This window comes from Pristiophorus japonicus, chromosome 6 (genome assembly GCF_044704955.1).
Source record: "Pristiophorus japonicus isolate sPriJap1 chromosome 6, sPriJap1.hap1, whole genome shotgun sequence".
Classification (NCBI taxonomy): Eukaryota; Metazoa; Chordata; class Chondrichthyes; family Pristiophoridae; genus Pristiophorus; species Pristiophorus japonicus.
This window is the reverse complement of record NC_091982.1, coordinates 95,537,010-95,609,098: the sequence shown is the minus strand read 5'-3', so window position 1 is coordinate 95,609,098 and position 72,089 is coordinate 95,537,010. Positions and strand designations below refer to the sequence as shown.

Below are 72,089 nucleotides of genomic sequence, written 5' to 3'. Positions count from 1 at the left end.
AGGTTGGCGACAGCTCGACTCCACCGCCTGGCCGCCACTTTCTGGCGCTAAGAGGCTTTCTTGGGAGTTTGAATTTCGGCCCCCATTTCTCCAGGATTTCCATGGCTCTTCCATCAACGTTATGGTGGATTTGTGAGAGAAATCCCATGGGATTTAAACCCAGGAATATTTGCTTGCTTTACATCACAAAACAGCACCCACATCACATATTGTGTATATTTGTAAAAATCTTGCATTCTTTCGAGCAAGAGCTGGACCTGTATGTCTGGGATGGAGAGCACCTTGTACAAAAGGTAAATATTGTATACCATTAATCAGGGCCAGAGTTTCGATCACCTAAGCGGCACAGAGTGGAATTTCCTTTATTTATAAAAATCTGATTTTTTTGCCTATCTCAGGAGATCACGTGGTTTTGGGTAGGGTAAGACATGTATATATTGTGATACACAGGTATCAGAAATTGTGTGTGACAGGCTGGAAGAACCAAAGGGTCTTTTCCAGTCCGTCATCATTCATATGTTTGAATTGTGGATCAAAGTGGCCTACTTAAAAGATTTAGCCACATATGCATCTAATTGGCTCAGTAAAGTAGTGACATTTTAGATTTAATGCTTGACATTACATAAGTACATAAGAACATAAGAATGAGGAACAGGAGTAGGCATCTAGCCCCTCGAGCCTGCTCCGCCATTCAACAAGATCATGGCTGATCTGGCCGTGGACTCAGTTCCACTTACCCGCCCGCTCCCCATAACCCTTAATTCCCTTATTGGTTAAAAATCTATCTATCTGTGATTTGAATACATTCAATGAGCTAGCCTCAACTGCTTCCTTGGGCAGAGAATTCCACAGATTCACAACCTTCTGTGAGAAGAAATTCCTTCTCATCTCGGTTTTAAATTGGCTCCCCCGTATTTTGAGTTCTAGTGTCCCGACCGGTGGAAACAACCTCTCTGCCTCTATCTTGTCTATCCCTTTCATTATTTTAAATGTTTCTATAAGATCACCCCTCATCCTTCTGAACTCCAACGAGTAAAGATCCAGTCTACTCAATCTATCATCATAAGGAAACCCCTCATCTCCGGAATCAACCTAGTGAATCGTCTCTGTATCCCCTCCAAAGCTAGTATATCCTTCCTTAAGTAAGGTGACCAAAACTGCATGCAGTACTCCAGATGCGGCCTCACCAATACCCTGTACAGTTGCAGCAGGACCTCCCTGCTTTTGTACTCCATCCCTCTCGCAATGAAGGCCAACATTCCATTCGCCTTCCTGATTACCTGCTGCACCTGCAAACTAACTTTTTGGGATTCATGCACAAGGATCCCAAGGTCCCTCTGCACCGCAGCATGTTCTAATTTCTCCCCATTCAAATAATATTCCATTTACTGTTTTTATTTCCAAGGTGGATGACCTCACATTTTCCGACATTGTATTCCATCTGCCAAACCTTAGCCCATTCGCTTAACCTATCTAAATCTCTTTGCAGCCTCTCTGTGTCCTCTACACAACCCACTTTCCCACTAAGCTTTGTGTCATCTGCAAATTCTGTTACACTACACTCTGTCCCCTCTTCCAGGTCATCTATGTATATTGTTAGTCCCAGCACCGATCCCTGTGGCACACCACTAACCACCGATTTCCAACCTGAAAAGGACCCATTTATCCCGACTCTGCTTTCTGTTAGCTAGCCAATTCTCGATCCATGCTAATACATTTCCTCTGACTCCGCATACTTTTATCTTCTGCAGTAACATTTTGTGTGGCACCTTATCGAATGCTTTTTGGAAATCTAAATACACCACATCCATCGGTATACCTCTATCCACCATGTTCGTTATATCCTCAAAGAATTCCAGTAAATTAGTTAAACATGATTTCCCCTTCATGAATCCATGTTGTGTCTGCTTGATTGCACTATTCCTATCTAGATGTCCCGCTATTTCTTCCTTAATGATAGCTTCAAGCATTATCCCCACTACAGATGTTAAACTAACCGGCCTATAGTTACCTGCCTTTTGTCCGCCCCCTTTTTTAAACAGAGGCGTTACATTAGCTGCTTTCCAATCGCTGGTACCTCCCCAGAGTCCAGAGAATTTTGGTAGATTATAACGAATGCACCTGCTATAATTTCCGCCATCTTTTTTAATACCCCGGGATGCATTTCATCAGGTCCAGGGGACTTGTCTACCTTGAGTCCCATTAGCCTGTCCAACACTACCCCCCTCGTGATCGTGATTATCTCAAGGTCCTCCCTTCCCACATTCCCGTGACCAGCAATTTTTGGCATAGTTTTTGTGTCTTCCACTGTGAAGACCGAAGCAAAATAATTGTTTAAGATATCAGCCATTTCCACATTTCCCATTATTAAATTCCCCTTCTCATCTTCTAAGGGAACAACATTTACTTTAGTCACTCTTTTCCATTTTATATATCTGTAAAAGCTTTTACCATCTGTTTTTATGTTTTGCGCAAGTTTACTCTCGTAATCTATCTTTCCTTTCTTTATTGCTTTCTTAGTCATTCTTTGCTGTCGTTTAAAATTTTCCTAATCTTCTAGTTTCCCACTAACCTTGGCCACCTTATACGCATTGGTTTTTAATTTGATACTCTCCTTTATTTCCTTGGTTATCCACGGCTGGTTATCCCTTCTCTTACTGTCCTTCTTTTTCACTGGAATATATTTTTGTTGAGCACTATGAAAGAGCTCCTTAAAAGTCCTCCGCTGTTTCTCAATTGTGCCACCATTTAGTCTGTGTTTCAAGTCTACTTTAGCCAACTCTGCCCTCATCCCACTGTAGTCCCCTTTGTTTAAGCATAGTTTGAGACACTACTTCCTCACCCTCAATCTATATTACAAATTCAACCATACTGTGACCACTCATTCCGAGAGGATCTTTTACTAGGAGATTGTTTATTATTCCTGTCTCATTACACAGGACCAGATCTAAGATAGCTTGCTCCCTTGTAGGTTCTGTAACATACTGTTCTAAGAAACAATCCCGTATGCATTCTATGAATTCCACCACAAGGCCTGCCCGTGCGATTTGATTTGACCAATCGATATGTAGGTTAAATTCCCCCATGATTACTGCCGTTCCTTTTTCACATGCCTCCAATATTCCCTTGATTAATGCCCGCCCCACCGTGAAGTTATTATTTGGGGGGCTATGAACTACGCCCACCAGTGACTTTTTCCCCTTACTATCTCTAATCTCCACCCACAATGATTCAACATTTTGTTCATTAGAGCCAATATCGTCTCTCACAACTGCCCTGATATCATCTTTATTAAGAGCTACCCCACCTCCTTTCCCTTCTTGTTTATCTTTCCGAATTGTCAGATACATCTGTATGTTTAATTCCCAGTCTTTGCCACCCTGCAACCACGTTTTTGTAATGGCCACCAAATCATATCCATTTGTAATGATTTGTGCCGTCAACTCATTTACTTTCTTTCGAATGCTGCGTGCGTTTAGGTAGAGTGTTTTAATACTAGTTTTTAAACCATAATTTTTAGTTTTGACCCCTCCTGCAGCCCCTTTATATTCATACATATTGTCCCTTCCTATCACCTTGTTGTTTACATTTACCCCAGTGCTACTCTGCTCTGTTGCCTCCTGCCTTTTGCATTCTTTCTTTGGGTCCTGTTCATCTGTGCTCTCACCCACTCTAACTAGCTCAGAGCCCTCTCCTGGGTTCCGAATACTCCCTTGCATTGAGGCATTCTACTTAGGTTCAGCACATCTTGCATTCCCTGTATTCTGGAATGTGACCCAAGTATCAAACAGCAAAGCCTTGCCTCTATTTGCTGGCTTGCTGGAATGCAGTAAAGTTGCCATATGATTCCTCCTCTCTTTAGTAGGCAGATTGAAAACATGCGATTATCAGACTGAGACTTGGGCTATAAACCAATAGAGAATTTATTCAACACGAAACAGGTGAATAGACAATATTCGGTGCAAACAATGTATTTACGGTAATTTACAAACTTTTCAAATCTTTACAATACATATCCAAAAACAATAAAAACATCTCCCACTGGGCTATCTCTCATCATACATTCAACCTTGAAAATGGATGTTCAGTTCTTACATGGTGCACCACTACCATGGAGTCAAACGAGTTCCGTTTCTCTGCTGGCTGTAGAATGGTTGGTTCGTAAGCCCATACATGAAAACCCTTGGCCACAGAGTTGTGTGTCAAAATGACTATAAATAACTATTGGTCCTGCCCTACTCACAGACCCAACCCATATCTTCACACAGCTGCCAATCAAGAATAGTTGCCCTTATTGCCCTTGTTCTTTGATCTGTGCCAATTGCCTTGAAACTACTGGTTCCAGAACCTGTGAAGTCATAGAAACATAGAAACATAGAAAATAGGTGCAGGAGTAGGCCATTCGGCCCTTCTAGCCTGCACCGCCATTCAATGAGTTCATGGCTGAACATGCAACTTCAGTACCCCAGTCCTGCTTTCTCACCATACCCCTTGATTCCCCTAGTAGTAAGGACTTCATCTAACTCCTTTTTGAATATATTTAGTGAATTAGCCTCAACAACTTTCTGTGGTAGAGAATTCCACAGGTTCACCACTCTCTGGGTGAAAAAATTCCTCCTCATCTCGGTCCTAAATGGCTTCCCCCTTATCCTTAGACTGTGACCCCTGGTTCTGGACTTCCCCAACATTGGGAACATTCTTCCTGCATCTAACCTGTCGAACTCCGTCAGAATTTTAAACGTTTCTATGAGGTCCCCTCTCATTCTTCTGAACTCCAAGTGAATACAAGCCCAGTTGATCCAGTCTTTCTTGATAGGTCAGTCCCGCCATCCCGGGAATCAGTCTGGTGAATCTTCGCTGCACTTCCTCAATAGCAAGAATGTCCTTCCTCAGGTTAGGAGACCAAAACTGTACACAATACTCCAGGTGTGGCCTCACCAAGGCCCTGTACAATTGTAGCAACACCTCCCTGCCCCTGTACTCAAATCCCCTCGCTATGAAGGCCAACATGCCATTTGCTTTCTTAACCGCCTGCTGTACCTGCATGCCAACCTTCAATGACTGATGTACCATGACACCCAGGTCTCTTTGCACCTCCCCTTTTCCTAATCTGTCACCATTCAGATAATAGTCTGTCTCTCTGTTTTTACCACCAAAGTGGATAACCTCACATTTATCCACATTATACTTCATCTGCCATGCATTTGCCCACTCACCTAACCTATCCAAGTCGCTCTGCAGCCTCATAGAATCCTCCTTGCAGCTCACACTGCCACCCAGCTTAGTGTCATCCGCAAATTTGGAGATACTACATTTAATCCCCTCATCTAAATCATTAATGTACAGTGTAAACAGCTGGGGCCCCAGCACAGAACCTTGCGGTACCCCACTAGTCACTGCCTGCCATTCTGAAAAATCCCCATTTACTCCTACTCTTTGCTTCCTGTCTGACAACCAGTTCTCAATCCATGTCAGCACACTACCGCCAATCCCATGTGCTTTAACTTTGCACATTAATCTCTTGTGTGGGACCTTGTCGAAAGCCTTCTGAAAGTCCAAATATACCACATCAACTGGTTCTCCCTTGTCCACTCTACTGGAAACATCCTCAAAAAATTCCAGAAGATTTGTCAAGCATGATTTCCCTTTCACAAATCCATGCTGACTTGGACCTATCATATTACCTCTTTCCAAATGCACTGCTATGACATCCTTAATAATTGATTCCATCATTTTACCCACTACCGATGTCAGGCTGACCGGTCTATAATTCCCTGTTTTCTCTCTCCCTCCTTTTTTAAAAAGTGGGGTTACATTGGCTACCCTCCACTCCATAGGAACTGATCCAGAGTCAATGGAATGTTGGAAAATGACTGTCAATGCATCCACTATTTCCAAGGCCACCTCCTTAAGTACTCTGGGATGCAGTCCATCAGGGCCTGGGGATTTATCGGCCTTCAATCCCATCAATTTCCCCAACATAATTTCCCGACTAATAAGGATTTCCCTCAGTTCCTCCTCGTTACTAGACCCTCCGACCCCTTTTATATCCGGAAAGTTGTTTGTGTCCTCCTCAGTGAATACCGAACCAAAGTACTTGTTCAATTGGTCCGCCATTTCTTTGTTCCCCGTTATGACTTCCCCTGATTCTGACTGCAGGGGACCTACGTTTGTCTTTACTAACCTTTTTCTCTTTACATATCTATAGAAACTTACAAAATAGAACAGTGCAAAATATATGATCAAACTAGCATGTTTAATTATAATTGCCATTCTTTATCAATACATAGTTTTAAATATCTGTGATAGCTGGTACTTAATGCTTCATCCATCAGCCATCAAAGATTCTATAAAGCAAGGAAAACACAATGCTTCGTCATTCAATCTATCTTAGCATCTTCAAATTACTTTTTGTCTCAGCATGAACTAGTCATAGGCTTACTCATACACAAATATTCCCCCACCGATACCGATTCTAGCATCCTGCCTGGGTTCCCTTCTATGTACTATGACAGTTGTCAGACTAAACATAACAAGGACTTCCAGAATTACTCACACCTCTGCTTTGCCCGAGATGTGACTCGACGCCAGACTGTAATGTAAATTCCCTCTGGCTTGTAGAAAACAGCAACCAAGAACTGACCTTAACCTTGTGTCTGTATTGTGGCCATCAGTTCACAATCCAAAATTCGTCTTAATAAAAACAAAAAAAGCGCTTCATTTTGCTGCAATGATTGTAACTCTAAGTTTTGCTCTAAAACTTGGCGCATATGTAAGAGCACTGTTAAAATACATGTTGTGATGCAAAAGTTTTTTTTTAGATGTGTAGGCACTCATGGGTTATAATGCTGTTCGAAGCAGGTTGTCAAGTCTCTACACATGTGGGGAGTGCGGATGGTAGTGTGATGAGACACTCTCATCAATGCATGCATGTGCACACCAGGACCAATGCATGCAATTAAAATGAAAATAAAAACTGAAGATACAAACATATGCTCAACATACTACAAACCATTTTTAAGTTGTGGTGTTTTTTGCATTAATGTCATAATGCAGGGAATTTATCTGTGTTGAATTCTTTCCTTCAGAGCAGAGTAGTGGCAGGCACGAAGTTCCACTTGTTCCTCTAAACCCTGACCCCAACCCATTTACCTACATTGGGAGTAATGGAATATGCACACCGGGCTCCCAGTAAGATTCCCATCATCAAGTCAGGCCACCAGTGCCCGACTGCAAAATCCTGGCAATGTTGCAGCAGAACTACAACTACAGCACTAGAAAAATCCTTATAGCAAGGGAGCTGTAGCCATTTATGTATCCATGGAGGTGTGCAGGGACCTATATGTAGGGAGAGGCTGACACAGGTGACTGTGTAGGGAACTATATGGTGGGAGATGAGGGCCCCGATATTTACCGAGTCACGCATTTGGAGTGGGGGGAAGGAGTTATGGACAGGGAACCCAGAAGTATGGATTTTCCGAATGTCATGCAGCATATGTTTGAAATTTTTTCTCCAGGTTACCCATCCGACCGATTCACAGGCAGGAAAGCCTGCAGCAGAAGGACGCAATGGAAGAGCAGATAGGGCTAGTGGTTGTGGTGTAACTGTAACCTTCATGTAACAACACTGCATACTGTATACATCTAAGAAATGCACATCTTGACCACAGGGGGTGAACTTGTGGGAGACACTCCTCACCTGGTCATCCAGGTATATAAAGGGAGGTCCCACGCAGGGTCATCACTTCTTGGTCCTGTGAATAAAGGTTAAGGTCACAGAGTGACCTTGTCTGCAGAATGTGCCTCGTGTGAGTTCATAGTAGTGTGTAAGGACACAACACTTGGTGACGAGAAACGGGAATCAACGACTCACGAGAATGGCCACCGGTAGCACAGAGGAACGGTACTGTGTTGGTGAGGACTGGGACGATTTCGTTGAGAGGCTCCAGCAGAGGTTTGTCATGAAGGACTGGCTGGGAGAGGCAGCGGCTGAAAAGCGAAGGGCGCATCTACTGATCAGCTGTGGACCTAAGACGTACGTGCTGATGAAAGACCTGCTCGCACCCGAGAAGCAGTCGGACAAAACCTTTGAGGAGCTCAGCAAACTGATTGGTGAGCACCTCAAACCGGTGAGCAGTATACACATGGCCTGACACCGATTCTATATGCACCGACGTCCGGAAGGACAGAGCATACCAGACTTTGTTGCGGACCTTTGGCGCTTGGCCAGCCTCTGTAAGTTCACAGACGCCTGCAGGGAGGAGATGTTACGGGATTTCTTCATTGAGGGCATTGTTCATGCCTGGATTTTCAGAAAGCTAATTGAGACCAAGGACTTGACCTTGGAAGCGGCGGCGTTGATGGCTCAAACCTTCATGGTGGAGGAAGAGGAAACCAAGATAATATACGCGCACAACTCTGCTTCCAATGTGGCGATGGAACAGGGAGTTAACATTGTAAACACAACTCAGAACCCTGCAGGCAGGTAAGGGCAATGCGACACCACCCAGGCAGCAACAGACTCTAGATTGGGTCCTCAACAGAGACAATGGCAGGTTGAATGGATATTTACACCATCACAAGGGACAATACATCCTGGGATGGGGCCATTGACACCCACTAACAGAGTGCTCAAGAGTAATCAAAGAGACAATCAGAGAGGAATGCCTGGGAACAGCTCTTTTGTTCACAACAATCTCAGCTCATGCTGGAGGTGCAGGGGCAGACATGCTGCAAAAACCTGCAGGTTTCAACAATTCATCTGTAGAAATTGTAACTTCAGTGGACATTTAGCCAGAATGTGCAGGAAGTCCGCAGCAAGGCTAATTTATGAGGCAGGTGAACCACAAGAGGGGCCTGCAAGGCAGGTTTATGCTTGGGACACAGCAATGGATGCTGAAGTTCAGCGGGTTCAGGTGGCAGACATCCACAGCTCATATACAAAACGCCACCTATGATGATGAAAGTACAATTAAACGGCATCTCGGTACACATGGAGCTGGACACAGGGGCCAGCTAGTCACTTATGAGTGTCCAACAATTCGAGAAACTATGGCCATTCAGAGCTAGCAGACCCAAATTAACATGTATTGAGACACAATTACGGACTTACACTAACAAAATCATCCCAGTGCTAGGCAGTGCAATGTTGGTGGTCACACATAATGGATCAGAGAACCGGCTGTCACTCTGGATTGTCCCAGGAAATGGTCCCACGCTTTTGGGGAGGAGCTGGCTAGCCGAGATGAACTGGAAATGGGGGGTGTGCACGCCATTTCATCTGTGGAGCGAAGTTCATGCTCACAGGTCCTACAGAAATTTGAGTCACTATTTCAACCTGGTGTCGGGACTTTCAAAGGTACCAAAGTAGTGATACGCATCATCCCGGACGCCAGACCAGTGCACCATAAAGCCAGAGCTGTGCCGTATGTGATGTGGGAGAAAATTGAGAGTGAGTTGGACCGGTTTCTAAGAGAGGGCATAATTTCGCCCGTTGAATTCAGCGACTGGGCAAGCCCCATCGGCCCTGTCCTAAAACGGATGGCTCGGTCAGGATTTGTGGCGACTACAAGGCCACTATCAACCGATTGTCACTCCAAGACCAATACCCACTTCCGAGAGCAGAGGATCTTTTTGCCACGCTGACAGGCGGCAAGCTGTTCACCAAGTTGGACCTCACCTCAGCCTACATGACCCAGGAACTGGCCGAAGAATCCAAGCTACTGACCACCATCAACACGCACAAGGGGCTGTTTGTCTACAACAGGTGTCAGTTTGGCATTCGTTCAGCAGCCGCTATAGAAACATAGGAACATAGAAAATAGGTGCAGGAGTAGGCCATTCAGCCCTTCTAGCCTGCACCACCATTCAACGAGTTCATGGCTGAACATGCAACTTCAGTACCCCATTCCTGCTTTCTCGCCATACCCCTTGATCCCCCAAGTAGTAAGGACTTCATCTAACTCCCTTTTGAATATATTTAGTGAATTGGCCTCAACTACTTTCTGTGGTAGAGAATTCCACAGGTTCACCACTCTCTGGGTGAAGAAGTTTCTCCTCATCTCGGTCCTAAATGGCTTACCTCTTATCCTTACACTGTGACCACTGGTTCTGGACTTCCCCAACATTGGGAACATTCTTCCTGCATCTAACCTGTCTAAACCCATCAGAATTTTAAACGTTTCTATGAGGACCCCTCTCATTCTTCTGAACTCCAGTGAATACAAGCCCAGTTGATCCAGTCTTTCCTGATAGGTCAGTCTCGCCATCCCGGGAATCAGTCTGGTGAACCTTCGCTGCACTCCCTCAATAGCAAGAATGTCCTTCCTCAGGTTAGGAGACCAAAACTGGACACAATACTCCAGGTGTGGCCTCACCAATGCCCTGTACAACTGTAGCAACACCTCTCTGCCCCTGTACTCAAATCCCCTCGCTATGAAGACCAACATCCCATTTGCTTTCTTAACTGCCTGCTGTACCTGCATGCCAACCTTCAATGACTGATGTACCATGACACCCAGGTCTCGTTGCACCTCCCCTTTTCCTAATCTGTCACCATTCAGATAATAGTCTGTCTCTCTGTTTTTACCACCAAAGTGGATAACCTCACATTTATCCACATTATACTTCATCTGCCATGCATTTGCCCACTCACCTAACCTATCCAAGTCACTCTGCAGCCTAATAGCATCCTCTTCGCAGCTCACACTGCCACCCAACTTAGTGTCATCCGCAAATTTGGAGATACTACATTTAATCCCCTCGTCTAAATCATTAATGTACAGTGTAAACAGCTGGGGCCCCAGCACAGAACCTTGCGGTACCCCACTAGTCACTGCCTGCCATTCTGAAAAGTACCCATATACTCCTACTCTTTGCTTCCTGTCTGACAACCAGTTCTCAATCCATGTCAGCACACTACACCCAATCCAATGTGCTTTGACTTTGCACATTAATCTCTTGTGTGGGACCTTGTCGAAAGCCTTCTGAAAGTCCAAATATACCACATCAACTGGTTCTCCCTTGTCCACTTTACTGGAGACATCCTCAAAAAATTCCAGAAGATTTGTCAGGCATGATTTCCCTTTCACAAATCCATGCTGACTTGGACCTGTCATGTCACCTTTTTCCAAATGCGCTGCTATGACATCCTTAACAATTGATTCCATCATTTTATCCACTACTGAGGTCTGGCTGACCGGTCTATAATTCCCTGTTTTCTCTCTCCCTCCTTTTTTTAAAAGTTGGGTTACATTGGCTACCCTCCACTCGATAGGAACTGATCCAGAGTCAATGGAATGTTGGAAAATGACTGTCAATGCATCCGCTATTTCGAAGGCCACCTCCTTAAGTACTCTGGGATGCAGTCCATCAGGCCCTGGGGATTTATCGGCCTTCAATCCCATCAATTTCCGCAACACAATTTCCTGACTAATAAGGATTTCCCTCAGTTCCTCCTCCTTACAAGACCCTCTGACCCCTTTTATATCCGGAAGGTTGTTTGTGTCCTCCTTAGTGAATACCGAACCAAAGTACTTGTTCAATTGGTCTGCCATTTCTTTGTTCCCCGTTATGACTTCCCCTGATTCTGACTGCAGGGGACCTACGTTTGTCTTTACTAACCTTTTTCTCTTTACATATCTATAGAAACTTTTGCAATCCGTCTTAATGTTCCCTGCAAGCTTCTTCTCGTACTCCATTTTCCCTGCCCTAATCAAACCCTTTGTCCTCCTCTGCTGAGTTCTAAATTTCTCCCAGTCCCCGGGTTCGCTGCTATTTCTGGCCAATTTGTATGCCACTTCCTTGGCTTTAATACTATCACTGATTTCCCTAGATAGCCACGGTTGAGCCACCTTCCCTTTTTTATTTTTACACCAGACAGGAATGTACAATTGTTGTTGTTCATCCATGCGGTCTCTAAATGTCTGCCATTGCCCATCCACAGTCAACCCCTTAAGTATCATTCACCAATCTATCCTAGCCAATTGACGCCTCATACCTTCAAAGTTACCCTTCTTTAAGTTCTGGACCATGGTCTCTGAATTAACTGTTTCATTCTCCATCCTAATGCAGAATTCCACCATATTATGGTCACTCTTCCCCAAGGGGCCTCGCACAATGAGATTGCTAATTAATCCTCTCTCATTACACAACACCCAGTCTAAGATGGCCTCCCCCGTAGTTGGTTCCTCGACATATTGGTCGAGAAAACCATCCCTTATGCATTCCAGGAAATCCTCCTCCACCGTATTGCTTCCAGTTTGGCTAGCCCAATCTATGTGCATATTAAAGTCACCCATTATAACTGCTGCACCTTTATTGCATGCACCCCTAATTTCCTGTTTGATGCCCTCCCCAACATCACTACTACTGTTTGGAGGTTTGTACACAACTCCCACTAACGTTTTTTGCCCTTTGGTGTTCTGCAGCTCTACCCATATCGATTCCACATCATCCAAGCTAATGTCCTTCCTAACTATTGCATTAATCTCCTCTTTAACCAGCAATGCTACCCCACCTCCTTTTCCTTTTATTCTATCCTTCCTGAATGTTGAATACCCCTGGATGTTGAGTTCCCAGCCCTGATCATCCTGGAGCCACGTCTCCGTAATCCCAATCACATCATATTTGTTAACATCTATTTGCACAGTTAATTCATCCACCTTATTGCGGATACTCCTTGCATTAAGACACAAAGCCTTCAGGCTTGTTTTTTTAACACCCTTTGTCCTTTTAGAATTTTGCTGTACAGTGGCCCTTTTTGTTCTTTGCCTTGGGTTTCTCTGCCCTCCACTTTTCCTCATCTCCTTTCTGTCTTTTGCTTTTGCCTCCTTTTTGTTTCCCTCTGTCTCCTTGCATTGGTTCCCATCCCCCTGCCATATTAGTTTAACTCCTCCCCAACAGCACCAGCAAACACTCCCCCTCGGACATTGGTTCCCGTCCTGCCCAGGCGCATCTTTCAAAGGAACATGGAACGCCTGCTCAAATCCATCCCTGGAACAATCGTATTTCTCGACGACATCCTTCTCACGGGTCGAGACACCGAGGAACACCTCCACAACCTGGAGGAGGTGCTACGCCGACTGGACTGGTAGGCCTGTGACTAAAGAAGTCCAAGTGTGTGTTTTTGGCCCCAGAGGTCGAGTTTTTGGGCAGGAGGGTTGCCGCAGAAGGGATCCGGAATCCAAAACGGAGGCGATTCGTCGTGCACCCAGGCCTGGCAACACATCGGAGTTGCGTTCATTTCATGGACTCTTGAACTATTTCGGGAACTTTCTGCCGAACTTAAACACATTGTTGGAACCGCTACACGTGCTCCTGTGTAAGGATTGCGATTGGTTTTAGGGGGACTGTCAGGAACGGGCTTTCAATCGGGCGCGGAACCTGCTTTGTTCTAATAAGCTGTTGACCCTATACAACCCCTGTAAGAAATTGGTTTTGACATGTGATGCATCATCCTATGGAGTTGGGTGTGTGTTGCAGCAGAGTAATGATGAGGGCCAACTCCAACCTGTGGCTTATGGCTCCAGGTCGCTCTCCCAAGCAGAAAGGGGATATGGGATGTTTGAAAAGGAAGCACTCGCATGTATCTACGGGGTGAAAAAGAAGCACCAGTACCTTTTTGGCAGAAGGTTCGAGTTAGAAACGGACCACAAGCCATTGACAAAGCTGTCAATGCCAATACGTCAGCTCGCATACAGCGACGGGGTCTCACGCTGGCTGTATCTGACTACACCATATGGCACCGGCCAGGCATCGAAAATTGCGCTGTCGCACTCAGCAGCCTTCCACTGGCCACACTAAGGAGGCAGCGGAGTAAAGCGCTGAGATGGTCATGGCTGTCGATGCTTTTGACAGCGCAGGCTCCCCCATCACAGCCTGCCAGATCAGAATCTGGAACAACAGAGATCCCCTCCTGTCCTTGATTAAGAAATGTGTCCTGACTGGGGATTGGTCGCCCGCACATGGAGCATGCCCCGAGGAGGTCAGACCGTTTCACAGACGGATGGATGAGCTCTCCATCCAAGCCGACTACCTACTATGGGGCAGCCGGGTAGTCATGGTGCAGAAGGGAAGGGAAGCATTCATCAGGGAACTCCACAGCGAGCACCCGGGCATCGTGCTAATGAAGGCCATTGCCTGGTCACATGTATAGTGGCCAGGAATTGACTCAGATCTGGAACACTGTGCACGACGTGTGCCCAGCTGGGCAATGCCCCCAGGGAGGCCCCATTCAGCCGTGGTCCTGGCCCACCAAGCCATTGTCACGTATTCACATAGACTACGCGGGCCAGTTCATGGGAAAAATGTTCCTCATTGTTGTTGATGCGTACTCGAAATGGATCGAGTGCATCATATTGAATTCATGCATGAATCGTGTCCTGTGAATAAAGGTTAAGGTCACAGAGTGACCTTGTCTGCAGAATGTGCCTCATGTGAGTTCATAAGGACACAACAGGGGGCGGAGATTGCGGGGGGCATAAAGATTGATTGAGGGTGAGATGGTGGTTGCAGGGACTGGAGCGTGTTTGGGATGGTCGAGATGATGACTGTGGGGGTGACGGTTTAGCATGGTTGAAGGGGGCGAGATCACTGGGTTTTCAGTGATCGTGGGGGGGGAGGGGTGGTACAGCATGGTCGTGGGGTGGGGGAGATGCAAGATCACATGGGAGGATTCTATGATTGCAGGGGGTGGGTAAGATCAGGGGGGGTTGGACTTTGTGGAGGCGAGAGGTCGAACAGATCGCAAGGAATGGGGGGGAGATCGGGAGGTGGGAGATTGTGGAGGTGGGGGTTTGGACAAATCGCATGGCAGGGTGGGGGCAGCATGGGGTAGCTTGTTGGGCTGGGAGGATACACACTGCACCTCCTGGCTCACAAGCAGTGCTGTAAAGGCACTTACTTCATGGATCCAGCCCTTCTTGCCTCCTTTTATCTGCCAGGTTCCCTGAATGCAAGGAACCTGGCCGACATGAGTTAAAATAGAAAGATGTTAAAATGGAAGCACACAGCCTCCTTAACAGCTCACATTGAGCGACCCACATCCTGAGCGAATTAATCAGCCTCCCACTGACTGGCCTACGTTAAAACCGGGTTCGAGGGGTGTTGGGTTTGGGTTTGAAATTTAAAATGTTTTAACTTCCCAACCACACAAGCTCACTAGTTTATAGGGTTTAAAATTGTCCCTGAGGTCTGGACGTACTTCTCTCCCTCCATTGCCTGAACTTGGGTCCACTATTGCCACTACCTCAGGGCTATCACCATCTACCGTGTGATGGTTCTGGGAAGTGGCGGTAATTACAGCAGACAGGAGGAAAATGAGCGAAGGACTCTGGCCCTGCACCTCCGCTGACACTTGCAGGCAGTGGGTTGAAAAGAGGCAGCCAGCAGCCGCCCCAGTGGGAGGTGAGGGAAATTGAGGGAAAGTGAGGCTGCGGCAGGCCTTGGGACCCAATTTTGCCTCATTCACCGTCACTGAATCGCCCCATTTTGGGCGGAAGTGCAGAGGAGAATCGAGCGATCCTAACTTTGGGAAACTAGAATTATACTGTCACCGCTGAATTTGAATTCAGATCTGAAACCCCAAACTGCTGAAAATTCAACTGCTCTTGCTGTAGAGAACTGCAGAGTTATCTCACCTGAAACCATTTTGTCGCAATCCAAAAAGGCAGTGTTTATGTAATCTAACATAATTTTTGGAAAAAGTAATTTAGTTTTGATATGCTGGTAAGATTTAAAGAAGAATAATGAATGCTGTGGGAAGCTTATCTCCCAAGGACTATTTTCAGTCCACAATCAAGCTAATTAGTTTCAGTATTTCAGCAAACCAGGTAGGTTCCTGTGCTTAATTCCACTGTGACATTTTATCGGTGAAATTTTACAGATAAATATTGTTTTATTTTAAGTTCTTCTGAACATCGGTTGCTCAGTGTTCATATTTTGTGCCAGATTTCTCAGTAGTATTTATGCAACATCTGTGACAAGTTTGTTAGCACATAATTTGTCGAGAAAATGTTATAAATATATATATATAAGAAAAATAAAAAATGTTCTTGAATTGCAGTTTATTTGTAAGTAATCTACATAGCCACTGGTTGTGTGCTTATTGCAGTATGTTCTGTGGTTTCTTCAACAATTTTATTAGCACTACAATTGTGCATCAGTCCAGTCTTTTGTACAGTAGTCTAGGTTTATCTTTAATGGTATCTGGGCATCTATATAAAGTTCTTTTCTTTTGCTTTTCTTTCTCATGCTTAAAAGCATACAAAGAGCAATGGTAAAGAAAATAGCCGAGACAATGATCATTGTGATTGCAATGGGAATGATTGGAGGCGAACAGGGAATGTCTAATGTCTGTAATAATGGGCATGGATTTGGCTCAGTTTGCTTCTCTTCTGTGAAAACAGTTTGCCTGTGTAACAAAGCTTCCAAGTAACTTTTATTACTCACAGTCTCGTTGACAAACAAATTGACCATTACCGTGGAATGAAGCGGCTGTGGTTGCCCAAGATCACTGACTTTTATCAGTAATTGATACAAACCATAGTCTTTGCGCAACAGTTTTTCCTGCAATGTAATATTTCCTGTCGCTTTATTAATTCCAAATACGTGAGGGGCAGGGCCATTTCTCCCAACAATATTATAAGTCATGACGGCATTAATACCAGCATCATAGTCAATAGCATAAATCTCAGCCACTGCGGCTCCTTGAGGTGTGTTAGGGGACACGAGAAGCCACGATGCATTTGACTGAGGAAGTAATACTGTTGGAGGATTATCATTTACATCTAGAACAAACACGGTTATTTTTGCTGTCGCAGAGAGGGATGGTTTTCCGCCATCTACAGCCTCAACCCAGAATACGTGCATGGTATTTTTCTCTCTGTCTACTGAAGAATTGCAGCGTAAAGTTCCTCTGGTGTTGTCCATTAAAAAATTAATACTACCATTTAGGATGGACACAGTAACATATCCATTAGGCCCTGCATCTAAATCTGTCACATTGATAACTCCAATTTCGCCATGTCTCGGGAAGTTTTCTGGTATAAAGAATGTATAGTCATTGGTGAGGAAGGAGGGTACATTATCATTCTGGTCCAAGACATGAATGATTACGAGGGTACTCCTCTTTCTAGGAGGAGCTCCATGGTCCACAGCGGAAACAGTAAACCTGTATACTTTTTCTTTTTCTCTGTCCAGAATGGTAGACACTGTTAAAATCCCTGTAAACCGTTCAATTGAAAATATAGGTGGAGCATCAGGTCCCAGGAGGTAGGCCACTTTCCCATTCTGACCACTGTCTGCATCTGTTGCAGAGATTTTCAGTAAAAAAGCTCCAGGTGCATTGTTTTCTTCAACAAAAGCTTCAAGGGAACTTTGGTTAAATTGTGGAGAGTTGTCATTTTCATCAGTAATCTTGACATGGATTATTAGTTCATGAATATTATGAGGATCTTCTGACTTAATGATGATCTCATATTGGTTTTCAAGTTCATGGTCTAAAAGCTGTGATGTTACAACCAAATGTTTACTTCTTGATCGTTCATAGGGTTTTAAATAGAAAGGCACGTTGCCACTGATGTAGAGTGTCCCCTTTAGATAATGGTCTGGGTCAGTCACCTCCAGGAGGGCAATTGGTGTGTTTTCAGGTGCAGTCTCCTTCAGGTAAATCACACCGTCTGCCTGGTTAGCTATATAGCTAATCTCCAACTTTGGGTGAAATTTGCTGCTGTGAATGATGGACACTGTAATTTGAACAATAGCTGGGACACAGCCTGGACCATTTGCTAAGACTGTGAGTTTATGTTCAGGATGTGTCTCTGGACTTTTATTTCCAGAAAATGTGATAAGTCCAGTGGCACTATCTAAGTTAAACAGCTTCTTGGATACACCCTGCACACGATTACCATAAGAATAGGTGATTTCAGCATTAGGTCCCAGATCTGCATCTACAGCATGAAGCTGTGCCACCACACCGTTGGAGGACATATTTTCAGGGATCCGAACCTCAAACTCTGATGCATTAAAAACAGGGCAGTTATCATTAATGTCTTGAATGTTGATCAGAAGTGTGGCTGTTCCAGATAAAGGTGGGGTGCCACCATCCACAGCCACAATCTTCATCTCATACAAATCCCTTTCCTCCCTATCTAGTGGTTGCTGAACAACAATGGAGGGTGTTTCACTATTTTTCAAACTGAAAACATTTTGGCTATTTTCAAGATAATAATTCTGAATGCTGTTCTCCCCAGTATCATTGTCGGTGGCAAAATAATCAATTCCGAATGATGTGCCCATAACTGCATCCTCTGGAATAGAAAGTTTCATCACTTGTTCTGCGAAATACGGTGCATTATCATTGACATCCAGGATGACTATCTTAACCTTCACCATTTGCAGATACTGATCCGTACATAGAATAACCACATTGACTTCCTGGATACAGGGACCACCATGGAATTCAACTGGGCATAACGTTTCCCTGTCGATTCTCTGCTTAGTTGTATACAGCTCCCCACTCTCGCTCTTGAGCATCACATATTCCATTTCTTTCATGAGTTTGTATGCCAGTGTATCACAGTTAGTACCTGATGATAAAGATATATCATTGGCTATATTCCCAATAAAAAATCCTTCATCTTCATTCTCTTGCACTTCATATTCAAGTTCTGTGGCCAGATGACCATGTATCGTGTGGCAGAACAACATCAGAAGTATGTAGATGAGTTTCTGTAAAACAAAGTATTTGTTACTTAATGTGATAATGGTATGGAGGCAAAATTGCCCCTTTTTCAGAGGTCCTGGTGGTCCAGTGGAGGCCACCAGAGGCCTTGCAGAGTTCGCAGCGATCCTCCTCCTTAAGCGAAGGGAAGGGGCATTGAAGCACGTCAGCACTACGCAGAGCATCTGTGTAGCCCTGCACTACTCACCCCAGCATCGCCCCGGGGCCTGCCCCTAAAGGAAGTGGAGCGCACGAGCGCAGGAAGTCCCGGCCCCAGCAGGTTTCCACCCCCAAATGAGGCACAGGGCAATTTCGCCCCCTAAACGTTTCACCTGAATCCACCATCATGGATTTCAAAAGCAAACAAAAACATTCTGCTTTTAAGTTTTTACAGGTTTTTTTTGGCTGTGAGTTTTGGACTCTTCAAGGGGGAAGGAAATGGAACACGATTATTCAGGCCACCAGTTTCAGTATCCAACACTCCTAGATGTGATATTGAAAGGTTAGATGGAGAATAAAGCTTACTCAGCAAGTTGTGCAAAGCCACAACATTAAAGGGGCATGCCCTCCTATATTAGTATTTAAAGCACTTGGTGCACTGAAAACAACAATGATACCCATTGATCAGGCGATGTTCGCACTGATGTGAAGAAGGTGTTCAACCCTTTGTTTCTCAAACAAAACATTTTCAGAATAGAAAATTGTTATCATGCTGAGAATGAACTACATGCATGGAAATAATAGCCAAGTAAATGATATTTGAAATTATTACCCTAAAATGCACTCAAAAATGGCAATTTGAATACTTTTCTGCTGCAGTATGTACTCCTTTCTATCTATTCTGCATAAAGTAAACACAGTGGCCATGGAGGTGAAACCAGTCACCATATGTTATTTAAATTACTATCTAATTGATTTTGGGGTTTTATGCCAGTTCATGTCAACTTGTCCACTCAGTGGCGGTCTCGGTCTTGGCTCTGTCTTAAAGATGTAGCATCGAGTAAAGGCCAAGTGCCTCCCAAAGGGATAAAAAAAAATTGGAGAAAAATCACCCTAGGCTGCTGTTGTTCCCTTTTAAGTGGTTTGATCAGTATCTGGACCGGCTCTGACCTTGGTTGCTGTTTGTCCTCTTTCTGTACGGTCAGGCCACTTTGTAGCTAAACGTTATGTGGCACACAGCAAGTGATAACGATCCTGGACACCCTAGCGGTGCTTTACTGTAAGCAGCTCCATACCTCTTGAAATTTCAGAAAAGATGTGTCAAGATCCGAGTGATAAGGTTCATGATGATCTATATGGGCTCAGCTTCTGTTTCTGGCAACCGTGAGGGGCTTATTAACAATGCACGATGAATGTCCTTCAGAAAGCAGGCTTGCAGTCTGCCTTCACATTAATCAAGTGTGGCAAAAATGATTAGCTTAAACTAAATTATGAAAGAATTATGATTACTGCTTGGGAAACATACATTGAACTCTGTGATCTGATGTTGAGCATTGCTGGCCAGCTGCAAAGTGAATGATTGGAGCCCTTTCCAGCTCATGTGGGTCGAGAGACCACAATGATCATCAATAACCCCTCTGTGTATTCACATCCTTGTGTTCAAATGGATTCATGACCTCGCCCTTCCCTATCTCTCTAACCTTCTCTAGTCCTACAACCCTCCAAGAACTCTGCATTCCTTCAACTCTACCCTCGTACATCCCCCAATCTCTGCACCCCACCACTGGTGGCTGTGCCTTCAGCCGATAAGCCTTGAGCTCTAGTAATCCTTCCCTAAACCAGTCTGCCTCTCCACCTCTCTCCTCCTTTAAGACCTTCCTTAAAACTAAAATATTTGACGAAGCTTTTAGTCACACCTCCCAATATCTCCTTTTTTGGCATGGTACGCATTTTCCTAATACCTTAGGAAAATACCTCTGTGAAGCACCTCATAGGACAATTTTGTTATGTTGAAGTTGCTGTGTAAATGCAACAAACTCTGGTATTCTTCCATTCTGAATTGGAGCATGCAAAGTAGTTCTACAACACTGCAAAGAAGCTGTTTCTTGGGCCAATAGTGATGAATGTTTGGATAATGGCAGATTTAGGGTGGATTCTGATCTCTCAGCATCTCTTCTTTGGTCTTCATTAACTTTCATTGTATCTAGTAAGAAGAAATCACTGAATCAAATACAGGTTGAATCTCCCTTATCTGGCACCCTCATGACCTGGCCTGTGCCAAATGAGGGATTTTGCCGGATGAGAGGAGGTCATCAGCCCGGGGGGCCAGAGGGGTGGGGGCTGGGGGGGGAGGTGGCCAGAGGTTGGGGGGGGCGAGAGGGGGGGTGAGAGGTGGCCCGAGGTCAGGGGGGTGGGGGAGGTCAGCGGCCTGAGTGGGCCCGGTGGGCCCCGAAGTGTCGGTGTTGTGTTCATACTCTGTTTGTTTGTTACAGCTCACTAGACAGGGCATTAGGACCCCGCGGGAGCTATTCACAGTTGCTGTACTCATGCTGGTTCTTACCGGTTTGAGACACCATTTTGGGTTGTATAAAAGCACAGTTAAGTTACATTTTTCCTAGCTCAGTTTGTCAGTTAATAATGTGTACACAACATAATTTGGCGATGAAGATGAATCAAATTAACCTTCCTTCCCCCCCACCTTTCCTCTCCACACCTGAGGATCCTCCAATTCCGTGGCCGAGAGGGATAAAAAGTTTTCTACATACATCACGGCGACTGGATCAGACGGTGACAATGTAACACCAGCTCGCTGCCGTGCAATACTTATCCACTGCCTCGGCCCCAAAGGCCAACGCATCTTTGGTCAAATCGAAGACATGGAGTCCTACGTCAAAGCGGTAAGCGCCCCAGAGAAATATTTTGGGCCAAAGAAAAGTATCATGATGGAGAGATACCAATTTCATAAAAGGGTGTAAGGGAACGGTGAACCAATCAAACAGTACATCATTTCATTAACTGAACTGGCCGCTATGAGTAACTTTGGAGCACTCACAGAGGAAATGTCCAGGGATGAAATTATTGAGAAAACAACGATCCCCTACATTCGGGAACACTTGCTAATGGAGGATGATAAATTGACGTTAGAAAAAGCAACACATTTGGCCATCCAAATCGAATCAGTGCTTTCTGATTCAAAAGCGATTAGATCCCCTGCTTCCCCTGTGCAGCAGACTGCAGCTACAGCCTATGTCCAAGGCGTTCGTTCAAAGCAGAAGTCACAGCAGAGACCCAGGGCTAGTAATAAGCCACCCACTACGGATCGCGGGCCGAACTTCCACTGCTTTAACTGTGGGGACAAATTACACTCAGCAAAGAGTACTAACTGCCCTGCACGTGGGAAGAAATGCTCTGCGTGTGGTAAAATGAACCATTTTGCAAGTGTCTGTCGCTCATTGCAGCATATTCGACATTTGGACAACCCCGGTAGTGATAAACCCAGTATGGTTTACACCGTTAGTGACATTTCACACATCAGTTCAGGCAAATTCAAGGACTGTGAGGTAAACATTGACGTCACGCCCATCTGCCTCCTCATTGACCTTGGAGCCAAAGTCTCCATATTGAACGAGGCTGTGTACAAAATTCACTTCACGCATTGTCAACTGCAGCCCGCAACTTCCACTCTACCTGCGTACTCCGACTTCAAATTTGAAGTACTTGGGGTCATATTTGTCCTGATATACTACAAAGACATAACATTGGAGAACTTTTCCTTTTATGTCGCGAAGGGACAAACATCATGGGTGTTGATCTTTTTGACAAGCTTGGGTTCAGAATTTATGACCCAACCGGCACACCCATGTACACGGTGGATTTTGACAAGCAGTATCCCTCAATCTTCACAGGGTTTGGAGTGACAACAACATTCTGCCATCGTCCCCGCGTTGACCCGTCAAACTGGTTACGCAGCGACTTCTCCGTCTCACATTCGTTGTTCGCAACCAAGTATCCGCAGAATTAACGCGACTCAAATCTCAGGGAATCATTGAGAGCATCGACTCCTCAGCCTGGATCTCGAACTTAGTCATTGCGTGGCGTAAAAATGGGGAGATCCACCTTTGCATCGACAAAGCTATCATCCCCGACAAATACCCTCTTCCTACCATTGACGGCCTGTCTTCAGAATTCCACAGCTCAACAGTTTTTATGAAACTCAACATGCGCCGCAGTTACCTGAAAACACCCCTCGCGGAGGACAGCAAACTGCTCACAGCATTCACGATGCATGATGGTCTGTATCAGTATCGACGCATGACCTACGGTCTATCTTCTGCACCAAGTGCATTTCAGAAGATTGTCACTACTATGCTAGCAGGCACACAGGGAGCCCTCAATCTGCTTGATGATGTTGTCGTCCATGGATGGACAATGGAAGAACATGACCAGCGACTTCACGCAGTTATGGCTAGACACGTAACATTACACTTAATGTTGATAAGTGTACATTTGCTGCTGGACAAATAAACTTTCTGGGCTGCAGAGTCACAGCATAAGGTGTCCGCTTGACACCACTGATGCAATCCAGTGAATGCAGAAGGCTACCAATATCAAAGAACTTTCATCATTCCTCGGCACTTGCAACTTCTATCTGAAGTTCGTCCCACAATACGCGCACGTGGTCAAACCACTTCGCAAGGACGTCCCTTGGGAATGGACAGATTCCCAGGTTCAGGCATTCACCATGGTTATGGAGAAAATCACATCCCCTCCTATCCTCGCGCACTTTGATCTGAATGCCACTACATACGTCACTACGGATGCATCAGGCACCGCTATGAGTGCTGTGCTCTCGCAATGGATTGACGGCCTGGAACGCCCAGTCCATTAGCCTATCGCACGTTCTCATCCGCAGAAGGTAAATGCTTTACAGGGGAATGCAAAGCACTCGCTTGCATCTATGCATGTCAACGCGAGCACATCTACCTCTATGGCAGGAAATTTACCCTCTATACAATCGGCAAGTGCTAACTACGCTACTCACTACAACTGGATCTGGGCACAGACCACTACGAATCAGTCGATGGTCAGATCGCCTTCATCAGTATAACTTTGATGTACAGTACATTGCTGGCAGTCACAACCACGTAGTTAACATGTGCTTCGGACTTTGCTGCTGACTTGTTCACGGATGACGACACATATGTCAAGTCGATCATCACTCAGTCCATCAGAAATCTTGTCTCCTGCGATGAACTCAAAACCGAATCACAGAGTGATGCTACGCTCCAGTATGGAGCCACTTCCTCCAGATGGAGTGGCCTAAGCAAATTTCATAAGAGCTGTAAACATTCCACAGACTTTGCAATGAATTTTCAGTTTGGAACGATGGCTGCCTAGCTTGTGATGATAGCGCAGTAATTCCCAAGTCGCTTCAACAGTGCGTTCTCTCATTGGCACATGATTGGATACCCTGGCATTGTCCACATGAAGCAGAGACGTTGCATTTCAGTATGGCGGCCTGGGATTGACACTCGCATTGAGGAGTTTGTCTCACACTGTGAAGCATGCAGTCTGAGCGAAAAGGCAACAAACATCCGACCAGCACCAATGAAGCCCATTCCATCGCCACAAAACCCATGGCAATAACTTCAGTTGGATATCTTCAGTCCAGTTGACACAACTCCACAGCACCAGTGTTTCCTTGTTGTAGTACATGACCTGCATTCCAAATGGCCAGAAATTGCTACAAGTTCAGTGACCTCATCAATGATCGTCACTATTCTGCAGCGAAGAGGGGCCTCCCTGAGGTCATAATCACTGACAATGGACCACAGTTTGTGTCCGACCAGTTTGCGGATTTCTTCACTCATCATGCTATCAAGCATTGCCTTACTATTCGGTACAATCCTCAAACCAACGGAGATGTTGAGCTTTTTAACCACATCATCAAAGAGGGTTTGAAAGCCAACCTCACAGCAGGCCAAACATTCAACAAAGCAGTTCAAACCATTTTCCTCACATACCGTTCGTCAACGCACTCGCTAACGGGGAAGACACCCGCTGAGCACATGATTGGGCAGAATCTTTGCTGGCTACTGGACATTCTCAAAGCCCCAGCCAAACCTAATGCGAAGATAACCACACTCCCATCCCAAATTTCGGCACGCTCGTAGACCGATCCCAACTCGCAGGCCAACAGACCAGCAAGATGGAACAGAGGCACCGTTCTATTTCCCAACTGAAAATCTCGATCAAACACTGCAAGCTCCACGCCGGTGTCGGCATATTAAAACATGACCTGGTTATCTCAAGGATTTTGTCTGTATATAGACTGTTTTCAGAAGTGGGGACATATGTTGTGTTCATACTCTGTTCATTTGTTACAGCTCACGAGACAGGCATAAGTACCCTACGGGAGCTATTCACAGTTGCTGTACTCATGCTGGTTAATGCCGGTTTGAGACACCATTTTGGGCTGTATAAAAACACAGTTAAGTTAAGTTACATTTCTCCTGGCTCAGTTTGTTAGTTAATAACGCGTACACAACAGTTGGCGCGGTCCGATGAGTCGGCACGGCCCGAGCAGGCCTGAGGATGCGGCCCACCGGCCCGACCCCCTGGAGGGAATGATGTGGGGAGGAACGGCCATTCCGATGACACGGCCCACCGGCCCTGACCCCCTGGAGGAAGCGCTGTGGGGAGGAGCGGCCAGCCCGAGGACTGTGGCTGCAGAAGTTCCAGCAGGGCGACGAGGAGGAAGCAGGCGATAACCTGACATTGCGGAGAAAGATTATATTGGTGAGTACCCTGTACATACTCCCGGAAGCCGGGAATGGTGCTGGACGAGGGGTGGTGCTGGATAAGGGAGTCCCGGATAAGAGAGGTTCAATTTGTACTGGAAATTTGAACTCAATTGCAATTTAACAGTTTGGAGCAGTGCAGCTTTAAAAAGTGCTTTGCTTCCAGGACAGGATATAACTAATCTTTAACATCTAATTTCAGTGTGTGTGTCATCGTAAAGCTGGTGCCCATAACATGCTGGGCCAATTTGCTCTTCAGTTGCATTATTAGAGAAGATCTAATGAGGCTCTTGGCTATTCTGTGTGAGGGCAAAGAATATCGGCTTACAACTACACCAACAATTTTCAACAGTGTGTTATTGGAGCAGGAACCCAAGTGATCTCACTTGCCCCCCAAATTCTGAATACTGCTTGCCCAGTTAACAGTAGTAGAAATGTTGGCACCTTCTGGAATTTTTACCCAAGATCTGCAAAAATAACTTGGATGTTGACTATTATACGGAAAATTGAGAAGAATATTGGGCCAGATTTTGCATTGATAATAACGATGCGGCTAACAGTGCTCACCGTTATTACGGAGTAAATGGGACAGCAATTTCTGGCCACTGCACATGCGCATTTAAACACAGAAATCCGAAAGTTGCTGTTGGAGATACCATGCTTCAACAGTATTGAAAGGATTAAATATATGGGGCTAGATTTTCCACTTTTGTGCTTATCGGCCAAAAATGGGCATTATTGGCGGTGTGGGCGGTAAAAAAGGGTTTTCAGATCGCCGGCTTCTCGCCCATTCTCAAAGCACCTAGTCTCCATTTTTTAAAATGGGCGTTACCGCGAGCAATATGAAATGGGTGGTAGAGTTAAATCTCGCTGACCTTCTGCCGTAAAGTGTCGCCGTCCTTAGCAACGGAATGGCAATGCTCGATTCCCGCGATTCAGGAGGTCAAGGGTCCTCATGACAGGCGCAGAAGAGGAAACAGAGAGAGAGGGAGCTGAAAGGGACTGAAGGCGTTTGTGGCTGTGGTGTGTGCTTGTTTGGCTGTTGTGGGAGGCACGAGGGAGATTCATCAACAGCAAAAAGCCTACTAAGCACCAAGAACATAGTTGGCACCGAGTTTTTGTCAAACAAATAAGATATAACATGGAAGGGATGGAGGAGGCCCTGGAGCTGGTAGCCAGGAACACTGGTGGCAGAGGGCTCCCAATGGTCCCGGAGCTCGGCACTGTATCCCAAGGTGCCGCACCCTCATTGCCAACCACACATGAGAGCCAGCAGCAACATCTTGCTTCTGGCTCGGAGCACTTTCCCACCTTGGGACCATCCTCTCCCGTATCTGTCCAAGCAGCGTTTCGGCTGTCATCCGCCGCCACCCCCCCCCCCCGCCCCCCCCCCCCCCCCCAATGAAATCACCCGAGGAGCTCCTCAGCCAGGCAGCTTGGAGTCAGGAAGGAAAGGGGAAAGGGAGAGGAGAAGCAGGGGAGTGGAGAGGGAAGGGTTGGTTTTGCAGAAATACTGATGATTTCAGACAAATGTTCAGTTTAAATGTTTTTCATTTAACAAAACCTTGTTGCGCATTGGCTCAGATAGCTGCACCGTTACACACTGGTGATTCCTTAACATCAAAGGGTATAATGGCACCGAACTTCAATCAACTTAAACTTTAACTGTCACCAAGGTGATGTATCACCTGCACACCCAGTAGTATGTCAGCCTTGTAAATAACACCAACGTTCTTTCAGGCAAAGCGCTCCTGACGTAAGGCTCTTGCAGCTATCATGCCACCATGGGCCCTTTCATGCGGTCTACAGGGGGGGTCGGGGCATGGCTTCAGCATCAGCCTGATTGTCTGGGCCGATGTTAGCGTCTGCCTCCTCATCCTCCTCTTCCTCTCTCTGGTGAGGTGGACTGTCAGACTCATCAGGCAATTTTTGTCCCCTCCTGATAGCCATGTTGTGCAGCATGGAGCACACCACCACAAATTGAGCTACCTGCTCAGGGTGGTATTGGAGCTCGCCTCCTGAGTGGTCCAGGCATCTAAAGTGCTGCTTCAGCACTCCAATGGTTTACTCCACGATATTGCGAGTGGCTCTGTGGCTCTCATTGTATCGCCTCTCGACTTCGGTGTGGGTGTCACGCAGGGGATCATCAGCCAGGAGGCGAGGTCATATCCTTTGTCACCAAACATCCAGCATTGACCTTGTGGTTGATTGTTAAACACGTCCGATACAGTGCTCTCAAGCAGGATGTGAGCATCATGGATGTTCCACAGAAATTGAGCATTCATTGCCATAATAATTTGCTGGTGGTCGACAACAAGTTGCACATTCAGGGAGTGGAATTCCGTGCGGTTCCTGAAAACCTCTGCATTCTGAAAAGGTGCCCAAATCCTAATGAGCGTACAGTCTATTGCTCCCTGCACCTTGGGGAAGTTTGCAATTCTGGAGAATCTTAGAGCCCTCTCACTCTGTGCCTCCCCGGTCATAGGGAAGCTGATCACGTCCCTCCTGTGTGCGTGCAGGGCTTCAGTGACTTGTCTAATGCAGCAATGTGTGGCATGCTGAGAAAGTCCGCAAATGTTGCCAGCTGTGGCCTGAAAAGAACCCGAGGTGTAGAATGACAGTGCCGTGGTGACGTTGACCTCGATAGGCAGTGCAGTACTGATGGTGCTGGCAGGCTGCAGATCTCCCCTTATCAGCTGGCATACCTCAGTGATAACCTCTTTGTGGAAGCACAGTCTCCGAAGGCAGGTGGTGTCCGACAAGTCAAGGTAAGACTGCTTCTCCCTGTACTTGCGGGGGGGTGTAACTTCTGGTCTTCCTCATCAGTCTGTCACGTCTTACGTTGGGCACATAATGCTGTGGAGCATACCTTCACCCATCTCGAGTCTGCTGCATGTAATTGGTCATCAAGAGAGGATGAGAAAGGACAGGCCCATTGCAGTAGCTCTCTGTTTTCCACCGATCGGTCACAAACAGTGAATGTCCCGACGAAGACACCTATTCAATTCCAATCGGTTACAGTATGGTCAAGATGTTTGTACAGATGTTCACATCAACTCCAGCGACCTCCAGAGTACATCTGAACTCCTCCGAGGTTGAAGCACAGCAGCCTTTTAAAGGATGCGACATGTGATGTCGAACATGGTGCCCATAACGCTGTGATTAGTTCCAGTTAGTTCCACTTTTTCTGGGCTTTCTTTTGGGCAAGCGATATTGTGGGTGATATGTGTGTGAGGTGGTGAAAGTGACGCTGGGCGATCTCACAACGCTAGTTGCGGTAAATATGCTCTTTACGACAAAAAAAAGTGGGCGGGCGGCATTATTGAATCTCAGAGTTAAATCTGTGCGGAAATTAACGCTGAGTGATATTATAGGCATTGATTTCACCCTTTCTGATGATTCTGCTCAAAAAAAGTGGGCAGGCAGTATTATTTTTTCCCGGCATTAAGCATATGGGGAAAGTAACGCTCGGCAATAATTTTCCGAAAAATGCCCGTCAGTTTCCATTTTGTGGCTAACTGGGCGATATCTGGGTGTTATTCGTCATTTCAGCGGTAAAATGGGCATTAAGTGGGCGTTAAGCATGCAAAAAATGCGGAGGTTCTAGCCCATGGACTCCAAATGCAACCATTAATTTTGGCAGATATAGTAGTATTAATTAAAACAATGACTGATTTTGGTGTCCAAACTGATCAATGGCAAGTGATAGCACGCGCCACTTGTCAGTGTTTATTGTAGCAGGACATTTACTCTGATATGTGGTTCATGGAAATTTTAATTTGCATCATTAAAGACTTATATCTGGAGAAGTAGTAAAGTATAACCAGATAATATTATCAATTAACTTGTGACATATTGAAAGTTTTGCATGCTATTTCCTTTTTCAACAGCACAGTGATTCTATCATTTTTACATATTGGATTCATCCAGGCTTCAAAACCATATATTGTTTAGTCACTGATATAATTGGAGCAAAAGAGTCCAGTTCTTAATGGTTTCAGTTCAAGACTGAATATAGAAATTTGGCAGCTAATTCAAGGAATGGTTTTAATGTTTCATAGAATAGTTTTGATGCTGGGCTGTCACCTAAATTGTGCATGTAAGACTCCTCCTTGTTTGAAAGACGCCTCCAGGATAAAATATCTGTGTGATGTCTCAACATCATGGATTGATTTTCCTTAGCTTAATGTTCTTAGCTTAATGGCAGAGGAAATTGGAATGGAGATCTGTTGCACTTTGCAGTTTACTTGCAATTCATGGGGCACCATGACAGGTAGGACATTCCCCTCTAAGATAGATGTAATATATAGCTCCACCCAGTGGACTACTGTGGCATTGCAGCCATTGCTGTTTTACAAGAATAATCAGGTAAGTTCACCTAATAGGCTTCCTGCCTGTGTGTTTGTGAGTTTGTACCAAAAACATAATATTGGCGACATGGGTAGGATAATCAGATAACCTAGCTGAAATTTTTGTAGTGGATGATTCAGCCAACTGAGAGAGAGACTTTGAGAGCTTCTCTATTTTGATTAACAGCTAAAAATCCAAGTTAAATTACAAGCACACTTGGCTGAACTGCCAGAGTCCAGATGGCTGCGCCTATGGGAATAATAGGGGGCGTTTCAATATGACCGTGAAAGTTTCGGAGTATATGTGGAGCGGCTAGAAATGTCTTTCACTGCAAATAGTATCATCGAAGTCCCCGACGATGAAAACCATAACTGGGTGGTGGCAAAGATTACATATCGATGTTGCTGAGCTAGAAGGACAACAATTGTTCATTGTAATTGATAGCCATTCAAAGTGGGTCAAGGTATTTCCAATGCAGAAAATAACAACAAGTAAAACATTTGACATTTTGCGAAGATTATTTTCTTCATTTGGCCTCCCAGACGAAATTGTTTCTGATAATAGACCACAATTTTGTTCTGAAGAATTTGCACAATTCAAGAGCAAAAATGGTGTGAAACATACCAAGGTTCCACAGGACCACCCTGCTTCAAATGGTGCATCAGAGCACACTGTATAAATTGTAAAACGTGCCCTCATCAAACAGATCTTGGCTCCAAATCCAAAGAAACGACAGTTGTCATTGGACCACAAATTGGCTAATTTTCTAATTATGTATCGTAATACTTCTCATACAACTACTGGTAGAACACCAGCAAAGTTGTTTCTCAAATGACAGCCATGAACTAGATTCTCGTTGTTAAAACCAAACTTGGCACAGTCCGTAGAAGAGAAACAATTAAGACAGAAAGAGAATCATGATAGAGGTAGAATGAAAAAGAGAAGTGTAAAATTAAATCAGAAGGTGAGAGTGAAGAACCATCACCATAAATGGTTAAAGTGGTTACCAGGAAGAGTGGTGAACATATCTGGTCAAGATATTTGATCATAGGCAGGTTAAGTTTGTTCGTATTGATCATATTTTACCTACAGACGTGGAAGGAGTTGAAGTTTGGAATGATTCGATTATTTCTGACTCATCAGATCATCTTATTACAATTAAAGTGCCATTAGCATATCCTACATCAAATATACTGGAACCAAGTCTAAGAGAAAGTCAGAATTTAAGTCTGAGTCTGAGTCAGGCAGACAAACAGTCTGAAGTTGTCGAGAGTTCAAATGTAAATCAAGAGCATCCCTTGGAGGAAAACTTTCCTCAGGGTCAGCCTCGAACGAGTCTAAGTTCGACACCATATTTTGAAGGTTCTGTTCGAGAGTGAAGGTATCCTCTTTGAAACAGAAAACAAGTGGTTCAGCTTGATTTGTAAATATGGCAAAATAAGGCTATATCTTTTCTTATGTATAACCATGCAAGTTATGTATGATGATTGTTTGTTATAATTACTTCTTCATTAAGGAGGGAGATGTGTAATATATATAGCTCCACCCAGTGGAAGCAGCCATTGCTGTTTTACCAGAATAAACAGGTCAGGTCCCCCGACCGGCTTCCTGAAGTCATCAGCCATCTTAGAGCCTGTGTGTTTGTGAATTTGTACCGAAAACATAATAATCAGCAAGAGCATTTAAATAATATGATAATTACTTTGAAATTGATTCAAAATGCTCTGCGCATCATTTTCCTGAGTTTCTGACTGCTGGACATCCAAAAAGAAGACTCACTAAAAAAAGTCGGAATCAGAGAATGCGACCAGCCCTTTTAAATTGAAGGATCTGAAAAGGAGCATCAAGGCAAATATTAATAGGCCAACAAGAAGTACAGCAAAACAGAGACTATCTGCCTGCTCTTTTTGACAGTAACCAGAATTCCATGCAGCTGGTATGAATTAAGGCTCTGCAGGCCTTTCCCTCCCCTGATCTGAGGTACCTGCTAATTCCACTGGTGATTTTTGCTCCCAGGCCATACAAATTAACTGAGTCCGGAAATTCAACTGGGTTCAACTGCATGTGAGCAAGCGGATGGTACTGAATTCCTCGGTCAAAGAAATACTTTCAGTTAAAGGCCTCTGATCACATCTCTCTGAAAGGTATCAAAGTGCTTAATTTACAGCGAGTTATGTTGAAATGCAGTGACTTTTGTCAATTTGATCAATATGACAGTCATTTTGCACAAACAGCAATATTCTACACACAGCAATGGGGTGAATGACAATTAAATCTGTTTGACGGCAGGAGCTAAGGGCAGAATGTTGGCCAAGACACTAGGAGAACATTTTGCGCTTCTTTGAATGGTGTCATGAGATCTTTATTATCCATCTAAACCATAGGAATAAGGAGATGGGATAGGAATTTAATATCTCATCTAAAGGACTACACTAACACATAGGGGCACTGCTGCCTCTGTTTCATACAGTTTTAAAAATAGCTGGAGTTCAAATGGAACCTGTCTGGCCTCATCAAGATTCAGAATGGAGAACTGCAAATAGTATGTTTGTGGGATAGCTGTGAACCCCTGTGTTCAGAAAACTATTAGGTCACAGTTGTTTTGGAATTATATTCAGATTGACAGATAGTATCGTAGATTACTCTCTTTTCTCTGAATGCTAAGTAATTAGAGGAATTCATTATAAGGGGTCAAACCCTGTTGATGGGAAATATACGAAGGAAGCAGTAATATCCAGACGTCAACACCTCACCTCACAATGAAAACAATCTCTCAGTGTGTTTATTTACTTGAAAAGCAATGGCTCTAACATGAAGTCCCATGGTGCAAACCACAACACAGGCTATTAATTTTAAATATAACAAAATTATCTGAAGCCTGTGGATGATTTTGACTTTGTGCAACTTATCATCTTGAAGGTTCAGCAGAGGCAAACTTGACTGTTTAATCCAAAAGTCCTGTTTGCTTCTCAGAGTGTATAATGACAAGCACCATTGTGGAAAGGGTTTATCAACACCATATGGAATTATTCTAATGTTACTGGTCCTGATATTCCTTTTTGCCCTCCCCCCACCTCCACTCGAGTGCTACCTGAAGTGAGCTCCACCTGACGTGGCCCGAAGGCGCCTTATTTCAGTCCCTCTGCCAGTCTACTGCAATCAGAATTCCAGCCCCTGTCGCAGACCTCAGTGCCCTGTAACAGCATCCAGAGGCCTTCACGCCTGAGGGAGCTATAGCAAGTTCTGCAAGCTTCGATCTGAGTGAACCTGGGCGCAGGATTTAACACCAACCTCATCTTGGGCCCCACTGGCAAAGAAAAAGAAAAGTGGAGCAGAAGGTGCAACTAGGCCTCACTCATGTATATGCACAAGCCGACTCTACTTCATATGCTTCAGACAAAAGCAGTCTGCCCTCTTCTCTACCCACTCCCTCTGACCAAACTCCACTCCTGTTTCGCCTGATTTGTGCCCAGAAGCTGAGTATTCTTGGGGAAAAAAAGGGGAAGAATATCAGCGCTATTATTTTAAATGTTGTGTTCTTTGAGTATGTTGCTACATTTCTTGGCATCTGTATCATTTAACCTTTACATAAAACTAACTAAACAGTTGCATTCTGGTTATGTGTTATTTTCCGCCTTTGGAAGTGATGGGCGAGCACAGTGAGCATTCCATTTATTCTCCAAAGACCTACCATGATCTGTGGATAATTGCTACACTTTGGCGCGCTGACTTGTACACTGTGTGAATAAGGTTCTACGCTTCAGATACAAAGGACTTGGTTTGGTTATCGAGGTTACTCCCTAGCTATGAACACTGGGGAAAATGTTGGCTGAGAGCCTGACCCATAACAAGCTGAACTTCCAAAATACAGGACTCCCTCAGTACTGCAGTAATAAGTTGTGTGCTTAAATCTTGGAATAGGATTAACAGAAAACTTCTGACTCAGAAATGGGTGCTACCACCTACCAACTTAGTGAAATCATAGAAATCATAGAAATTTACAGCATGGAAGGAGGCCATTTCGGCCCATTGTGTCTGCGCCGGCCAACAAAGAGCTATCCACCCCAATCCAACTTTCCAGCTCTTGGTCCGTAGCCCCGCAGATTAAGGCACTTCAAGTGCATACCCAAGTACCTTTTAAATGTGGTGAGGGTTTCTGCCTCCACCACCTTTTCAGGCAGTGAGCTCCAGACCCCTACCACCCTCTGGGTGAAGATATTTCCCCTCAAATCCCCTCTAAACCTCCTACCAATTACTTCAAATCTATGCCCACTGGTTGTTGACCCCTCTGCTAAGGGAAATAGGTCCTTCCTATTCATTCTATCTAGGCCCCTCATAATATTTATGGTTAACAAAAGCTGGAAAGCCAATTCAATGGGCAATATTCTGTTTGTGCATATTTGTGATCAAGAAGAAATTTGCCTTGTGTATAGTAACATCCTTTTAAATTAACCTTGGAATCTGTTATTAATTTGTTTACAGTGAGGTATATTTACAGCAGAAAATTTATCTTGGGCCTTATCCTGGAGAATTCCTTTAAGGTAATTCGTTAAATATACATATGCACAATTGAATATGTAATGGAGTGCCCATGAAAGAAAGATCTAGAGCTGGTACGGGAATGATTTTAGTCAAGAGAATAATAGGAAATTATATTGTAGGAATGCTAGGAATGTACAGAAATAAAACTGAGATTTGGGATAAAGGGAAAAATCACTTTACCCAATTGCATGTGGAAGTGCAAGAGAAAAATAAATTGGTAAAAAATATATTTGAAACTGTACAACACTTGCATTGTGTACCAGATAGACTCCAAATGGAGATTAATTTGCTTTATTAAACTGAATTCTTGAGTCATAGTATATTGAAAATTACATAGTACATTATAGCTTGTACAGTAAATGGTATATTTTAGTTAATGATCCAGCAGTTTTCATGATACAGCATATAATAGATTAGTTTACATGCAGATATATAAACTGATGATCTTACGATTTTGTATGGTTTGGCAGGCCTGTCTCGACAGGAATGAGGTCATTCACCAACAAAAGCCTTAAGTTGAACAGGGATAATGGGATAGAGGGTGGGTGAGTGTGGGCAGCTTGCAGCATATTGTCAAATTGGTAGTCCTTGGTTCACCCTGTGTGAGTTTGCAGCAAATAACTAATCAGGCATAAAGAAAGTGGTAAGCGCAGAAATCCATACTCCGACAAAATCATTTAAACATGGCTTTCAAAGCAAATCCCTGCTGAAAATGTGTTTATGTTAGCTATATGAAATTATGTAAACTCAAATGCAAAGCTCAAGAGTATTTTGAACTTATGAGCAACTGCAGAATGAGATAGAGGAGTTTTGGATTGACAATCTATGGGAAATAAATCACTGACTGACTAAAGCTACATTATGTGAATGAATTTTATTGGTCACAGCGTATACTTTACCATGCAGAATGTTCGTTGAATTGTTAAAGTTCTAATTTAATTTACTATTTTCTGCACTTATTGGGAGGCTGTGGAATGGCTTGCACAGTGATCTCATGGGAAATAAGTCCCAAATCAGCGAGAAAGAAAAGCTACTCAAAAAATTTGGCTCGCCTTCTCATTTAAAAATAAACATGTTTTTAAGACAATTACACATGCTGGGAGAAGGTGGTTCGGAGAAAATGATACCACTCTTTTCTCATGAGTTCTATTAAAAATAAATAGTTTTGATGGTGGCTCAGTGAAGACATAAACCATCCAGTGTAAATTGCTAAGCTACGTGTCAGATGTGTTTTAAAATTAATTGCGGTTTATGCGAGTATATTACTCCCACTTCTGTTGTGTTGGGCAGGACCCTCAAACTGGTAGCAGCCAACACCTGATATCTCACTGAATCCTACTCTGGCTATAAGGCACGAAAGAAATGCTCATTCTTGTTATTATGCATCCATTAAGCACACGAAGCTCCCTATTAAAAAGATGTGTCACTTAAATTAAATCTCAATTAAAAGGAAATGCACAGCATCAATGAACAGTTCAGAGTCTGGAATCATCGGCTTGAACATACTCTGGGTGGAGGACTTCAATGTCCATCACCAAGTGTGGCTCATTAGCACCACTACTGACAGCTGGTCGAGTTCTGAAGGACATAGACTGGGCCTGCAGCAGAAGGCAAGAGAACCAACACTAGGGAAAAACCTACTTGACCTCATCCTCACCAATTTACCTGTCACAGATGTATCTGTCCATGACAGCATTGGTAGCAGTGATCACCACACAGTCATTGTGAAGACAAAGTCCCATCTTCACACTAAGGACACTCTCCATCGTGTTGTGTGGCACTACCACAGTGCTAAATGGGATAGATTCAGAACAGATCTAGCAGCTCAAAACTGGGCATCCATGAGGCGCTGTGGGCCATCAGCAGCAGCAGAATTGTATTCCATCACAATCTGTAACCACATGGCAGGGCATTATGGACCGATCAGTCTACTCTCAATCATCAGCAAAGTGATGGAAGGTGTCATTGACAGTGCTATCAAGTGGCAGTTACTCACCAATCATCATCATCATAGGCAATCCCTCGGAATCGAGGAAGACTTGCTTCCACTCTTAGCATGAGTTCTTAGGTGGCTGTACAGTCCAATACAAGAACCACAGTCTCTGTCACAGGTGGGACAAATAGTCGTTGAGGGAAAGGGTGGGCAGGGAGCCTGGTTTGCTGCACGCTCCTTCTGCTGCATGAGCTTGATTTCTGCATGCTCTCTGCGACAAAATTCACCAATAACCTGCTCACCCATGTCAAGTTTGGGTTCCGCGTGGACCACTTGGCTCCAGACCTCATTACAGCCTTGGTCCAAACATGAACAAAAGAGCTGAATTCCAGAGGTGAGGTGAGAGTTACTGCCCCTGACATCAAAGCAGCATTTGACGAGTGTGGCATCAAGGAGCCCTAGTAAAATTGAAGTCAATGGGAATAAGGGGAAAAACTCTCCACTGGCTGTCACACCTAGCACAAAGGAAGATGGTTGTGGGGGATGGAGGTCAATCATCGTAGCCCCAGGACATTACTGCAGGTGTTCCTTAGGGCAGTGTCCTAGGCCCAACCATCTTCAGCTGCTTCATCAATGACCTTCCCTCCATCATGAAGGTCAGAAGTGGGATGTTCGCTGATGATTGCACAGTGTTCAGTGCCATTCGCAACTCCTCAGATAATGGAGCAGTCCATGCCTGCATGCAGCAAGACCTGGACGACATTCAGGCTTGGGCTGATAAGTGGCAAGTAACATTTGCGCACATAAATGCCAGGCAATGACATCTCCAACAAGCGAGAGTCTAACCATCACCCCTTGACATTCAACGGCATTACCATCCCCCACCATCAACATCCTGGGGGTCACCATTGACTAGAAACTTAACTGGACCAGCCACATAAATACTGTGGTAACAAGAGCAGATCAGGAGCTGGGTATTCTGCAGTGAGTGTCTCACCTCCTGACTCCCCAAAGACTTTCCACCATCTGCAAGCCACAAGTCAGGAGTGTACTGGAATACTCTCCATTTGCCTGGATGGTGTCAAGAAGCTCGACACCATCCAGGACAAAGCAGCCCACTTGATTGGGACCCCATCCACCACCTTAAACATTCACTCCCTCCATCACCCGTGCATCGTGGCTGCAGGGCGTATCATCTACAAGATGCACTGTAGCAACTCGCGAAGACTTCGTCGACAGCACCTCCCAAACCCGCGACCTCTACCACCTAGAAGAGCAAGGGCAGCAGGAACATGGGAACAGCATCACCTCCAAGTTCCCCACCATCTTGAAATATTCCACCATTCCTTCATCGTAGCTGGTGCAAAACCCTGAACTCGCTCCCTAACAGCACTGTGGATTTCTTTTGACAGATTCTACGCATCCCTGGGAGAAGGCTATTTGCCCAACTCATGCCCAGCGAATGTCCTTCAAACTTTTACGCCTGATAAAAACAGGCATATAGCCTACTTTTACCAACGTAACACTTTTCAAACATTCAAAAATTAAATGTAATCATTCATTTTTATATTGAAAACCATGTCTATTAAGATACGTTTATTTTTAACTCTATTAAAACACATTTTTAAAAGATTCCCCAAAATATATATATTTCTAAAACATTTAATTGCATTTCATTTCAATTAATTTTAAATATGTGAGGTGTTTTTTAAATTTATTGTGCTGTGTTTCGGTGTTTTAGGGGGGTATTCTCATTGGTACTAATTGGAGCCCATATAAATGGAGCTCCCATTTTTATCAATGAGAATACTAGATAGTGATTGGTGGTCTAGGCCCACGTGTTTCCAGCAGATGTGCTTGTACGTGAAAGACATCTCCCCATGCGCTGCGCAGCGAAAGATGACCTCGGACTGGAATCGTATGTTCGTCCAGGACAAGCAGGTAGTTTCATAGATTTTTTTCATATCAGAGGCGTTTGTACGAAGGAAGCCTCCGACTGCAATTTTCGGCCCATTAAGTAAATAAATATTCGGAAAGCAAACTAAAAAAAAAACATGCAAAAAGATAACTGCAGTTCAGAAAAATAGAATGGAGTATGATAGGTAAACAAATCTTGAACAGGTATTTCAATTCTGTACAAAATTTAGGTATCAACCTTGGTCAGTGGTGGTGCTCTTACTTCTGAGTCAGAAGCCTGTGGATTTAAGGCCCAGTCCAGACACGTGAGGCCATAATCTCGGCCGACAATTCAGTGCAATACTGAGGCAGTGCTGTATTTCATTTGAGAGTTATACCAACACCGCCACTACTCTCTCAGGTGCACTTAAAAGATCTCATGGCATTATTCAAAAGAATAGCAGGGGAATTCTCCAAGTATCCAGGCCAATATTTATCCCTCATTTATCTCATTGCTATTTGTGAGACCTTGTTGTACATAAATTGGCTGCTGCGTTTCCCCGCACTGCAACAGTGACTACACTTTAAAAGTAATTCATTGGCTGTATTAATACTTAATTGTCTGTGATGTGCTTTAGGTTGTCCTGAGATGGTGAAAGGCTCAGTAAGTTCTTTTTTTAAACTTCAATACAAAAATTGTTGGTTTTTAGGATGGTATTTGTAATTGCAGTTGCCCCGAGGCTGCTTTGCATCACTTTTCTTGTTGATGGATCAGTGTTATGGCGCATTGGCATTGCAAATGAGGGCTGAATGTTAATTCTCTGGCAGGTAGAAAGTGGGGGGATCAGAAGCAGTTGAGAAACCTCAGAGAAGGGTCACTAGGTTGATTCCGGAGATGAGAGGGTTGACTTATGAGGAAAGGTTGAGTAGGTTGAGCCTATACAAATTGGAGTTCAGAAGTATGAATGGAGATCTTATCGAAACATATAAGATAATGAGGGAGCTTGATAAGGTGGAAGCAGAGAAGATGTTTTAGCATTTAACTTTTAGCATTGTTGTTGCCAATTTAAGTTAATCTAAGGGTTAAGTCATGGCAGGAGAGTTCGGACACGTGATATGCTCCTCCTGTACCATGTGGGAACTCAGCCCTGACGACTACGTGTGTGGGAAGTGTATCCACCTCCAGCTCCTGACGGTCCGCGTTTGCGGAATTGGAGCTGAGGGTAGATTCACTCTGGAGCATCCACGATGCTGAGAATGACGTGAGTAGCACGTGTAGCTAGTTGGTCTTACCGCAGGTGAAGGGTCCACAGCCAGATAGGGAATGGAAGACCAGCAGGGAGAGCAGTGCAAGGAAGGTAGTGCAGGGGTCCCCTGCAGTCATCCCCCTGCAAAACAGATACACCGCTTTGAGTATGTTGAGGGGGATGACTCATCAGGGGAGGGCAGCAGCAGCCAGGTTCATGGCACCGTGGCTGGCTCTGCTGCACAGGAGGGCAGGAAAAAGAGTGGGAGAGCAATAGTGAAAGGGGATTCAATTGTAAGGGGAATAGATAGACGTTTCTGCGGCCGCAACCGAGACTCCAGGATGGTATGTTGCCTCCCTGGTGCAAGAGTCAAGGATGTCACGGAGCGGGTGCAGGACATTCTGAAAAGGGAGGGTGAACAGCCAGTTGTCGTGGTGCACATTGGTACCAACGATATAGGTAAAAAAAGGGATGTGGTTCTACGAGACGAATTTAAGGAGCTAGGAGCTAAATTAAAAAGTAGGACCTCAAAAGTAGTAATCTCGGGATTGCTACCAGTGCCACGTGCTAGTCAGAGTAGGAATCGCAGGATAGCTCAGATGAATACGTGGCTTGAGCAGTGGTGCAGCAGGGAGGCATTCAGATTCCTGGGGCATTGGAACCGGTTCTGGGGGAGGTGGGACCAGTACAAACCGGACGGTCTGCACCTGGGCAGGACCGGAACCAATGTCCGAGGGGGAGTGTTTGCTGGTGCTGTTGGGGAGGATTTAAACTAATATGGCAGGGGGTTGGGAACCAATTCACGGAGACAGAGGGAAACAAAATGGAGACAGAAGCAAAAGACAGAAAGGAGATGAGTAAAAGTGGAGGGCAGAGAAACCCAAGGCAAAAAACAAAAAGGGCCACTGTACAGCAAAATTCTAAAGGGTCAAAGTGTAATAAAAAGGCAAGCATGAAAGCTCGGTGCCTCAATGCAAGGAGCATTCGGAACCCAGGAGAGGGCTCTGAGCTAGTTAGAGTGGGTGAGAGCTCAGATGAACAGGACCCCAAGAAAGAATGCAAAAGGCAGGAGGCAACAGAGCAGAGTAGCACTGGGGTAAGCATAAACCACAAGGTGATAGGAAGGGACAATATATATGAATATAAAGGGGCTGCAGGAGGGGTCAAAACTAAAAATCATGATTTAAAAACTAGTATTAAAACACTCGACCTAAACGCACGCAGCACTCGAAATAAAGTAAATGAGTTGACGGCACAAATTATTACAAATGGATATGATTTGGTGGCCATTGCAGAAACATGGTTGCAGGGTGGCCAAGACTGGGAATTAAACATACAGGGGTATCTGACAATTCGGAAAGATAGACAAGAATGGAAAGCAGGTGGGGTAGCTCTGTTAATAAAGGTTGATATCAGGGCAGTTGTGAGAGACGATATTGGCTCTAATGAACAAAATGGTGAATCATTGTGGGTGGAGATTAGAGATAGTAAGGGGAAAAAGTCACTGGTGGGCGTAGTTCATAGGCCCCCAAATAATAACTTCACAGTGGGGCGGACAAAAATCAAGGGAATAATGGAGGCATGTGAAAAAGGAATGGCAGTAATCATGGGGGATTTTAACCTACATATCGATTGGTCAAATCAAATCGCAAAGGGTAGCCTTGAGGAGGAATTCATAGAATGTATATGGGATTGGTTCTTAGAACAGTATGTTACAGAACCTACAAGGGAGCAAGCTATCTTACATCTGTTCCTGTCCAATGAGACAGGAATAATAAACAATCTCCTCGTAAAAGATCCTCTCGGAATGAGTGATCACAGTATGGTTGAATTTGTAATATAGATTGAGGGTGAGGAAGTAGTGTCTCAAACGAGCGTACTATGCTTAAACAAAGGGGACTACAGTGGGATGAGGGCAGAGTTGGATAAAGTAGACTGGAAACAAGGACTAAACGGTGGCACAATTGAGGAACAGTGGAGGACTTTTAAGGAGCTCTTTCATAGTGCGCAACAAAAATATATTCCAGTGAAAAAGAAGGACAGTAAGAGAAGGGATAACCAGCCGTGGATAATCAAGGAAATAAAGGAGAGTATCAAATTAAAAACCAATGCGTATAAGGTGGCCAAGGTTAGTGGGAAACTAGAAGATTGGGAAAATTTTAAACAACAGCAAAGAATGACTAAGAAAGCAATAAAGAAAGGAAAGATAGATTACGAAAGTAAACTTGCGCAAAACATAAAAACAGATAGTAAAAGCTTTTACAGATATATAAAACGGAAAAGAGTGACTAAAGTAAACGTTGGTCCTTTAGAAGATGAGAAGGGGGATTTAATAATGGGAAATGTGGAAATGGCTGAGACCTTAAACAATTATTTTGCTTCGGTCTTCACACTGGAAGACACAAAAGCCATGCCAAAAATTGCTGGTCACGGGAATGTGGGAAGGGAGGATCTTGAGACAATCACTATCACTAGGGGGGTAGTGCTGGACAGGCTAATGGGACTGAAGGAAGACAAGTCCCCTGGTCCTGATGAAATGCATCCCAGGGTATTAAAAGAGATGGCGGAAGTTATAGCAGATGCATTCGTTATAATCTACCAAAATTCTCTGGACTCTGGGGAGGTACCAGCGGATTGGAAAGCAGCTAATGTAACGCCTCTGTTTAAAAAAGGGGGCAGACAAATAGGCAGGTAACTATAGGCCGGTTAGTTTAACATCTGTAGTGGAGAAAATGCTTGAAGCCATCATTAAGGAAGAAATAGCGGGACATCTAGATAGGAATAGTGCAATCAAGCAGACGCAACATGGATTCATGAAGGGGAAATCATGTTTAACTAATTTACTGGAATTCTTTGAGGATATAACAAGAATGGTGGATAGAGGTGTACTGATGGATGTGGTGTATTTAGATTTCCAAAAGGCATTCGATAAGGTGCCACACAAAAGGTTACTGCAGAAGATAAAGGTACGTGGAGTCAGAGGAAATGTATTAGCATGGATAGAGAATTGGCTGGCTAACAGAAAGCAGAGAGTCGGGATAAATGGGTCCTTTTCAGGTTGGAAATCGGTGGTTAGTGGTGTGCCACAGGGATCGGTGCTGGGACCACAACTGTTTACAATATACATAGATGATCTGGAAGTGGGGACAGAGTGTAGTGTAACACAATTTGCAGATGACACAAAGATTAGTGGGAAAGCGGATTTTGTAGAGGACACAGAGAGGCTGCAAAGAGATTTAGATAGGTTAAGCGAATGGGCTAAGGTTTGGCAGATGGAATACAATGTCGGAAAATGTGAGGTCATCCACCTTGGGAAAAAAAAGTAAAAGGGAATATTATTTGAATGGGGAGAAATTACAACATGCTGCGGTGCAGAGGGACCTGGGGGTCCTTGTGCATGAATCCCAAAAAGTTAGTCTGCAGGTGCAGCAGGTAATCAGAAAGGTGAATGGAATGTTGGCCTTCAATGCGAGGGGGATGGAGTACAAAAGCAGGGAGGTCCTGCTGCAACTGTACAGGGTATTGGTGAGGCCGCACCTGGAGTACTGCATGCAGTTTTGGTCACCTTACTTAAGGAAGGATATACTAGCTTTGGAGGGGGTACAGAGACGATTCAATGGGCTGATTCCGGAGATGAGGGGGTTACCTTATGATGATAGATTGCGTAGACTGGGTCCTTACTCTTTGGAGTTCAGAAGGATGAGGGGTGATCTTATAGAAACATTTAAAATCATGAAAGGGATAGACAAGATAGAGGCAGAGAGGTTGTTTCCACTGGTCGGGAAGACTAGAACTAGGGGGCACAGCCTCAAAATACGGGGGAGCCAATTTAAAACTGAGTTGAGAAGGAATTTCTTCTCCCAGAGGGTTGTGAATCTGTGGAATTCTCTGCCCAAGGAAGCAGTTGAGGCTAGCTCATTGAATGTATTCAAATCACAGATAGATAGATTTTTAACCAATAAGGGAATTAAGGGTTATGGGGAGCGGGCGGGTAAGTGGAGCTGAGTCCACGGCCAGATCAGCCATGATCTTGTTGAATGGCGGAGCAGGCTCGAGGGGCTAGATGGCCTACTCCTGTTCCTAATTCTTATCTTCTTATGTTCTTAGGTTCCACTGAACTAGAGGGCATAATCTTAGAATAAGAGGCTGCCCATTTAAAACTGAGATGAGAAGAAATTTCTTTTCTCAGAGGGTTGTGGATCTGTGGAATTTGCTGCCTCAGAGAGCTATGGAAGCTGGGATATTGAATAAATTTAAGACAGAGATGGACAGCTTCTTAACCGATAAGGGAATAAGGGGTTATGGGGAGCGGGCAGGGAAGTGGACCTGAGTACATGATCGGATCAGCCATGATCGTATTAAATGGCGGAGCAGGCTTGAGGGGCCGTATGGCCTACTCCTGCTCCTATTTCTTCTGTTCTTATGACACCAGACGGTCACGAGGAGGGAGGAGCTGTGTAGGGGCCGGGGAGAGGTTAGGAGGTGGTAGCTGGAGGAGCACTGGGGGTGGGAGGGTGGGCTTACAAAACCCAACCAGCCACTGTTAAATTTTGTTAAATCAGAAGCTTCCAGCCTCATTATGATAATTTAATGGGTGATCCACCTCATGGGAACGGGCTGGCTCAGTTAAAACCGGAAGTGAGTGGGTTGAAGGCGGGTTCTGGTCAGGATTTAGATTTTTAACACTTTAACTTCCCACCCAACCTCAACCCACCAGTTTTTTGGGTTAAAATGACTCGCTTAGTATCAGTTCAAAGTGCTTTCAGCTTTAAACCAGTGTTAATCATTTAGTGTAAATCGGGAATGAAAGCCCAAACTAATTCCCATGTGCCCTTACCTTGAGCTCAGTGAGAGGTGAAACTGTTTTGTACTGATGCTAATATCTAAAGTGTAATAATAACTTGTAATAGAAAGCATAATCGGTTGGGGTGCCTAATGGCTGGATCCCCCTGTTTTACGCTAAAGTGAAGCAAGATATGGTGGATGCTGGAAATTTGAAATAAAAATAGAAATCAGAAAATGCTTGTTGTCACTGTTTGATATGATCGGCAAAGTTAAAATTACTCCCGTTTTGGGCATGCACGTATTGTTTTGGTTCACATGTCAGCATTTAATTCCAAAATTAAATGAACCTGGTCCCTTTCTCCTCTTTGCCGCACTGAGAGAGGTCTGCTCTCAATGGGAATGTTGTACGTGGGAATTCTCATAACAACAGTAGTTCTTGCTTATTGTATGGAGTGACCAGATTAATTTCCCACACTCAGGTAGCAGAGGTGCTGAAGGGAGTGGGGAGGGGAAATGGATGGCAATTGAAATGGAAAGGCAAGAGATAGAAAACTATCGTTGTGGAGGGGCGGGGAGAAGGAAGAAATGGATGGCAATGAAGGGGAAAGGGAAGAGGACGGAAATAAATGGTAACAAAGAGGAATGGGAATGGGGGAATTGGATAACATTGAAGAGGAATAGAAGTGTGAACTGGGATGGCAGTGAAGGGGAGTGAGAAGGAAGAAATGTCTGAAAATAAATGCCATAGAGAAGGGGAAATAGATGTCAGTGAAGACAAGAAGAGGAAAGAAGGGAAGGCAGAAACAGGGAAAAGCTGGGAGTGTTGGGAGAAGGGTAAGAAGTTGGAGGTGACCATTTGGAGTGAAGGAGGCAGTAGATTGCCAGCATTATCTAAAAAGATGTATGAAGAAAGAATGGGGTGCAGGGCGGGGGGGATGGGGAAGAGGGGTGGTGAGGAGAAGAGTGTCAGCTTGAACTGGAGAGTGGAGAAAGAGTACTAGCACAATCTGATGTTTGTGGGGGATAATACCAACTGAGGAGGAGCAAAATACCCCAGCTTGAATTGGAGGGAAGTGAATAGTGTAGATTGAATGGGGAGGGGTTGAAACAGAATAGCAGCTTCAACTGTGTTGGAGGGGGTAAAGAATGGCAGGTTGAATTGAACGGAGAATAGGAGAAGAGAAAACATATGAGCTGTAAAGGTTGGAAGAGGACAGAGCATCTCTGTGGGAGGTGGAGGAGTTGGGGTATAGTGTCTTTTTGAACTGGGCCTGGTGGAGTGATGTCCCTTTGTGAATGGGGCCTAGTGGAGGCGGGCACCTCTGTGATCTTGGTGGTGAAGGTAGATGGATATGGAACAGTTGCTGTTGAGGAGAGGTGATTGTCAGATTGATCTGTTGAAAATCCACATGTCACTTTGTATTCCTTATCAATTGTGAGGTATAAAAGTGCTTACAATTAACCAGATTGCGTTTTTTTTGTGTTTAATATTTGGATTTGCCCCTTTATTTACTTTCCCCCCTTTAATACAAGTACCTACTTGTTTTCACTTGACATAAACTTCTGAACAGGGCTGTTTTCGGTTGTCAGCCATTGGGAACTGTGCCAGCTTTTTTGGAAGCTGTTGGTCAACTTTTACCAACGTTCTTGGGTGTCAATGCACCCTTAGTAATCAACACAAGTCAGCTTCACTGGAAACAAATCAAGTTGGGTGTGGCCTTCTGAGCAACACAAGGTTTTTTTCTAGGTTACCTTCCTGATTAGATGCCGTTGGATTCGTGACCTTCATGAGGGAACACTCCTATTGTGTGTTGCGAAGGGAATCGAAAGAAGTAAAAATATTTATAAGGTCATCAATGTGGCAAACTATCTGCTGTTTGGAGCAAGAAGTCAGCAGGCAGTGCATCATTTTTGTCACAAGTCATGTGAGGGTGCATTTTCTCTGTCTTCAAATTGATATAAATTTGCCTCTTATGCATCCCATCTCCCATTGAATTCTGCAATTCTCTCCTTAAGCCTCTCCAACGCCCTCTCTTCCTTTAAGCCACTCCTTAAAACCCAAGCTTTTAGACCGCTACTTATATCCCCTTCTTTGGCTCGGTCTCCATTTTTGTCTGATTACGCTTCTGCGAAGCGCCTTGGAACTATTTTCTACATTAAAGGCGCTTTGTAAATGCCAGCTGCTATGGTTGGCTATCTGCTGCAGTGCAAACTTTCCAAATGTAATTGTTGAATTTTTATCTTAGGTCATAAAAAACATGCAGCAGATTGAGAGTGAGCAGCACATCGTGAATGTTGTCATTTCAATTTCCTCTGTTTACTGTGCTGGGGAATTGAATCTGCACGGTACCATGAATAGTTCACAAGCTCTGAAAAATTTGATGGACATCCAAATGAATTTGCAGGATTAGAGTTAAAAGGAAATTGTGAAGTGAGTAAAAATCTTAATGCATTCATTTCATTTTTTGGCCACATTCGACAGGTGTGCATATACTGTCGTGAAGAAAATGTTTGCCAATCATTTTTAAATTGAGGACACAGGATGCAGTGATTTATGCAATGCATCATTGCTTCAATTGTGTACAGTGTTCGCATGAAAAGACTTTTCGGGTTCTTCTCCCTCCACAAAGAAAATAGGTTCACGAACCACTTTTTCAAACAGTGCCCTGTAAATAACAGGATGTACAGCTTTGCCAAAGCATGTGACTTGTCCAATGATTTATTGACTTGGCACTATTGCTTTCACAAGTGATTCAAGGGAAAGAAGGGAGAAAAGCCTGAAAAGATATCTATCATTCTTCTACCCTTTGATTTGTGCCCATTAAAACAATTGTGTGCAATTCTGTACATCGTTGCGAGTGCTGGAAATACTAGATACGATTATTACAGAGCTCTGTTGGCAACATTCTTTCAAAACATAATACTATCTGCCTTTGGTACAATGCAGGGTTCTTTCTGTATTGCACCATCCACTCGTTATTAAATATAAACGGGTCCTTTTCAGAATGGCAGGCAGTGACTAGTGGGGTGCAGCAAGGTTCAGTGCTAGGACCCCAGCTATTTACTATATATATTAATGATTTAGATGAAGGAATTGAATGTAATATCTCCAAGTTTGCAGATGACACTAAGCTGGGTGGCAGTGTGAGCTATGAGGAGGATGCTAAGAGGCTGCAGGGTGACTTGGACAGGTTTGGTGAGTGGACAAATGCATGGCAGATGCAGTATAATGTGGATAAATGTGAGGTTATTCACTTTGGTGGCAAAAACAGGAAGGCAGATTATTATCTGAATGGTGACAGATTAGTAAAAGGGGAGGTGCAACGAGACCTGGGTGTCATGGTACATCAGTCATTGAAAGTCGGCATGCAGGTACAGCAGGCAGTAAAGAAAGCAAATGGCATGTTGGCCTTCATAGCAAGAGGATTTGAGTGGAGGAGCAGGGAGGTCTTACTGCAGTTGTACAGGACTTTGGTGAGACCATACCTTGAATATTGTGTGCAGTTTTGGTCTCCTAATCTGAGGAAGGACATTCTTGCTTTGAGGGAGTGCAGCGAAGGTTCACCAGACTGATTCCCAGGATGGCAGGACTGACATATGAAGAAAGACTGGATCGCCTAGGCTTATATTCACTGGAATTCAGAAGAATGAGAGGGGATCTCATAGAAACGTTTAAAATTCTGACGGGTTTAGACAGGTTAGATGCAGAAAGAATGTTCCCAATGTTGGGGAAGTCCAGAACCAGGGGTCACAGTCTGAGGATAAGGGGTAAGCCATTTAGGACCGAGATGAGGAGAAACTTCTTCACCCAGAGAGTGGTGAACCTGTGGAATTCTCTACCACAGAAAGTAGTTGAGGCCAATTCACTAAATATATTCAAAAGGGAGTTAGATGAAGTCCTTACTACTCGGGGGATCAAGGGTTATGGCGAGAAAGCAGGAAGGGGGTACTGAAGTTTCATGTTCAGCCATGAACTCATTGAATGGCGGTGCAGGCTAGAAGGGCTGAATGGCCTGCTCCTGCACCTATTTTCTATGTAACACCCCGAAGCTTCTCAATGTCACTGTGCTAGTTTTAGCACTGGCACATTAGTAACTCTGGCAAACAAAAGTCTATGGGGGATTTTTTTTTGTTGCAGTTTTTCAATGGCAACAATAGTAGAGCAGGGCGTTAAAATGTGGGAATCGGTAGGTCAGCTCACACTGAGATTTTTTTTGTCCTTTTGTTCACTACTCCCGAGGATAGGTTTCCGCTTTCACTGCCTTTGTGTTAAACATAATCCTGGATGTTAAGCATAATCCCATAATTCTGGGTGTTGAGCATAATCCTGAGTGTTAAGCATAATCCTGGATGTTAAGTATAATCCCATAATCCTGGGTGTTAAGCATAGCCCTGGGTGTTAAGCATAATCCTGAGTGTTAAGCATAATCCCGAGTGTTAAGCATAGCATCATCCATTCGTTATTAACTAGAGGAAAATGAGCCAAAGTTGGGCAGCGGAAACGTTACAAGGACACCCTCAAAGCCTCCCTGGTAAAGTGCGACATCACCACTGATACCTGGGAGTCCTTGGCTGAAGACCGCCCCTAGGTGGAGAGGATGCATTCGGGAGGGCGTTGAGCTCTTCGAATCTCAACGCCGCAAGCGTGAAGAGGTCAGGCGCAGGCAGCGTAAGGAGTGTGCAACGAATCAGTCCCACCCCCCCCCCTTCCCCCGACGAATGTCTGACCCACCTGTGACAGGGTCTGTGGCTCTCGCATTGGACTGTTTTGCCACCAAAGGACTCATTTTGGGAGTGGAAGCAAGTCTTCCTCGATTCCGAGGGACTGCCTATGATGATGATGGGTGTTAAGCATAGCCCTGGGCGGAGTGCAGGAAAGAAACTGTGGTGAGGTGGATAGTTTAACAGAACCCATCTGATTTTCCTTTCATTTAAATTAATGGAAGAAAAAGAGTTCTGTAGGCAGCGTGTGACTGTCCCCACAAAAGTTCCACCCAGGTGAAGCTTAATACCCAGGTGGTAAAGTAAAATATCTAACCACCTCTTATCTGCCTCAACAAAAAGGGAGTAAAATTGGTGGTAACATTTTTTTTTTGTCAATCTACAGTTGCCTTGCTAAGGAGCTTTCAAAGAAAGATGTGTTAGTTTTCACTGTGGGAAATTAAAATGAGCAGGTAGGAATTAGCTGGAGCTACTTCAACAATGTAGCCGCTATGTGTTCTACCTGGCTTTTGTTGTAATTGTTACACTAACTGGCTCACTGTTGTGTGGGGGACAGGGGATGGCTGTTGGGAACCGCAGGTAATGTTGGAGGTTAAATGCTCACCCAACTTACTGCTATCAGGCTCTAACCGTCTCCTGCATTATGCTCATTAGCATAGATAAATTATTACCAGCACTCAGCTCAGGGCACTTTGAATAGCTAAATGGTAAACTGTTTGAAAGCTACAATGTGTTGTTCGTCTACCAACTCTTAAATCAAAGTCAGTTCATTTAAGCTATCTGATAATTTGATTTTTTGAGCACTAAATACGATGCTTTCCTCTGGATAATTTATTTTGTGCAATAAAACAACTTATCTGTGTGAGATTGCATTTCCTTTCCTCCCTCTGTGAAATTACAAATCTCAAGATTTGGATATTGAGGTAAATCATTACAAGTACAAGGAAGGTCAGAACTCACCAGTAAATGAATACAGGTAATTTTTAATACAAATTTCAAAGGAAAAATTATGCATGCAATTTTTAAAACTCGATAGGATGATCTAATAGAGATTTTTAAAATGATGAAAGATTTTGATAGAGTGGATACAGAGAGAATGTTTCCACTTGTGGGGAAGAGCATAACTAGAGGCCATCAATATAAGATAATCACCAAGAAATCAAATCAGGAATTCAGAAGAAACTACTTGACCCAGAGAGTGGTGAGAATATGGAACTCACCTCCACAGGGAGTGGTTGAAGCGAATAGTATAGATGCATTTAAGGGAAGGCTAGACAAGCATATGAGGGGGAAGGAAATAGAGGGTTATGCTGATAGATTTAGATAGGGAAAGAGGGGAGGAGGCTCGAGTGGACCATAAGCGCCGGCATGAACTGGTGGGGCCAAACGGCCTGTTTCTGTGTCGTATATCCGATGTAATTTGAATTTTACTCTTTGTGACTTCAAATCTTATTGATGACACATTAAAGCAAATATTTTCATTCCAAAAGCATAACTCTATAAACTGGACTTACAGAATCTGTTCATGCCCATGTCAGTGAATTCAGATTCTGATAGGGTTAGATGAAAAGAAAGATAAAGAATAAAAATGAAGAGGGTGAGAGGAGACCCGTGTGAAGCATAAACACCAGCATTGACAAGTGATACTGAATGGCCTGTTTCTGTGCTGTACAGTCTATGTAATTCTATGTAAAATTTGCTATGTTAATTTCTGATAGTTCCTCAATCTCTGATATCAATAATTAAGAGCGGCAGTTGGTGAGAGGCGGGAGCAGCGTCGGAGCGGCCTATAAAGGCCCAACGGGTGTTCCACAGGCAGCGGCAGTTGGTGAGAGGCGGGAGCAGCGTCGGAGGGGCCTATAAAGGCGTGCTTGTGCAGCTGCAGCGGGAGAGAAAGCAAAAAAGAAGTAGAAAGGAATCAAAAGGTGACGTCACAGCCAAGGGGGTAAGTGATTGGCTGGTGATTGGTGAGTAGCTTTTCTTCTTATTTTTTATATCAGTAAATAAACTGTAACATTGTTGTGACCAATTTAAGGGTATCTAAGGGTTAAGGCATGGCAGGAGAGCTCGGTCACGTGATATGCTCCTCCTGTACCATGTGGGAACTCAGGGACACTTCCGGTGTCCCTGCCGATTACGTGTGTGAGAAGTGTATCCGCCTCCATCTCCTGACGGACCGCGTTGCGGAATTGGAGCTGAGGGTGAATTCACTCTGGAGCATCCATGATGCTGAGAATGACATAAGTGGCACGTGTAGTGAGTTGGTTTTACCGCATGAGAAGGATCCACAGCCAGCTAGAGAATGGAAGACCAGCAGGAAGAGTAATACAAAGAAGGTAGTGCAAGGGTCCCATCTGGTCATCCCCCTGCAAAACAGATACACTGCTTTGAGTGCTGTTGAGGGAGATGACTCATCAGGGGAGAGCAGCAGCAGCCAAGTTCATGGCACCGTGGCTGGCTCTGTTGTACAGGAGGGCATGAAAAAGAATGGGAGAGCGATAGTGAGAGGGGATTCAATCATAAGGGGAATAGATAGGCGTTTCTGCGGCCGCAATCGAGACTCCAAGATGGTATGTTGCCTCCCTGGTGCAAGGGTCAAGGGTATCTCCGAGCGAGTGCAGGACATTCAAAAAAGGGAGGGAGAACAGCCAGTTGTCGTGGTGCACATTGGTACCAACGACATAGGTAAAAAAAGGGATGAGGTCCTACGAGACGAATTTAAGGAGCTAGGAGCTAAATTAAAAAGTAGGACCTCAAAAGTAGCAATCTCGGGATTGCTACCAGTGCCACGTGCTAGTCAGAGTAGGAATAGCAGGATAGCACAGATGAATACGTGGCTTGAGCAGTGGTGAAGCAGGGAGGGATTCAAATTCGTGGGGCATTGGAACAGGTTCTGGGGGAGGTGGGACCAGTACAAACTGGACGGTCTGCACTTGGGAAGGACCGGAACCAATGTCCTAGGGGGAGTGTTTGCGAGTGCTGTTGGGGAGGAGTTAAAGTAATATGGCAGGGGGATGGGAACCAATACAGGGAGACAGAGGGAAACAAAAAGGAGACAAAAACAAAAGACAGAAAAGAGATGAGTAAAAGTGGAGGGCAGAGAAACCAAAGGCAAGAAACAAAAAGGGCCACTGAATATAAAAGGGCTGCAGGAGGGGTCAAAACTAAAAATCATGGTTTAAAAACTAGGATGGAAACACTCCACCTAAATGCACCCAGCATTCGAAATAAAGTAAATGAGTTGACGGCACAAATCATTACAAATGGGTATGATTTGGTGGCCATTATAGAAACATGGTTGCAAGGTGGCCAAGACTGGGAATTAAACATACAGGGGTATCTGACGATTCAGAAAGATAGGCAAGAAGGGAAAGGAGGTCGGGTAGCTCTGTTAATAAAAGATGATATCAGGGCAGTTGTGAGGGATGATATTGGCTCCAATGAACAAAATGTTGAATCATTGTGGGTGGAGATTAGAGATAGTAAGGGGAAAAAGTCACTGGTCGGCGTAGTTTATAGGCCCCCAAATAATAACTTCACGGTGGGGCGGGCAATAATCAAGGGAATAATGGAGGCATGTGAAAAAGGAATGGCAGTAGTCATGGGGGATTTTAACCTACATGTCGATTGGTCAAATCAAATCGCACGGGGTAGCCTGGAGGAGGAATTCATAGAATGCATACGGGATTGTTTCTTAGAACAGTATGTAACAGAACCTACAAGGGAGCAAGCCATCTTAGATCTGGTCCTGTGTAATGAGACAGGACAAATAAACGATCTGCTCGTAAAAGATCCTCTCGGAATAAGTGATCACAATATGGTTGAATTTGTAATACAGATTGAGGATGACGAAGTTGTGTCAGAAACGAGCGTACTATGCTTAAACAAAGGGGACTACAGTGGGATGAGGGCACAGTTGGCTAAAGTAGACTGGAAACAAGGACTAAACGGTGGCACAATTGAGGAACAGTGGAGGACTTTTAAGGAGCTCTTTCATAGTGCGCAACAAAAATATATTCCAGTGAAAAAGAAGGGCGGCAAGAGAAGGGATAACCAGCCGTGAATAACCAAGGAAATAAAGGAAAGTATCAAATCAAAGACTAATGCGTATAAGGTGGCCAAGATTAGTGGGAAACTAGAGGATTGGGAAAATTTTAAGCAATAGCAAAGAATGACTAAAAAAGCAATAAAGAAAGGAAAGATAGATTACGAAGGTAAACTTGCGCAAAACATAAAAACAGATAGTAAAAGCTTTTACACATACATAAAATGGAAAAGAGTGACTAAAGTAAATGTTGGTCCCTTAGAAGATGAAAAGGGGGGTTTAATAATGGGAAATGTGGAAATGGCTGAGACCTTAAACAATTATTTTGCTTCCGTCTTCACAGTGGAAGACACAAAAACGTTGCCAAAATTTGCAGGCCACAGGAATGTGGAAAGGGAGGACCTTGAGACAATCACTATCACTAGTGGGGTAGTGCTGGACAGGCTAATGGGACTGAAGGTAGACAAGTCCCCTGGTCCTGATGAAATGCATCCCAGGGTATTAAAAGAGATGGCGGAAGTTATAGCAGATGCATTCGTTATAATCTACCAAAATTCTCTGGACTCTGGGGAGGTACCAACGGATTGAAAAGCAGCTAATGTAACGCCTCTGTTTAAAAAAGGGGGCAGACAAATTGCAGGTAACTATAGGCCGGTTAGTTTAACATCTGTAGTGGGAAAAATGCTTGAAACTATCATTAAGGAAGAAATAGCGGGACATCTAGATAGGAATAGTGCAATCAAGCAGACGCAGCATGGATTCATGAAAGGGAAATCATGTTTAACTAACTTACTGGAATTCTTTGAGGATATAACGAGCATGGTGGATAGAGGTGTACCGATGGATGTGGTGTATTTAGATTTCCAAAAGGCATTCGATAAGGTGCCACACAAAAGGTTACTGCAGAAGATAAAGGAACGCGGAGTCAGAGGAAATGTATTAGCATGGATAGAGAATTGGCTGGCGAACAGAAAGCAAAGAGTCGGGATAAATGGGTCCTTTTCCGGTTGGAAATCAGTGGTTAGTGGTGTGCCACAGGGATCAGTGCTGGGACCACAACTGTTTACAATATACATAAATGACCTAGAAGAGGGGACAGAGTGTAGTGCAACACAATTTGCAGATGAAACTAAGATTAGTGGGAAAGCGGGTTGTGTAGAGGACTCAGAGAGGCTGCAAGGAGATTTGGATAGGTTAAGCGAATGGGCTAAGGTTTGGCAGATGGAATACAATGTCGGAAAGTGTGAGGTCATCCACCTTGGAAAAAAAAACAGTAAAAGGGAATATTATTTGAATGGGGAGAAATTACAACATGCTGTGGTGCAGAGAGACCTGGGGGTCCTTGTGCATGAATCCCAAAAGGTTAGTTTGCAGGTGCAGCAGGAAATCAGGAAGGCGAATGGAATGTTGGCCTTCATTGCGAGAGGGATGGAGTACAAAAGCAGGGAGGTCTTGCTGCAATTGTATAAGGTATTGGTAAGGCCGCACCTGGAGTACTGCGTGCAGTTTTGGTCACCTTACTTAAGGAAGGATATACTAGCTTTGGAAGGGGTACAGAGATGATTCACTCGGCTGATTCCAGAAATGAGGAGGTTATCTTATGATGATAGATTGAGTAGACTGGGTCTTTACTCGTTGGAGTTCAGAAAGATAAGGGGCGATCTTATAGAAACATTTAAAATCATGAAAGGGATAGACAAGATAGAGGCAGAGAGGTTGTTTCCATTAGTAGGGGAGACTAGAACTAGGGGACACAGCCTCAAAATACGGAGGAGCCAATTTAAAACCGAGTTGAGAAAGAATTTCTTCTCCCAGAGGGTTGTGAATCTGTGGAATTCTCTGCCCAAGGAAGCAGTTGAGGCTAGCCCATTGAATGTTTTCAAGTCAAAGATAGATAGATTTTTAACCAATAAGGGAATTAAGGGTTACGGGGAGAGGGCAGGTAAGTGGAGCTGAGTCCACGACCAGATCAGCCATGATCTTATTGAATGGCGGAGCAGGCTCGATGGGCTAGATGGCCTACTCCTGTTCCTAATTCTTATGTTCTTATGTTCTTCAGAGGGGTACAATGAAATATTGCAGGCAGTTTCTGATTGGCCAGGTTTCTAAGGGAAATCCAATTGAACAAACTCATCCAGTGGAAAACTGAAGTAATTAACATTTAGCTTTGTGGTCATTAAATAAACTAAAATTGACAAGATTAATGTCCAGTTTTTGGAAAGTCAAAACCTTTGCCCCCTTACCTCCCCCGCCCCCCCCCCCCCCCCGCCATAACAGGATGGCTCAGCAGGTACACCAGCAATCTACCATAGTTCTGAGGAGAAGGGTCATCGATCTGAAAGATTAACTCTGTTTCTCTCTCCACAGATGCTGCCTCACCTGCTGAGTGTTTTCCAGCATTTTCTGATTTTACATCAAGAATCTTGTTTCCTTGTTTAATAATAAAATCAACATTCTCACCAGGGTATATATTTCACTCACAACCCAAAGAGTCTTGCAGAAGAAAATATACTTTGGAGCATAGATAGCCTTTTGGAAGCAATTTTGTTTTTTTTCCATTTTTTGTCCCATCTCTCTTCTGAAGAATGTCATGCTGGACTTTACTTGTGCAGATATTCCGGCCCCGAAATTCTGGACGTCATTGTGCACAGATGCACATCACCCTAGGCAGCCGGAATTTGGGGTGGGCCCCGGTTCTGCTGGGATTCCGTTTTGTTTAATGTCCACCCTAAATTCTGTCTGTAAGACAAGTTGGACAGTCTGCCTACCTAGCCCATGGGAGGACCTGACACCAGCCCAAGCTTGATATTGTCCGGGACGGAGAACAGCTAACTCAGAGAACTCGGCAGCTGAACTTGGGACAGTTCTAGTCTGTTTGGTACACAACTGAGTTGTCGTGGAAATTTTGGGAGTGGTTTTAAGTGTCATACAAATCATCTTCCTGATTGTCTAGCCTCTGATGGCAGTGAGAAATAGAAGCTTTGGATGGAAATGGGCTTTATCCCTATCCCTACAATGCTGTTACAGCACTGCTACATGAGATAAGAAGGCAAACTTTGGTCCTAATTCATTTTAATGATGAATCACAGTTTATTTTAAACGGCAGTAAGAAATAATAGTGACTTTTCAAAGATCTGTGAAATAACTTTATAAATAATGAAACAAAAGCAAAATACAGATGCTGCCTGACCTGCTGAGTGTTTCCAGTATTTCCTGTTTTATATATTATAGTGAAGCCTCATTGCAGGAATGCTTGAAGGTAAATGTTTTTATGGGGAAATTAATGCATCATAACAGGGTTTCACTGTACATTAAGAATGTGAAATAAATATTTAGTGTAGAACTCTGTATAAAATAAATACTGTTTCAATATAGGAAATGTGAAATAAAGTAACACACTGAAAAATTGTGCAGGTCAGAATTACTAATGGGTATAAATCCAGCAGATAAGAGGTGGGGAACAAATAATGAGTCTGTGGAGAAATGTCTGTAGACACTGAGCACTTACTCCCATTGCCAGTAGATTATATAGTCTGTAAATTGCCAGATAAGAACATTTGTTTGTTTATACAGTGCTAGCTAACTGTTTCAAATTTGTGATTCCAGTCACCAATTTTGCACCCCTGTTTCACACATTTTGTTGTACAAATGATGCCATCCTTTGCAATGGTGCTGTTAGAAGAAATTAACAGCCATTCTGTTGGTTTTTAAAATATATATTCAGATTTTATTCTGAGTTGACTATGACAAAGCTAATCATTCTAACCTGTTGATAAAATTTACTGAACTTCACCAAATTCGACATTCACAAGTACTTCAGCAACATTTACTCATAGTTTTCCGACGGATAACAAGCAGAATACAGACCTTAATGTTGCAACTGAGAATTACAGTATGTGTACACTTATTCTTTATGCTTTTTGAAACTACCCATTGCAGATTGCAGACATTTGAGATGTAAAATAGCAAGGTGGCAAAAGCTTAGTTTTACACAGCATCTATAGCCCATTTTTATAAACTTAAATGAAATAAATAACATTGCATATGCCATTGAAGAATTACAGTGAAGCTTTACGTATTGATAATCTTAAATAACAAATTGGTCATATGACTCTTTCCTTGGAACAGGCTTTCTGAATGCTCTGTTCCCGCATTTCTCAAAGTGGACAGAAACAGATGCATCTGCAGACAAGTAAAAAAGAAAACAAAAACAATTACCTGAAGCACTGATCCTGTACAATCCACACAGAAGCTACTTTTAAGATCCATGTCTCCAACTAATAGAATTTACTCTGCTAATAAGGAACAGTGTGCTTGCTTCAGCAGTCCCTGAAAGTGTCAATGCTGCAGTGTAGCAGAAATTCCTGCTTTTAATGCCAGCAGCTGTAGGTGGGGCTACCAGCTTTTTAGCATTTGTGTTTTTAATGTAAGGCACACAATCCAGTTTGCCTCCAATTTCATTATTCATTGCACTTAAACTTTGAAAACTTCAGCAATGTTTTGCAACATCATTTGAGCATGAGCAGTTTGTGAGGAAACTAATGCAATTCAGCAAATCTCTTGAACCTTTGGGTATTACCACAATATTTCATAAAAGATTCAGTTCACGAAATAGTTTTTGTCCAAAAATAATTTGGAGCCTGAAATTGTGCTGTGGGATACCAGCATATGGAAATGTCTGAAATCTCTCTCAGCACTACTTCAGTGGAGGCAATTACAAATTTGGTTTAAATGCACAGCTTGGGTGTTCACACACTAGCATCCCAGTAATTTCAGGGCGTTAGCGTTAATCGTTTTCTTCCTTCTGCTCCATTAAGTCAAGGTAGGTAAGGGAAAAGCACACATACATAGGGAATCAAAATGTAATGTGAACTAGGAGTTGTACAAAAGTCTCCTGAAGGGAATTAAAACATGACTTAGTGGTAAGAGGAAATAGCAAGTTTGACTGTCGGTAGCAACAATAGCTATCAAGAAAAAATCTTTAAGTAAGTGGAATGCTAAAAAAACAGATAGATTCATAGATCGAAATATAGCGGGTGAAATTTGTTTTGGGCAGCAATGCAAAACAGGCGATGGAAAATCGGCAGCTGGTTTTACACGCCAATTGAACAGAATATCGGGCGGAGTGTAAAACGGGGACTGCCGATTCGCTATCATCCGATTTGCGCTACCGTCCATGACAGATAGTAAATATGTTGAATTAATTTGTTACAATGAACAATCTTTGGCAAAGTTTTGATCCAATCAAAATGGCTTCGGAAGAGGCCAGCAAAGGATGGACTATGAAGCAACTCAAAGCGTTAATTCCTCGATGTTCAGCAGCTCCAGAGAATTTTAAGAACTCTGAGCTGACTATTTAAAAAAAAGCTTACACAATGTGATGCTGAAAGAAATCCTCCTCTATGATATTAATATTGCTATTCAGATATAAAAGGTAACTTTATTAGTATTATATTAATGTTATCTGTCTACTAAAAAATGCATAGTATGAACATGGATACTTTCGTGTTTGTCAAACCTTTTCTTTGAACATTCAGGGACTGAAATCGCCCCTTTGCGCAGGGCTACTTAGCACCGCTGGCCGGCGATAACTGGGCGTAAAAGGCCAGAGCATTCCCCCTGGAACTGCCTCTGGGGCTTGGAGTGCACAACGGGCTTATGCCGCACCCCGCGATTAGCGCAGCGGCACGGTGCATGCACAGCGATGATGTCATCGCAGTGCGCGCTGACCCCTTATCACCCCGCGCCGACCCCTTTGCGTCTCGTGGGGGAAATTGCCCCACGGGAGCGAGGTCAGCGCGAGGCGATGCCACTGACAGCCTCTCAGTACGAGAATCTGTGGTGGCTGGGGCGCCCTGGCCCCCCCATAAAGGGGAGGTGCCGCCACGGCGGCCGCCATGTTTTTTTGTGTCGGCCGACTTTTCAGTTGACCCGACAATGGCACCCCTCTTTGGTGCAGGGCCACTGGCCCGGCCGAGACCCTTTCTGGGGGACGAGTGAAAGGCACTGAAGTTACTGCTCAGATCGCAGTGGCCCTCCCTTTTAAAAGAAAGGGTGCGTCAGCGGCGCGCTGATGTGTGGAGCGCGGCACTGAGCGTCACACGCCATGAGTGCTGTTTGAGCACCTCGCGAGTGCCGCACTAACGCACGGTTACCACAAGCAGTATTTTTTTTCTTTAAAGAGGCAAATTCCACGGCGGGCCCGTCGTTTTCTGCGCCAGCGCAAAAAACCCCAACGATGTCGATTTGACATCCCAAACCCAGCATGGGGCAATTTCGGCCCCTCAGTTTTTTATCTTTATCGTTGGCTAATAATATTTTCACCCTTTCCATATTTTGTATTAATTATCAATCATATTGTTCAAAACTTTTCAATATTATCTCCAGTCACATTCCATCAAACAACATCTATCTAATCGCCTTCCAGGAAAGAAGGTTTCCAGTAATCCAGCTGACATGCAGCTTCTCACTTACCCCACTGTATATCCTTAGAAGTTATGTTGCTGCCCAATCAAAAGTACAACCAAAGTTTAAAATGTCCTAAATTCAGTTCCCTCTCACTTTGCACAGTAGAAGTATTTAGATGAGCCTCATCGCACGCCTCCTCGGCTTCTGTTGGCCTCTGCTCTCTGATTCTCCCTGGCCTCCACTGCCGGACATGTACGGATCTCCAACTCAGGCACTGTGGATCAGCGTGCTGGCTCACGGCTGTGGTTCCTGGGCAGGTGGGGTTGAAAAACCCTACCGTACACCACACCGATTAAACCCACGATTGCCTTTTCTGAAACCAGCTGAAGTGCTCTTTCTGACATAGAATAAAACCAACCAGCTCATGAGAGATTAGATCAGAAGAGAGGCCATGGAGTCAGTTTGTCTTTGCAACACGTAGATCGTCATCATTATAGGTGGTCCCTCGAACGAGGCTGACTTGCTTCCACATGGGTTCCACAGATGTTTCAATGAAGGACCCGATATTCCAGTCCTGAACTCCAATTGAAAGTGTGGAAGATGCCTGTGCGTGGATTTTTTAAATCTATTGCTATGACCGTTGCACATCAGCCACCACATGGGCTTGACAGAGCTAGGCCTTTATCCAGTGGCAAGGGTTAACCAGGACGACTGGAGACCTGCTCTGCTGCACGGACCTAGTGCGCACACATATCGCAGTGTGAGCTCGCCCGTGCTTCCCCTGGGCCCTCGTCTCTTCTGGGCACCGCACCCTCATTTGCCACACCTTCGCCACAATCTCCCACCACGCCTCTGCCACAAACATTCGCCGCACCTCCGCAACAATCTCTCACCGCTCCCCACGTCACGACCTCTTGCCGCTCCTCCACCACAAACATTGGCCGCACCTCGGCAATGATCTCTCACCGTTCCTCCGCCACAATCTCTTGCTTATAGTGATACTCCCAGCTCCCTTGCTCCTAGCCGTGCTTCCATGCTCTGGATGTCCACCTCCTCACAGCCTTGGTTGTGCCGTTGCAGCAATAAGGTCAAATTATGACATGATAATTAGGCAGGAGTTTGGCAGCTTACGACAACCTGAGTGCCGCATCAACCAACTGGTGGAAGCTAAGTGCTTTTGAAAATACTTATCTGGTCAACAGTTCTTGAGGGGTCAAATACAAAGAGGGCAGCTAAGCCACATTGGACACATCACAGAGTCCTCAAAGAAATAGGTGAGGCTCTGGCTTGCCGTTTAAGGATATCCATAAATACAGAAGCTGTACCTAAATATTAGTTGGAGTGATTCTGATCGTCAAAGAGAATTAGAATTAAATTGGAAAGCTAGGGACCAGTTAGTCCAACTTAGTCAGCAGGGAAACTGCTTCACAGCACTTTACGGGATGCTATCAATGTTCGGTTAAAGAGGATAGGTTTACAGGGGAATGGGTTCTGCCTCACAAATCTACTGCAATTTATCCAATCGGGCACTAAATCAGAACATGAGGGCTATGCAGTGGATATAATTTATTTGAATTTTCAGCAGGCATTGCATGACAATCTTCATGCGAGGATTTCAAGATGATAAAGGTTCATGAAATTAATGGTAAATTGACTATCTGGATTCAAAACTGGCTAAGCAAGCAAAATTAGCAGGGTGTAGTGACAAATGGGGGAAAAGCTCTGACTGAAGGTCAGCAAAGTTAGGAACATAACAGTATAAGAAAGCATGGGAAAAGAAAAAATGGCATTCAATCCACCTGGGCCGAAATTGCCCACCGCCTGAAACGAGGCACACCTACTGATTTCAATGTGTTTTGCCTGCCCCATGCATTGGGACAGCTTATCCGGCAAAATTCAGCACTTCAGAAATTTTTTATGAGCGGGACGGAAGTGGGGGCTGAGTGGCCGTCACTGGTGTGGCAGAAGTGGGGGCGGGGCAGAGCAGCCGAGGCTGTCAGTCATCAGCACTGCATTGATGACGTCATCGTGCGAGCGTGTCACAACGTCTCTCCCCTTTGGTTAAAGGGGAGGGCGCTGCGAACTCTGCAGCCAGTTTAGTGGCAAAAATTGGGCCACCAGTGAGGATTTCGGCCAGGCCAGTGGCCTGGCACCCAAGATGGGGTGTCAGGCTGCCTGTTGGTGGCCCGGCTGAACCCGCGGCCATAATTGTCGGACCGACCTGGCAGTTGGCTGACAAGAAAAAATAACATGGCAGCCGTGGCAGTGCGCCCTCCCAATTAAGAGCGGCTGGGCCGCCAAGTCACACAGAGTGTACCGACAGCAAAAGCTGTCTGGGGCACCGATCGGCGGCGAGGCCGCTCCCACGGGGCAATTCCGGGAAAGGAGCAACTTCCCGAGGTGCAATTTTGCGAAGGGGGTCCCGACCAGTCAGTAAGGGGATGCCACGGTGGGAAAACAGGCGGAGCGATCCCGGACACTGCTCCAAAACTGAGTAAGGGCAATTTTGAAAATGGCAGACCCTCCACGGAGATTCGGCTGTCATTGCGTGCCGCCCTGTGGCTGGCGATTTCAGGCGGCCAGAGGCCTCATCAGAAGTAACAATTTCAGCCACATCATGTTTTAGTCTGTCACAGACCATGTACAACTTTTCCAACTCAGCAGCTATCTAACATTAATAAATCTCCAGAGGGACATTCTCCAAAATATCATCTTGACTGCAAAGATGATCAAGAAAAACTCACAGCAGAGGAAGATCCATTGGGTTAGAAATCTGGTTCCGTAGCGCCCGATCTTTGTGTCAAAATGGCGTCCCCGCCGTGCGTGCACGGTTATGGTGCGGGCAGCAGCTTGGTAAGGGTGGTAGAACATGCTTTAGGAGTGTGCGCCGGAAGTATGTAGAGTGGGCAGATTGTGATCTCAATCAGCGTGCAATGCTGATTTGACACCAGTGTTGCCATTTTCATCCTCAATGCTGGAGCTAGTCAGAGTAGGAATCGCAGGATAGCGCAGATGAATACGTGGCTTGAGCAGTGGTGCAGCAGGGAGGGATTCAAATTCCTGGGGCATTGGAACCGGTTCTGGGGGAGGTGGGACCAGTACAAACCAGACGGTCAGCACCTGGGCAGGACCGGAACCAATGTCCTAGGGGGAGTGTTTGCTCGTGCTGTTGGGGAGGAGTTAAACTAATATGGCAGGGGGATGGGAACCAATGCAGGGAGACAGAGGGAAACAAAAAGGAGACAAAAGCAAAAGTCAGAAAGGAGATGAGTAATAGTGTAGGGCAGAGAAACCAAAGGCAAGAAACAAAAAGGGCCACTGAATATAAAGGGGCTGCAGGAGGGGTCAAAACTAAAAATCATGGTTTAAAAACTGGTATTAAAACACTCTACCTAAACGCATGCAGCATTCGAAATAAAGTAAATGAGTTGATGGCACAAATCATTACAAATGAGTATGATTTGGTGGCCATTACAGAAACATGGTTGCAGGATGGCCAAGACTGGGAATTAAACATACAGGGGTATCTGACGATTCGGAAAGATAGACAAGAAGGGAAAGGAGATGGGGTAACTCTGTCAATAAAGGATGATATCAGGGCAGTTGTGAGAGACGATATTGGCTCTAATGAACAAAATGTTGAATCATTGTGGGTGGAGACTAGAGATAGTAAGGGGAAAAAGTCACTGGTGTGTGTAGTTTATAGGCTCCCAAATAATAACTTCATGGTGGGGAGGGCAATAATCAAGGAAATAATGGAGGCATGTGAAAAAGGAACGGCAGTAATCATGGGGGATTTTAACCTACATATCGATTGGTCAAATCAAATCGCACGGGGTAGCCTGGAGGAGGAATTCATAGAATGCATACGGGATTGTTTCTTAGAACAGTATGTTACAGACCCTACAAGGGAGCAAGCCATCTTGGATCTGGTCCTGTGTAATGAGACAGGAATAATAAACAATCTCCTAGTAAAAGATCCTCTCGGAATGAGTGATCACAGTATGGTTGAATTTGTAATACAGATTGAGGGTGAGGAAGTAGTGTCTCAAACGAGTGTACTATGCTGAAACAAAGGGGACTACAGTGGGATGAGGGCAGAGTTGGCTAAAGTAGACTGGAAACACAGACTAAACGGTGGCACAATTGAGGAACAGTGGAGGACTTTTAAGGAGCTCTTTCATAGTGCTCAACAAAAATATATTCCAGTGAAAAAGAAGGGCAGTAAGAGAAGGGATAACCAGCCGTAGATAACCAAGGAAATAAAGGAGAGTATCAAATTAAAAACCAATGTGTATAAGGTGGCCAAGGTTAATGGGAAACTAGAAGATTGGGAAAATTTTAAACGACAGCAAAGAATGACTAAGAAAGCAATAAAGAAAGGAAAGATAGATTACGAAGGTAAACTTGCACAAAACATAAAAACGGATAGTAAAAGCTTTTACAGATATATAAAACGGAAAAGAGTGACTAAAGTAAACGTTGGTCCTTTAGAAGATGAGAAGGGGGATTTAATAATGGGAAATATGGAAATGGCTGAGACCTTGAACAATTATTTTGCTTTGGTCTTCACAGTGGAAGACACAAAAACCATGCCAAAAATTGCTGGTCACAGGAATGTGGGAAGGGAGGACCTTGAGACAATCACTATCACTAGGGGGGGTAGTGCTGGACAGGTTAATGGGACTCAAGGTAGACCAGTCCCCTGGTCCTGATGAAATGCATCCCAGGGTATTTGTCGAGGAAATTTCTAAATTAAATTAATTCAGGCGGAGGCTTTCAGAGTTGTGCTTCGAGAGAATTTTATTTTACAAATGAGATATCTCGGAGAGCTTGCTCAGACCGCACCGAGGCAAAAACTCTGAGTTTCACAAGCAAACCCGCTCTATCTTTATACAGTCAGAACAGGAACTTTATCTAAAACACACCACACATGAACATTAATCATCTTCTACTAGATCAACACAGTGTTTTATATATTCTTTTCTTGTTCAAAAGGGGGTTCATACCCCTCAGGGTAGGGTCGCATTTTAAGACATTCCTCTTCATTGTAACCATCTAATTTTCCTTCTATGCGACTTAACCTTCCTTTCACGAACACACTTTTCCTTTCTACTTGGGATACCAGGTCCACTACTTGACTAATTAATTTTTTCAATTTTATCCACATTCCACAAATGATTATTAACAATATAAGCATAACCACACCTAAAATTATTATGGGGTGTATGACAAGCTTCAGTACTGCTGAAACTTTTGGGGACCATCCGAAAAACACATCCCACCAGTGGTGTACTGTCAAAGAGGTGACTTCATCTGCGATTCTTACTAGTTGCCCCTTCTTGTAACTCATTTCGACTCTAAATTGGTAGATGTCTCTGCCTCGTTTTAACAGAGCTTCCTCAATTTGCTTGTCATTACGTATCAAATTGTGCAGTCTGGTCAAATTAATTACAGGGGGTAGGGGTTCAATCTTGTGCACAGACAGATATTTTTCTACATTTTGCCATTGCCCAAAGGTATAAGTTCTTTTTTCTTCTGGGTCATACAGGGTGTAGACTCCTCTCACGCATTTATTAATGGGGGGCCTATACAAAATTCCATCCAGATAGACAGGTTTATTTCCGTTCACACAGACCTCATTCTGTCCTATTTCCGTAATATCAGTGTCACTTGTTGGCTTTAGTTCCCATTTACATACTCCAATGGAGTGCTGTAATGAGCATGGTTCATATGTGGCAGTCTGATAAGGACATACCATTCCGAATGGCCACCTAGCACATCCCCTATGGTGATGTGTCAAATTCTTTTCATCGACCCAATCTCCTTTAAATTTTGGCTACCAAAAGTTCTGTCCAAACAACTGGGGCATTACTTGGAACTGACACCAAATTTCTTTTCTCGTCTTATTTACTATTTCCATAGTTATGTTACATCCTTTTGAATCACAACTGGTATATCTTTCTTGGGGTTTAATGGTTAAATTAAGAAGCTTATCCTTCTGATTGATTTTCAGCAACCTTTCCCATGTGTCAGCATGGAAGGATAATATTTTCCTTTCTAGCTCGGCTCTCAATAACTGTCTGATCATTTCTTTAAACATACAATGGGTGTACCTGTTTACCCCCTGTTGTTCCTTCATCAGGTTTTCTATTTCCTTCTCTATCCTTTCATTCTGCTTCCAGGTCATTTCGTCTGTGACGTAACCTGATATCTGCAGTTGCTGTAATCCTTCATCCCAGGCATTTCTTATTTTTATGCCTTCCCCTATCAGTCCTCCGATGACCTGGATTTTATTTTGTAGGGTCTCGATATCCATGGAGTTCAATGCTCCTATTCCTGCTCTCACTCCACCTAACACAGTTTCTAATAGATCCCGTTTCTTTCTCGGGGGCCTTTCTTTTCCCAGAGATACCTCAACACTGGCTGTGTTGCAGCCATCTTCTTTCTTTGGGGGATATATAATTCGTATTGTTAAATTTAATACACCTGGGGACCTTACCACTGGGATGCATGTGGTCAATATTCGTTTCAAGTGTCCCGTATCTCGCGGGGAATGCTTATTTTTATTATGGGTCCATTGTTTAGTATAGGTTATTCCATTTATTATTTTCGTGAGGTTCATACACTTTACCCATTCTCTGTTTCCTATTTCAAAGTAGCAATCTTCTTCCGGTCTACATAATGTGCCATTGGTCTCTTGACTCTCATTTTGGTCCGTGCTGGTTAGGCAAGTCATGTTTACCTTCCAGTTCAGGGATATATTAAATCCCTCCTCACTGGTCACTTTCACTTCTCCTGATCGCTGATCTATCCCTACTCCACAAGCCTTACACATCACTGTGAAGTTCCCTAACTTACAATTTTTTTTCTTTGGGCATGTAAAGTTATCTTGCTGCCTTGCCTTATCACTTTTCCCCCACTCCATATCTCCCTTCCATACTTTTCCTTCTTCAAGTAATTCTTCTTCCTGTCTGACTCTCCTTACTGCTAAAATGATCAGAATGCCCAATGTCCACTTATAGTTTTTCCAAGAGTCCCGCCTCATCTTCCCTTTTCTGTTTACTTCTATAACACTCTTGAACTAATTCGTTACAATAACAACACGCAAGCACGATAGTAACAGTAACCCAAATAATAAAGGCCCAAACTGGCATACAAATGAGTTCTGACATTCGTCCCTGGACTTTTGGGTAACTATAGATACTTTTAAGTCCAAAATACACAATGAGTGAACACAAAATAAGAGCAGGTACAGTTCTTCAACGAGAAGATGGCTGTTTTCTTAGTCGGGCAACCGTAGCTCGTCCTGGTTCAATGCCTTTTCTTTCGGCTGTAATTCGTCGGGGAAATAATATTTACAGCGGGTTGCATGCACCCAGTTCGGGTGCTTTTCCAACTTCAAAGCGGTTCGTGTTGTGAGAATTATCTGATACAGTCCTTTCCACCGAGGAGAAAAGGATTCTTTATTTAATGTTTTTACTAACACTTGATCTCCAGGCCTGAAAGGGTGCATATTTCCTTCCGACGGGGGCACCTGTGTCTGCTTTATTTGTTCGTGCAGACTCCTCGCTATTTCACACATGGCTTAGCATACTTTAGTGATTTTTCATCATTCCAAATTAATGCTATTTTTTTAGCCACCAGTGGTGGTTTTACGCCAGTAGGCATTGGTCTTCCCAACAAGGCTTCATGTGGTGTCAAACCAGTGTTTTGTTTTTTTTGGTTTCTAATTGTATACAGTACCAATGGTAAGGCATCTGGCCACTTTAGTCCTGTCTCCTGACATACCTTGGTGAGGGTAGATTTTATTATCCCATTTACTCTCTCGACCATTCCCGAGGACTGTGGTTGATATGGTATATGTAACTTCCACTGGAAACCTAATGCTTCTGCAAGATTTTGCACTATTTTTCCTGTGAAGTGTGTTCCCCTGTCACTGTTGATTCCCATAGGTATCCCATATCTTGGTACTATTTCTTTAAATAGAATTTTTACTACTGTTCGGGCATCGTCTCTCCTAGTGGCGTACGCTTCTACCCACCTTGTGAACATATCTACTATGACTAATAGGTACTTAAGACCTGATACTGGAGGCATGTAGACAAAATCAATTTGCAAATTTTCAAAGGGCATACTTGGCTGGGGTAGATGATCATATTCAGCAGGTGTTTTACCTCTGTTATTTTGTTGACAAATTTGGCATGTTCTAGCAACTTTTTCAATTACTACTGTTATTCCTGGTGCATACCACTGTGCATTAATAGCATGTATCATCCCTCCTTTGCCCATGTGAGCCTGACCATGTGCTAGGTGAGACAGGGGCAAAAATAGAGACCTAGGGCAAACAGTTCGCCCATCAGGGTGACACCAAATGTTGTTTTTGAGAAAACAACCTTGGTTTTCCCAAGTTCTTCTTTCTTGTATAGTAACTTGTTGTTGGGCTGTTTTAAGTTGTTGGATGTCTAGTACCTGTGGAGGGGAGACTGCGACTGCTTGAAGGCAATCTACTTGCGCCGAAGCGGCCTGTTTGGCTGCTTCGTCAGCCCTCCTATTTCCAACTGATACCTCATCCTCACCGGTTGTGTGAGCTGCACATTTGATAACGGCTACCTTACTTGGCAACTGAATGGCATCTAATAGATTAAGCACGATTTGAGAGTGCTTAATATGCTTTCCACCAGAGGTGATAAAGCCTCTGTTTTTCCACAGTTGTCCAAAATCATGGACCACACCGAATGCATATCTAGAATCAGTATAGATATTAGCAGTTTGATCTTTAGCTATTATACAAGCTCTAGTGAGGGCAAACAATTCAGCAGCCTGAGCTGAGGTTCCGGGAGGCAGGGCAAATGCTTCAACAGTTTCGTGGGGGTTTACAATAGCATAGCCTGCCAAAAGCAAATCATCCAACGGCCTGTACGATGATCCATCCATATAGAGAATAAGATCAGGATTGTCCATGGGCTCTGTGAGCAAATCTGGTCTTGGTAAGGTGGCTATTTCCACTGTTAACAGACAATCATGCTGGTCTGGATCCTCTACTTCTCTAGTAGGAAGAAAGGTGGCTGGGTTTACTACCGGTGCGCGTCGAAAGGTATAGTTAGGGTGTGACAGCAGTAATACTTCATAACCTGTTCTTCTAGACGCTGTAAAGTGTTGTGTGGCAGCTGAATTCAAAAGTAATAACACAGCATGGGCTGTAATGACAGTACATGGATAGTCCAAAACAATAGGTACCGACTTCTCCACCATGATCGCAGTAGCAGCTACAGCACGTAGACATGCTGGCATTCCCCTTACTACTGGAGGCAGCAAAACCGAATAATAAGCAACTGGTCTATTTCCCCCGCCATGCTCTTGGGTTAGTACTGCTGTTGCAAATCCTTCTTTCTCATTCACATACATCTGAAAAGGTTTTCCATAATTCGGAAGTCCCAACACCGGAGCATTAGTAATGGCTTTCTTTAACTGTTTAAATGCCTCCTCTCTCTCTGGGGTCCACTCCACCTTGGGTGGGGCCTCATTTAGGGCAGCTGATCTTAGGACCGCATCCCATTCTCGATAATCAGGGATCCATTGTCTACAGTACCCAACCATCCCCAAAAATGACAAGATATCCTTCTTTGTCTTTGGTATGGTGGCACTTTGAATTGTCTGAATTCTTTCTGGTCCTAGCTGCCTCTGCCCTTGAGATATGTGAAAACCCAGACTTGAGTCTGACAAAATTGTAACTTTTGTAACGACACTCGGTGCCCTCTTTCACATAGGTGCTGTTTCAGGGAATCTTGCATGCACCTGTATCCGTGGCTTGAAGCCACAAGCAAATCGTCCGCATACTGCAACAGCACAGACTGGTCCGATAATGAACAGTCTTCGAGGTCTCTTTTTACTGCTGCTGCATATACTGCGGGGCTTTTGGTGTATCCTTGGGGCAACCTGGTCCATGTGTACTGCTGTTTCTTGTAGGTGAAAGCAAACAGATACTGACTCTCTTGATTTAATGGGATGGAGAAAAAGGCTGAACACAGATCTACCAGAGTAAAGACAGTTGCTGTTGGTGGGATAGCAGATAGTATAATGTTGGTGTCCAGTACCACAGGGGTGATAGGGACTACTATTTTATTAATAGCTCTCAGATCTTGCACAAATCTCCACTCATTTGGCCTATTAACCTTTGGTATGGGCAGTATCGGAGTGTTACACGGGTTCTGTGTCTTTTCTAGAACTCCTTGTTCCAACAATGCAGAAATGACTGGCTCTATCCCATCTTCTGCCTCTGGAGGCAGTCTGTACTGCCTAATGCTTGGTAACACGGCGTTCTTTATCAATTGTACCCGATGGGGTACTGCAGAATGTACTTGTCCAACATGATTCTTATGTTTTGCCCAAAGTTCCGAAGATACTTGATTCAATGTCATTGGCAGCTTAGGGCTTGGTTGTCCAGGGGGTTGCTGTTTTTCAAAAGTGGAGGCATGACTTTTACCTTTCCACTGGAGAATCCCCCTGGTGCGGGTGACAAATTCTATCTGAACATTCTGCAATTCTATTACTGCCCAAGGTTGATAGCCTTGTTGCTGTTTTTCCTTTTCTATTTCTACAATCATCGGACCCATATCTTTGGGTTTCGCTGGCGGTTTTACAGCCAATGTCAGGTGGGGTGTCGAGTTCTCTTCTCTAAACCGCTGCTGCTGTAAGGGTGTCAAATCCATGGCTACCCCCAATCCTTCTGGTCCAAAATAAATGCGGGGCGTAGCTTCTACTGTTTCTTCTTTATTTAAAAAGGATTGTACCAAACACTGGTAAGTTTCAGCTTTTTGTCGAGTGTACCAGGCTGTACAGTGAAGCTGAACTGCCTCAAAGCTTGTCAAAATTATATACATCAATTCTTCAGTATTAGAGTCAATTTTAGCTTTTAAATTTTGTATAACTTCATGTATCAAGGAGGAATAGAAGTTGCCATTCAATAGCCAACAATAGAGGGTAGCCTTTTCTTTGTTATCTTCCCTTTTATCTTCTTCAATCCCATTAAAGAACTGATGGATTTTATTTGGAGGGAGCTCCATGAACATCCCTTCCTTTGTGCAATAAATTGTGGCTCCTAGTTTGCACAAAGTCTGTCTTCCTAATAAAGGGAGAGGTGTTGTTTTAGAGACTATCAAAGTCTCATTATTAACTTGTTGTCCTTCAATTATCAATTTGGTAGGTTCAGATAAAAATTCTTTCATGGGGATACCGGCCACACCCAAACTCAAGACGGTGGTGTTGCTTACAGGTAGTCCCACAGAGGGTGGTACAGAAGACATAGTAGCACCGGTATCCACCAGGAACTTCATATAAATGTTTCCCACTTTCACTATTGCTAAAAGGTTTTCTTCTATGTCTGCTGATAAGCGGAGGGCTGCCGCCTGTACCACTAAGCGTCCGGGGCATCCCTATGCTGATTGGGGTTGGGGTTAGAGAACGAAAACTGAGGGGCCAATGAAGGTGGAGGTTCGGGGAAATCCTCTTGTAACCCTCCAAGCTGTTTCGGTGGGCATCTGCAATCTCGAGCCCAATGCCCTTTCCTTCCGCAATTTATACACTCATCTTGGGAGCGATCTCGTTGGGGCCACTGTCCTCTTCCTCTTCCTCGTCCTCGTCCTCCAAACCCTCCTCTATTATTCTGTGCTTGTCCTCTTCCCTTTTGCTGATAGTATTGACCTGTTATTTTAGCCTTGTTGTCTTTATAGGTGAATAGTCCCTCCCTCTCCATATTGGCCAGTACTGTAATTGTCTCTTTCCAACTTTTTCCTTGCCAGTCCAAAACCTTTATTTTGTATGTTCTTGCTTGTTGTGGCAACATACAATTTAACAAGGTTTGTACTGCCAAAGGTTCATTTTGATCCATCGGTATTCCTGCATGTTCGTCCCAACTATTTTTCCATCTGCCTGCAAAATCTATCATTGATTCTTCTGCTTTCTGCAAGCAGCGGGTGACTTCCCCTATATCCCCATGCTTTTTAGCCCCTTGCAGAATTGCATTCTTTCCTCGGTTTTTCAGCCAATGGGTTAATGACTCATTGCCGTCATTCAGCAAGTCATCATTAACTCTCCAGTCTCTATTTTCCCCTGGTGGGATGGGGAACATATCTTTTACTCCCTGCCAGGAAGATCCATAGGCAGCTTGCAACAATAATTTAACATCTCCTGGGAGCGGATTGTAAATTGCATACGTTTGCTCAAGCCAGTTGTGAAATGCTACCGGTTTCTTTACCGGATTTGGGGCGGCTGAGATCATATCTCTGGCTTCTCCAGGGGACCAGGGTTTCAGAACTGCCGTAGTTCCAATCATTACCCTAGGATTTTGGTGGACGGTAGAGTCGGATGCTTCTTTTGCCGTTTGTTGCCTTGTTTGGTGAGGACCTCTCCTCCCTGTGCCCTGGTTTGCTACCCTTCCCTCTACTGCTTCGGCTTCCCCTGATCCTGATGCTCCCGGATCTCCTCCACCGGCTCCTCCATTAGGTGGCTGATCCGGAGGGGCTGCTAGTTCCCTCGGAACTTGATTTCTATGGGCAGCGATTATTTCTATAATTTCCTGCCAACTATCAATTTTGGGGGTTCTACAGGGGGATAGAGTCCTACTGCTGGTGCTGAGGGGATAGGAAGGCCTGGAGCACTATAAGAGGGAGGTTTTTCATTTTCTCCTCTTTCTTTTTCT

General features: G+C 44.2%; 1 protein-coding gene across 1 annotated transcript; it reads right to left on the bottom strand.

The window, feature by feature from the left end:
• Window positions 1-16,056: 16,056 nt before the first annotated feature.
• LOC139265189 (protocadherin-20-like) lies at window positions 16,057-57,279 on the bottom strand. Its single transcript, XM_070882116.1, has 2 exons — window positions 57,200-57,279; window positions 16,057-18,729 (listed from the first exon to the last, which is right to left on the bottom strand). Exons 1-2 carry the CDS (start codon window positions 57,248-57,250, stop codon window positions 16,147-16,149), a joined length of 2,634 nt encoding a protein of 877 aa, XP_070738217.1. The 5' UTR covers window positions 57,251-57,279; the 3' UTR covers window positions 16,057-16,146.
• Between the last annotated feature and the right edge of the window lie 14,810 nt (window positions 57,280-72,089).

Bases quoted from the DNA above. Each gene is read 5' to 3' on its own strand.
- LOC139265189 (XM_070882116.1), bottom strand. From the start codon at position 57,250: ATGGATCTTAAAAGTAGCTTCTGTGTGGATTGTACAGGATCAGTGCTT. The intron at 18,730-57,199 runs GTAATTGTTTTT...TTTGTTTTACAG, and splicing joins GTACAGGATCAGTGCTTCAG to AAACTCATCTACATACTTCT.